General features: G+C 40.4%; 3 protein-coding genes and 1 pseudogene across 4 annotated transcripts; 2 read left to right on the top strand and 2 right to left on the bottom strand.

Moving 5' to 3' along the window:
• Positions 1-7928: 7928 nt before the first annotated feature.
• Positions 7929-8848, bottom strand: LOC143599707 (uncharacterized). Its single transcript, XM_077077605.1, has 3 exons — positions 8767-8848; positions 8564-8639; positions 7929-8464 (listed from the first exon to the last, which is right to left on the bottom strand). Exons 1-3 carry the CDS (start codon positions 8770-8772, stop codon positions 8061-8063), a joined length of 486 nt encoding a protein of 161 aa, XP_076933720.1. The 5' UTR covers positions 8773-8848; the 3' UTR covers positions 7929-8060.
• A 28351-nt stretch (positions 8849-37199) lies between these two features.
• LOC143599704 (zinc finger BED domain-containing protein RICESLEEPER 3-like) lies at positions 37200-37970 on the bottom strand. Its single transcript, XM_077077603.1, has 2 exons — positions 37676-37970; positions 37200-37606 (listed from the first exon to the last, which is right to left on the bottom strand). The coding sequence occupies exons 1-2, from the start codon at positions 37968-37970 to the stop codon at positions 37200-37202; spliced, it is 702 nt and encodes a 233-aa protein (XP_076933718.1).
• A 3466-nt stretch (positions 37971-41436) lies between these two features.
• LOC143599706 (protein REVEILLE 6-like) lies at positions 41437-45029 on the top strand. Its single transcript, XM_077077604.1, has 9 exons — positions 41437-41739; positions 43215-43272; positions 43638-43761; positions 43844-43969; positions 44046-44132; positions 44240-44349; positions 44455-44514; positions 44602-44705; positions 44789-45029. Exons 1-9 carry the CDS (start codon positions 41549-41551, stop codon positions 44793-44795), a joined length of 867 nt encoding a protein of 288 aa, XP_076933719.1. The 5' UTR covers positions 41437-41548; the 3' UTR covers positions 44796-45029.
• Positions 45030-48704: 3675 nt separating this feature from the next.
• On the top strand, positions 48705-51489 carry LOC143599705 (small ribosomal subunit protein eS10z-like; annotated as a pseudogene). Its single transcript, XR_013147337.1, has 5 exons — positions 48705-48772; positions 48877-48925; positions 50049-50327; positions 50421-50565; positions 51258-51489. The product of XR_013147337.1 is annotated as a small ribosomal subunit protein eS10z-like (transcript).
• The last annotated feature ends 147 nt before the right edge of the window (positions 51490-51636 follow it).

Raw genomic sequence — 51636 nt, 5'->3', positions numbered from 1 at the left:
CACTTGGTTGGATGTATGTATTGAGTGTATCTTAAAATGGGGTTTTGGTGTAACACATTATGCCCACTTGTTTTGTTTGTCTAGTGTTAAAAATGGTAGCCCAAAGTATATTAATAAAATAACAATATTCTTTTTGTTTTTTCAAAAATATTGATCCTTTTATATATAACACAAACCGAACTACATCTGCATAATGGGTAAGGGAGCAACAAGCTGCGCCGCTATCCCCTTTTGAATTGCAAAGCCTATTCTACTAAATATAAATCATTGGTTCCTCGGGCTCTGCGAGTCACTGTGGACCACCTTCTGCACCCGCTCCAAGAAGCGAACCGCCTTGGGAGCTAGGTATCCAAAAGTGTCGAACGCAAATGGAATGAACACGTGCTGATTCTCCAAACACAATGTCTCATGCTTAGCAACCTTCCTAGACTCCGCTCTCAAAACCGCATGTCCCGGTACGAAGCCACTGTCTCTCAGCCCCACCAACGGGGACACCCCAGTGAGGTCAACACACGCATGCTTACCCCTTGCCCAGCCAAACACAAGAACATCCGCAGGACGCAGGGTAGATCTTCCCTCACACGGATCAGTCAAAAAGTTAACAGGTGCCTCTTTCTTGGCTGAGATCCCGGCACGTCTAAGCACATCCCATAACACATCTCTAACCCAGTCATGACGATACTTGAATCCCGGCAATTCCTTACAGTGGAGGGCATGCTCACCGAATCTATCCAAACAAGCTTTTTTACAAATGGGGCATAATTCATCTGGAGGGAAAAGGGGAATCATAAGCCGGTATTTAATGATGGCTCTGTATTCAACTGCCGACATCCGTTGCCCAAGACCTTCAATAGGCACAACAGTCAAAAAATCCTGGGCATGAGCCCCCTTGAGACAAACTAAAACTGTCTTTTGTCTCGGGGTCATATCGAATCGCTCCTCCAAATCATGTACGTGTTTACCATAAAGAGCACTCGCCAATGTTTGTTAAGGTTTCTTGGGGGCGGTCTCCTTATCATTAAAACCGCCTATATCAAGGTTTGGGAGAGTTGTTCCAATATTACCAAGTGCAAAAGAGTAGTCAGGATCTACCCCCGTAACACCAGCGTTTCGCAGGACGTGGTCTTGCAATTTCCACGACTGAGACCTGGAAGCCACATGCATATGCGGAGACATCCTCAGCCGAGAAAATTCCTAAGCCTCCGCAACGCATAGGGAAGGAAGCCAACCTCCACTGGAGGTCCCCAAAATGCGATCCTCCACACACAACAATATCTTCAATTGCCCCCCGCAGGCCCGCATCAAAGATGGACACAGCCTCTTTAACATGTTCAGGTTGACAGGTCCGGAGCCCAAACACTAACTTAGCAATCCCCATGCACAAGCGTAACAAAAGGAGCTCACTTTGGGGGTCCCTCAGGTCCGGCAGGCGTTTCATAAGTTCAACCGTCATCAAAGCTCTTTTAGTTGCCAAAGACCGAATAAACCCTGCATCCCGACTAACCGCTCCCCCCAATAGTTTAACTCCCATCGCAGGCCTGCTAATCTCTCCAGGGAATAAACCCGACACTTTCTTCGAATCATCCCATGACGACCAAAAAACCTCTGTTTTTCGAATATTAAGCCTAAGCCCTAGAGACTCCCCCTCTGAGCGAATAATGCCCAACGCTCTAGCGACCTCCTCAGCCTTACCAATAATAGTGCCATCGTCTAAATACCAAGCATGGAAGGGCAAGGGACAGGTCCCTGCACCCTAAGGATGAGCGGATGAAGGACCAATGCAAAAAGAAGAGGGCCAAGGGGGTCCCCTTGCTGCACCCCAGTAAAAGCCCCGATATGAGTATCCCCCACATATAAACGGGCGGGGCGGGCATATAAAAACTGGACCCATGGGAAGATGGATGGACATATGCAGCTAACTTCCCTGAGAAGGGTCGTCCGATCCACCTCGTTGAAGGCGTTAGAAAAATCAACAGCGAGCATAGCCAGGGACCCGTCAGAATGAAACGCGCTAAAAAATCCGTTAGCACTATGCAATACCGCTTCTGCCCTATTAGGGATCCCAACCCCGAATTGGAAATCCCCTAGATAAGCAGCAACCTTTTTCCCTATTTTACTTATAGCGACTTTCGACACCAATCTTCTCCAAATGGCCCCCACTGCGATGGGTCTAATTCCATTGTCAGGCTTCAACAGGGGGGTCAACGGTGCCGAAGCAATGAACTCCGCTAGAACTTTTGGACAAAGCCCCCAAAGCCACAAGTTGACAACATCAGTGATGGCCTTTAAGAGCCCGGAGGCGGTCGGAGACCCCTGGCCACATAAAGCGTCTAAAATATGTTGGGCCCGCAAACCATCCCTCCCACGAGATGTACCTTTCGGGAAGGTTTTAATACATTCCAACACACAATCACCGTCCACCTACAAGGCTGGTTCCAATGGCACGACGGAGGGCATGGTCGAGGGGTCCACCACAGGATGTTTATCAATCAATGCTCTCAAAATATCCCCCCCGGCAGGCGCAAACCCGAATGAACACAGGACTTTGATCGCCGCTGTGTAATGGCCGTCCACTACCTTCCGGAGGCACTGCTTGATATTGCCTCTCCCTCTTCTTTATGTTGGCAATCCCACTTCACTAAAAGTTCAAGGAGCGGTAGCACCAACTCTTCTAAACCTGCCCCATCTTTCCAAACAGTCAAAGCCCGCATAATGGAGCTACATTGAAGTGATTTCCTGTTACCGGACCTTCGTTCTTGCCTAGTAGCCGGTTTGACAACACGTAACGTGCAACGAGGCAACAACAAAAGTTTAACCCAAGCCTCAATAGACCTCGGGGAATCCACCACTTTACGGAGCCCCCCTAACAAAGCCTGGGCAAAAGCCATGCGACACGCGGGCGGGATACTCTTGAGAGTGGCAATAGGAATGGCGAGGACGCGCTCAAGGAGAGCGACATCTACCACAGACGCCTCAGACTGACCACTCCCAAGTTCCACCTGCGAATCGCGGGGTTGAGGGATCCCCACAATAAAATCAAAGTCGCCTCCTGCACGTGGGGTGCATTTAACAACTTCTTTTCCGTGCAGACAAGGCCTATTCAAGGCATGCAGGGCTATGCACTCCCCGCATAACCAGTTCTTAAGCAAGCGCAAGGTTTCGACAACGTCATTGTAGAGTTCCAAGTCCGAAGCAAGACGCTCCTTTAACTGATCTCTCATTTCCTTTACATTGAAGTGATCCCGCTGAAAATGCATGAGTAACCTAGAGTACCCCTTGTATCCCGGGATACCATCTTTGCAAACATGAAAATTTTTAAAGGGGCAACGCCAAATCCCCGTGCCCGAGCTAGGACCGGGCTCTCCACCACATGCCCTCATAAATCACTTAAGAAATTAAAACTTTTTTTGTTTTTGGAAACAAAGGAAATTAAAATAAAATTTGGTGTTGACATTTAATCAAACACCTGGCGGGCATTACTAGCGAAACCTCCAAACTAATGTCATTCAAAACAAATCGCCCAGAAAATGAAATGCTAGAAGTCCAAATAAGCAAAAACCGAGAATGGGTGATGACGGTAGCAAAATAAGGGTGGAGCAGTGAGGTGGAGATGGGGGGGGGTAATGGCAGTGGCGGTGGTGGGTGAGAGGTGGAGACGGAAAGGGAGGGTTACGGTAGAGCTGTGAGGCGGAGATGGAGGTGGTGGGTTAGGGTGGTGGGTAATGGAGGTGGTGGCAGGAAGTTTTTCACAATATAATATTTAAATAAGGTGAAATGAACATAAAGAGTCATCTTAACCACCCCATTTTCAATAATAGCCATCACTTTCATAAAATCCTCAAAATAGCCATCTAAACCGTCACCGGTGACGGCTCTTCATTAGTCGCCGAACTTTGTTGAGAAACGTAAAACTTAGAATGAACTTTGTTGAAATTGGATGATGAAACACATCAATCAAATAGAATTGAGAGAGGGGTTTCACTCCAGAGATACTAACAATGACTAATCAAACAATTACCCAAGAATTGTACAAGAAGGATGAGATTGAAGGTCGAGTTTGACTTTTGAAAGTCAAACTGACTTGAACACCAAAATTTGAATAGAAAGAAATGTGAGAGTGAATTAAGTAGTGGTGAGGAATGAGCAGAGGTTGAAAGGTAAATATAAGGAGTCAATAAGAAGATTGAACGAGTAAATTGATAAAACTAGTCTAGAGCTCATTTTTAGCTTTTGACAAAGTTTTAATATTATAACAACTTAATTGACCAAAATGATGATAAAGATGAATGATAATATTCTGGGAAGATTCTAGATTCATTTAAACACGTTGAAATGATGGAATAGAGAGTTCAACTAGCCAAGGCCAGCTCGTTGAAAACTGATTTTCGTGCTCACAAACACTACATCGCATGTCGTGAAGGATGTGAGCCAGATTTTTCGCGACACGCAAGCCAAATTGGTCTCATGTGTTCTTGAGGTCCGTCACCTGTCGTGAAAGACTTGGGCTCAGGTCTTAGTGTGTCGCGGGGCGTTTGAATGAGGGCAAAATCCCTAGAATTGTCGCGTGTCGCAAAAGGAAGAAGGGAAGTTCTTCACGAAAAAATCACATAAATACTTTTTGGCATTTTTAACCCTCAAACTTTCATTAGATGCAAAATTGAGTATAAAATACATTAAATGGGGCTTGCGATCGAGTTTGTAACGTCACAAAAGAAAAAACATAAACAGCATAAATAACCAACATTCAAATACTTTCATTAAACAAAAGAGGATCCAATTACAAACAAGTCGGGTAAAATATGATTTTTTTTACGAATGTCAAACATGTAAACAAAAACATAAAATGAATTTGTTTGTTCTCAAATGATCAAGCGTTGATAAGAGAGGAGATAGGAAAATAAGAGAGAGAGAGAGAGAGAGAGAGAGAGAGAGGAGAGTGGTGTTCCTGGTTTTATTTCCGATTAACTATAAGCCCTTAGTTACGTAAGCTTTAAGCCTTTAGGGGTGGATAATAAGTTTAGTTAACCTTGTTGATTAAAATAAAAAATATTCTAAGATGGTACAAAATGAGGAAGTAAAAAGGAGTCAAAGGACTAGCTTTACATTAGGATTCAATATCTTTTAGGTAGCGTTTGGTATGTATGAATGGAGGACGGAATGGAATGATGCATTGTGATGGAATAAAGAAAAGTGTGTTTGGTTGATTAAAGGATTGGAATGACCTATTACCTAGTTCATTCCATTCCCTCTAAAACACCCCAATTTCATTCCATCCATATCCCCATGTTTTTTTTTCATTCCTTCCCTCTTTCACCCTACATCACCTCCATCACCCTCCCGCCACCACCACCCACCACCTTCAACATCCACCACCACTTCCCACCACCACAACCACCACCAACCATCACAGTCGTTCACCGCCGCCGTTACCACCACCACCACCACCGCCACCACCAACCACCACAGTCGTTCACCGCCGCCGTTACCACCACCACTACTCACTGCCACCTGCTCGCCGCCACCATCAACCGTTGCCCTCACCACCACCACCCGCCGCCCACTCCCAACACCGCTTGCCACCTCCACCACTATCGCCACCACCCACCCCCAACACCACCACCACCACCAACCACCATTATTTCCCGTCGCCCACCACCAACCACCAATGCCACGACCGCCACCTACCTCCCACCAGCACCGCCACTCACTACCATTTTAATTTAATTTAATTTTTTTCCTACCTATCAAACAATGCAAAGTAATCATTTCATTATCATGTGGTAACCAAACATCTCATTGGAATGGTAATAACCAATTCCATTACCACGTTCATTCCATTCCATCATCCATTCTATTACCTCATACTAAACAGACCCTTAAATTGAAACCAATTATAAAGTTTACATATGTAACTCAATAATAGACGTGTGAATTTTACACAACGTGTTATACTTAGAAAAAATGGATTTTAAAGTAATAGAGTTCAATTTGGTTTGGTTGCAATTGAATCTAGTTTCGTTTAGTATTCGATCTGATTCATTAAAACTCTTAGAACAAAAAACGTCAATCGATCTGATAAACTCATGAAAACTCGGTGCAAAACTGATAAAAGGAGATTCTTCAATACGTATCTCTATAACCATTAAGTTACAATGTTTAATATTATAACACTTACATCCACATATGTGTACTTTTATGGTTTAAAAAGTTAAAAATTCTTCTAAGAGCATATTTATAAAATGTTCCCAACACATATGTCACGCAAAGGAATATTTCAAGAATGTGGAGATCAAAAAAGATATCAGCTATTGGACAAAACAACATCATTGATAGTGGCCAAAATGTCTTAATCATAAAACAACTACCTAGCTTACTTTGCGGTCTGAAATTAACTCAAAAATATCATAGACGTAGGAATTTTGACCAATTTAGTTTTAAAGTCGTTTGTATAGTGCATTCGATCAATAGTTTGTTTTACAAACATTATTAAAGTGTGTCCAAACAATGTTGTGTTTTACATACTTTCAGCTCATTTTTAATTGATAATCAACCAGCGTATGATAAATATGATATTACCTCTAGAAGTTTCGGGTCAAGCCAACCCGTGTCTAAAGTAATTTATTGTAAAAATATGATAAACTCAACTGAAACCGTGAAACATATTTGTAGTAGCAATTTGATTTGTTTTACATTATTCTTTTCACTGTTTGATTTGATTTAAAGAGTTTATTATTTGACTTAAAATTTAACCTAAACAACATCAAAATTTTACGCATTTTACGCACCACTATACATGTACAATATCACATATGCGCACACACAAAATACATATAAGTGTGGTCTTCAAAATAATTATTTCTCATATACTGTCTTCTACAATGAAAATGACATTTTGATTAAAAAATATGTGTTAACTAACTTTGCTTTTAGGTATTAGTTTTGTATGTTTGCGGGCAATATATATTTGAAATTGACATTTAACATTATAAATTTGAGAAACATTCGACATGCCATTTTTTTATATCTTGTAAAGATAAGTAGAACGTCATAGTTTGTATATTTTTGACTAATTATAAAATGACAATCAATGTTGTAAGTTCGTTTTCGTCATTCACATCACACGTAGCGTGGTCACAAAAAAGATGATTCTAACGTTTGTGAAGGATCTAACAAGATAATCATCGCATATATGGGGTTCTATTCTTTTGATCGCTAGAATATTATGATTATTCACATAAAGTAACGCGAATATAAAATTAGTTTTAAATAAAATTCTACCATAACTAATACTCCGTATATATTTATACATCTTGCTTTAAATATGATACTCCATCTGTTTCATTAAAAGTGTCCATATTTTTTTTTTGTCCAGTTACAAAAGTCCAATTTCAAAGTTTATTAGTCAATTTTCAAGTTTACCCTTAAACACACACAACTAGCATTAATAAATAATATTGATGGACCCAATTTTCAAGGACGTTTTTGCTATTTAGTAAGCAAAAAAAATAAACATTCAATCTATCTTAAACTTTGTGTTTTTTAAATTATAACACTTATAAAGGAACAGATGAAGTATATAACACTGTTATGTAAATTTAACCCTCTTTTTACATGTAAACAGTAAACTCCTCAAATGATTTGACACTTTTTATAGACAAAACTTCATATCATAACTTTACAAGATTATGATTGCTAAAAAAACAAGATTACAAAACCCTTTCGCCAACCACAACCTCTAATACAATTTTTTTACGACAAACTCGGAACCCTCTAAATCTACACCACTTATTCACGACGGGACTAGAAACTGTAACCTTCTGGACACCTTACATCACACCTAGTCCACCGGATACAACTTCCGATACATAAAACACAACTACTAATGCATGACTACTCTGGATTTAAACATTCTTTATCTTGCAAATAACTTAACCTCAACAAAACTATAATATAAATAAAAATATAATAATTTACATCACTAAAAACAAAAAAAAATGCAAATTGCTCACTCCATTAACCTCCAAGATCTGATTTCACCAACATATTATTTTACCAACTGATTATGAAATAATACAATTTGGAGTCTCATCTTGAACAACCTTTGAATAATATGGTGTTGGTGGATGATTATACTGATAATAGCCTTGCTGTGGCTGCTGCTGATTATAATTATTATTATAATAAGAGTACTGCTGCTGCAGCTGCTGTTGTTGTTGCTGATAATATGCAGCATATGCTAACTTCAAAGCTTCTTCTTCTTTCTTCTTAGCAGCTTCTATCTTCTTTTTATCATCTTCTTTCTTCTTATCATCTTCTTTCTTCTTCTCAGGCTCCTTAGCTGGACCCACTGACACAATATCAGTGTGACAAATCTTTCTCAGTTTTGACACCACTGTCACTGGATCTATCTCCCCTGTTACTGTCAGTTTCTTGTCTTTCATGTCCATTGATATTGAATCCACACCTGTGTTTCCATATCAAATCATTATAAAGTTTCAATCTTTATGGCAAATTAGATCTGGGTTTGTGTTCATTTGAGTCATTTCACAAGATTTTGCAGTACCTGGAAGACTGGACACATTTTTCATGGCTTTTTGCTTGATTCTTTCATCCAAGATGTCCAATTTCAGCACAACTTTCTGAAAAAAAAATTGGGAAAATATTAAAATTGTGAAATTTTGAAAACCCATGTGGGATTTCACATATTATGATATGGGTTGTGAAAATTTAAGGTGAATTTGGTGAATAAAGAGAGTAATTTGGTACCTTCATGTTTCTTGAAGTTGCAGAGATCTGTGTGATGGTTAAAAGAGAAAGTTGCAGGCTTTTGGTGTTTGGAGCAGAGCAATAATATGGTTAAAAGAGAAAGTTACAGTGGTTTGTGGACTGTGGTATATAAAGACAGGGTAACGGGGGTGGGTGGGTGAGGTGTGAGTGGTACGGTTTTGTATTAAAACCGAAAAAAAAATGAATATTTTGAAAACCGTTGGTTCGGTTTTGATTTCGGTTTTAACATTTGAGCTTGAAATGTTGGGTCGGAAAGAAGAATTGGCCCAAAATTGTAAACTTGGGTCTAAAACATTTTGTTAGTTAATAATCAATTATTTATTATATGTTTAAGCTAAAATATTTGAGTTTTTCTGAACGACAAATAATCTCACGTGCAAACTTACACTTTCGAGGCTATGTCCAAGGTTGACTTCTTGAACGTTGTGAGACCGTAAACCCTCGCCCCCTGTGGGGTTTAAACTCGTGATTAAAGCTCTAATTCGTCCATTCACGCAGATATCCTTCGAACTGGCACAAATCAGAATCAAGTCCGCGTCTCCACTTAGGAAGGACAGACCTCTTACCACTAGACTAACTTCTCAGGATTAAAATTTTCTTGACTTACATGCTTATTTAACTCTTATAAATTAGTTAAAATATAACATGAAAATCTACAAATTCGGTTTGGATTGGTTATTTATCACATTGTAAAACCAAAACCGAACAGTAATTTCGATTTTTACAAAAACATAAAACCAAACTGTCGATTTTATTACAATTCGATTTTTTACATACACCCCTAACTTGGGGGTTGATTGACTAAGTCAACCGAGTCAATAAGTCTAGCCAGGTCAAGTGAGAGCCATTAAACCACATGTCCACATGTATGAGATTGGGCTAAGTCAATAAGTCAACAATTTATAATTATTTAAGTCAAGATTGTCAAGAGTTAATGGTGAGGGATCCAAGGTTTGAAAAAGGCTGAATAAAAGCCGTGTGATTTAATAACATGTTGATTCCGGTACGGCGGAGCCAGCCGGATGGCTTCGTGGAAGGAACAACAATAATATAGGTTTGGACATGTTTGGCTTTTACGATGGTGATTGCCTTTTGTCCACCGTGGATTTGTCAGTGTCCGGAAGTTGGTGTTCGTGGATAGTTTGGACAACTGGACAGATTAAGATTGATACAAAATATAATTATTACATTATATATCTTTTTAAAAAACCAAAACTATATAACATAAGTTTAATGATTAGATTCATCTACTAAAGAGTCCCCCCTTTTTTTGGTTATAGTCTTATGATCTTGTCAGCTTATTTACATATTCCTTATCTAATTTAAATGTACTACGTGTGTATAAAACCGAATTAACTAATCCATAACCATTTTAACCAATAAAACCGAAATAAATATACTAAAAACCGATGGGTTGGTTTTTAGTTTTCTTAAAGACCAAAACCAAACCGACCCTTATATTATCATTTATCACACAGACTTATTTAAGAATTACATCCAAAAATCAAACTTGAGATAATCCATATTATGATTGACTTTTGGCATAACCGATGGTGGAAATTACATTCACAGTCACATTCAATTTTGAAATATTCCACATTAATCTCAAATTTCATACATGTTACGACTTACAACTCAAATCAACGGCGGCCTTCTTTGTTTCCAAATCATTTATAGTCGTTATTAAAATAATTAGGGTTCAAGTTTTAAAATTTGACTACGACATTCTCTGTTAACAATACGCAATTTCGTGTAACCTAGTAACATAACGAGTTCAAGGCTTAATTTTTTGCCCAATCACATTGTTTTGATCACGGTTAACGGACCACATAACCAAATCACTATAGCCTTCAAAACCGATTAACCGAATTCGTCATAAGTTCATAACAGATCGATTATGCTTATGACTATCCATTAACATACATCTTGGTTATGGTTATGGATTTGAACAAAAACCGCCCCAAATCAACCCATGCACACTAACTCATACGGAGTCGATTGAAGATTATTTTTAGATGTTGGGATACCAGTAAAAGGTTTGAAAACACTAAATAATCACGAAGAAATATAACGGTAAAAATAAAATCAAGGATAATACAAATTATAACGAAAATGAAATATGTTATGTGTATATGAAGAGGTAGGACCCACCATGCTCAGAGAAAACCTTAAGCCCAGTTGGACCCGCAAGACTCACCTTGAACAGGGACGTCTGCGCAACGACCAACTGCTCCCGCAGGACCCACCATGCTCAGAGAAAACCTTACGCGCAGTACGCCACCAATGGTGAAGTACCCCGCCTGTTCCCGCAGTTGCGGATACAAGCCATCAGGGAAGGCTACCCGCACTAACAGCAAGGCTACACGCACAAGGCACTAGCTACTTCAGTAGTCACATGAAGGAATGAGCAAGGCTGGAATACTCCCGCCTAAATGAGCCAGTCAGTATGCTTCTGGAAGATCTTTTGAACTATACCTACTAAGGTATGGGTAGAACAGACGATCTGACCAGAACAGCCCATGAACCAATCACAGGGTGACAGCTCACCGACAACAGTACGAGGAGGAGCACCCTCTAGTACTGTTTGTCACTATTAGCCGTAGTCTATCCACCAACCAGCATGGCCTGTGCGTAGTCCACTGTTGGTGGAACAGGAATACTATTCAGCCGGCTGTACTTTCTAGGAAACCTACCTTCGGCTATAAATACTCCAACACCTTGGAATGGTAAGGACATCATCTGATATCTTATCTTATCTAGCAATCTCTTAATATACACTTATATTCAGAGCAATCTAGTCTGATTCTTACGCCGGAGGGTGGTCACAAGGAGGAACCCCCCCCCCCTTCTCAGTGACGAGCTTACGGTGTCTGTTTTGCAGGTCACCTGAAGAACAACCTTCTCTGCTGGACCTCATCCTCGTGGGAAACATTACTTAACCCCCAGATTATCCGTAATCTGCCCTGGGTCACTTAGTGTTTCTTCATTGGCGCCATCCGTGCATAAAAGCTAGAACTAATTCTTAGTTTTTTCAAAATTTCTGAAGAAATGGTTAACGTTACTCCGGTCCCAAGGCCAGTAAGTGACCAAGAAACCCCGGTGACCACAACCCCAGCAACTGGGAACACCGGCGGTTATACAAATTTTACGAACACTACCCCGGTTACCCAAGCCGGGGCAAGTGCAGTAAACAATATTCCACTGGGTTTCACTGATGCCCAGTTGGAAAAACGAACGAGGGTCCCTCGCCAAACACTAGATCAAGTGAAGGCGTGGGCCGAAGCACGTCAGAAAGAGTTCCAAGCTGAGTTGGATGAACGCTTGCGTTCAGTTCAACAGGCTGACGAATTCGGCAGTACTCGCCAACATCTCAATATGAACAGTGAGTGCGAGTACTCAGACGATGAGAGGGAAGAATCCGATACCGACGCAAACCCTCGCCGTAAGGCAAAAGGGAAGCGTAAGGAAACAGACTTCCAACCGACAAGGAATTTTGGGGAAGCCTTTAAACCAACGAATGCGGAGAGAAACCCGCGTGACTTCTCCAAAACCTTCAGACCAACTGCTGCAAATGCAGGAAAGTCAAAGTTTGCAAGGGACATTGCGGAAGCAATCGCCCCGAGAAGTGCCAAACAAATGTCCAACATTGGCACTTATGATGGTCTATCCGACCCAGACGACCACTTGAACAGATTCATCGCGGGGGCAACCGTCAGTAACTGGACGGAACCCACGTGGTGTTATATGTTCCAGATGACTCTGGTTGGAGCGGCCAGGGCATGGTTCGATCGTTTACCGGTCCACCACATATATGATTGGGCGGACTTTCAGAACAAGTTCAGCCAACACTTCAGCCAACAAAGGAAATATACTGAAGAACAATGGACGATCCTCAACTGCGTTAGAGAGGAGGATGAATCTTTACTAGACTTCATCACTCGCTTCAACTCCAAAAAGCTAAGTCTGGGCAACATAAGTGAAGATCTTGTTCGCGCCGCTTTCATCTAGGGCGCCGAATACCCAGAGCTTATCCGCACATTGACGGGTAAGGACGGCATGCCATCCACATGGGATGCCATCATGACGGCGGCCAAGCGCTTTGCCGAGACGGAGAAGCAACTGGGAAGGGATCTTCCCCAGAGTACACACCTCTACACGCAAAGGACTAGAGAAAACAATGTTCGGATCGCCCGGCAGAACAAAAAGAGGAAGCTAGGTATTTGGCAGTCAAGGGTAAACTTTGACACCTCATCCAGCTCTCACCCTCTTGTTGGCGGAAGAAATAACACACACCCTTCAAGCCAAAAACACCGGTGGACGCCACTCACCAAAAGCGTCACGGAGATATTTGCCACTGAAAAGCTACCATGGCCAAAAGCTCCAATGATCCGGCAGCGACCTAATGCGGATCAGATTAAATCCTGTGACTTCCACGGGACAAAAGGTCATAGTACGGAAGAGTGTACATCCTTGAAGGATATTGTTGAAGCATTTGTCAAGGATGGAAGACTGGCACACCTGGTGGCATCAATCAAGAAGGGAGGAAGGAACGATAACCGGTACCGAGGCAACGGACGAAAGCCCGTTGACATCAGCATCAACATGGTTCATGGTAAGATCAGAGGAAGAAAAAGGCGAACGACAGAACCATGCGCGTGGAAGGAAGCTGAGGTGCGCTTCCCGCGAGTGCCAGGAGGACCCAGCAAAGAAGGCCCTATCGTCATCAAAAGCCAGCTGGGGCACTACATCACTTCTCGCACTCTTGCTGACAACGGTGCCTCGTCAACGGTGATGTACAGGCAGTTCTTCGACAAGCTAGATGACGAAGACAAGGAACGCCTGGAAACGATCTGCGCCTCGATGGAAGGGTTCGATGGCAGCACAAACACCCCCCTGGGTATCCTATCTTTCCCCGTCACTCTTATGGACGGGAATCACTCACGCACAGAAGACGTGGATTTTGTCGTAATGAGGAAGCCACACCACACATACGACATTCTCTTCGGAAGAGACGGGATGGCAAGATTCAACGCCGTGGTATCCTCAGTCCATGGCATGATGGGATGGCCAACAGCTGAGGGTGTAGCGATGATCACCGGCATTCCCCAGGTATGCATCGCATCTGTCTCATCTAAACCCAAACCAAAGATGGCTAAACCAACCATCACCGAACCAGAAAGATGGGCCTTCAACGGCAAATACCCTGACCAGGCCGTTTCCATTGGCCCAACAGTTGTTGATCCCACACGCACCTTACTCAAGCGCTTATTACAGAAAAACGCTGACATCTTCGCGTGGACACCAGCTGACATGACTGGTGTACCCCGAAGTAAGGCAGAGCATAAGCTCAAATGCGATCCGGCTGTTACGCCAATCGTACAAAAGCGCAGAGTAATGGGGCCAGAACAAACTAACGCGTGTAGAACCCAAGTCAAGGAACTCCTTGACGCAGGCATCGTACGCGTTAGTAGATATCAAACATGGGTTGCAAATCCCGTTATGGTACCGAAGAATAACAAACAATGGCGCATGTGCATATATTTCAAGGACTTGAACAAAGCATGCCCCAAAGATTGTTATCCGTTACCCGAAATTGATCTTAAGGTGGATTCGTTGGCACCGTTTCGCCTTAAATGCTTCCTGGACGCGTATAAGGGGTACCATCAAATCCACATGGCCGTTGATGATCAGGACAAAACCGCTTTTCGGACGCCCGATGGCACATTTTGTTACCAAATGATGCCATTCGGACTTAAGAATGCCGGGTCCACATACCAACGCCTGATGGACAACCAGTTTCACGCCCAAATTGGGAGGAACTTGGAAGTCTACATGGATGACTTGGTCATCAAAAGCCCTGACGCAGAAGCGATGTTGAAAGACATCGAAGAAACTTTCAACACGCTCAGGAAGATAAACATGAAGTTCAACCCGAGCAAGTGTGCCTTTGGAATGGAAGAAGGGAAGTTCTTGGGGGTCATCGTCACTAAAGATGGCTTCAGAGCGAACCCTGAAAAGGTCGAAGCCATTATCAAAATGGAATCACCTACTACCATCAAACAGGCTCAGACACTGAATGGACGACTAGTGGCACTTAATCGCTTTTTGGCAAACCACGCGGATAAGTCGTTTCCTTTCGTGTCAACGTTGAGAAACTGTTTAAAGAAAACGCACTTCCGCTGGACACCAGAAGCGGAAGCAGCTTTTCAGGAGATTCGGTCACGCTTGATCGAACTCCCAACGCTCACAGCACCAAAAGCGGGAGAGGAGTTAATCCTATACCTTTCCGCAACAGATAGAGCAACCGGGGCGGTCCTGCTAGTAGAGCGGAAAGGCATCCAGATGCCAATCTATTATGTCAGCCGTATCCTAACAGACGTAGAAACTCGGTACTCTACCCGAGAAAAATTAGTCTTAGCACTTATACACGCTTCACGCAGGTTAAGACGATATTTCCAGGGTAACCCAATCACCATTCTCTCCAACTTCAAACTTGCAAACGTTCTAGGCAAACCCGAGTTATCGGGACGCCTAGCCAAATGGGCAATTGAGTTGGGGGAGTACGCGATAAAGTATAAGCCAAGACCAGCCATAAAAGGCCAGGTTTTGGCCGACTTTATTGCGGAAGTGCCTGCATCGCGGGAAAAAGAGTGCCAGGAAGAGGTTCAACCCTCTCCAGCACAAGACATCAATGATGTCTGGCGACTCTACACTGATGGAGCAGCCAGTAACGAGGGTTCAGGCGCAGGGCTGAAACTAACCAACCCAACAGGCCAAGAATACACTTACGCTATTCGACTGGATTTTCCAAGTATGAATAACGAAGCCGAGTATGAGGCATTCTTGGCTGGGCTGAGAATTGCGCGTAAGATGGGAGTGAAACACTTGGAAGCCCACGTGGATTCCATGTTAGTAGCCAATCAAATCAACGGGACGTACACGGCCGTGAACGACACAATGGCCCTGTACCTCGCACAAGCAAAATCCCTCATGCGCGATTTCAGCGACTGCAAAGTCATACATGTCAAGCGAAGTGAAAACAAATATGCGGATGCGTTAAGCAAGCTTGCATCATTAGCCTTCACCCACTTAGGAAAGGACATCCGCATTGAACTCCTCGAGACACCTTCGGTCCCGCACAAGGAAATTTGTGTCATCCAAACCGGCACAGAAACGTGGATGACACCAATAATAAAATACCTTGCGACAGGTACACTACCAGAGTCAAAAACACAGGCAAGAAAACTACGCTGTAAAGCACTGAATTATCAACTCATCGATGACATCCTTTACAGACGTAACTTTCTTGGCCCACTCTTAAGATGCGTGGACAACCAAGATGCTGACTACCTTCTAAGGGAAGTACACGAAGGCATCTGTGGAGTACACGCAGGTCCCCGCGCTGTTGTAGCTAAGCTAAACAACGCGGGATACTTTTGGCCGGGGATGCATACGGATGCGCTGGCATACATCAGAAAATGCAGGTCTTGCCAGCTCTACGCACCCAACACGCACCGCCCGAAGAATGAACTTGCTCCAGTCACCTCTTCATGGCCATTTCAGAAGTGGGCCATCGATGTGACAGGCCCATTTCCTACATCAGCAGGAAATGTTCAGTTCCTAGTGGTAGCCATCGACTACTTCACCAAGTGGATAGAAGCAAAACCCTTAGCCCAAACAACCGCGAAACATATCAAAAAATTTATTTGGGAATTTATTATTTGTCGTTTTGGACTTCCACAGAATTTGGTGAGCGATAACGGCACCAACTTTGCTGACAAGAAGCTACAACAGTGGCTGAAAGAACTTCAATTCACCCACACCTTTACCTCAGTGGCACATCCGCAAGGTAATGGTGAGGTGGAAAGAGCAAATAAGAGCATCGTCGAAGGCATAAAGAAAAGACTCTTGGAACACAGATCCGGCTGGGTGGACGAGCTTCCGCACGTCCTTTGGGCAAACAGAACGCTGAAGAAGGCCAGTACGGGAGAAACCCCGTTCAGTCTCACTTATGGCACTGAAGCCATGGTCCCGGTCGAAATTGGTTTACCCTCACCAAGGGTCTTGATTCAGCCAGAAGACAATGATGCGGAAAGACGGTTAGATCTTATGCTAACCGAGGAACGCAGAGACTTAGCCGCAGTGCGTGAAGAGAACTACAAGCGACAAATGCAAAAGTACTACAACACGTGGGTAAAACTCTGCAACTTCAATGTAGGAGACTACATACTGCGTAACAACGAGGCTTCGAACCAAGAACGCCCAGGAAAGCTGGCCCCGGTCTGGGAAGGGCCATACATTATCAAAGAAGTTTTGGGAACGGGCGCGTACCGGCTCGAAAGGCTCGATGGCACTCCCATCCCAAGAACATGGAATGGAGCTCAATTACGCAAATGTTATATGTAGATCAATTCCAAACTTGTAAAGAAAAGGCCTAGAGCCACTTCTAATGGAAATGATTCTCCTTTCACAATGTGTTGATAGCCTTACCTTTATACTTATGAACTTCCCACACTTATGTGCCGGTATTCACCGCATAAATAGGGGAAGAAGTAAGTCGTTACGTGTGGAAGGCGGCAAAACCCGCATAAACACAACGGTAAAAATTTCAAGTTTTAAGGAAAACCTACACGCAGGTCAGATGTAAGTAAAGTTTAGCCATCCTTGTAAGTGCAAGTGACGGTCTTACCCGCACAATCACGAACAAGGAGGCAAAACTTCAACATATCATCTACCACGTTCAAAGGTTAACTTATTCTGAACACTTAGAAAATTTCAAAGGAAAAGATGAGGAAAACTTCCACGCAGGCCAGATATAAGTAAAGTTAAGCCATCCTACTAAGTGTAAGTGACGGTCATACCCGCACAATCATGAAAGAGGAAGCGAAACAAACTTATAATTTGCCACGTTAAAAAGTTAACTTATCTAAGTACTAAAGAAATTGCTAAGTTAGATCAAAACATGCGTAAAATAAACAAGGCAAAGAACTAACACAATGTTTATTCCATCAAATTCAAATATTACAAAGATTGTTGGGTGCATACCCGCATACAAAAGAAGCTATACAAAAGCAAAAATCTACGCTAATGGTGGAAAGGGATCTTCAGAATCAAGCTTCAGGACCACTTCCACTTGGACCCGCTCCATCAGTAGAGCGTGGTGGTTCAAGGAAAGCTTTAAGGATAGCTAGCCCATCATCAGCAGCAGCGACTTCATTCACCTTCTCCACCACCGGATGCGGGAAGGCGGCATACTGGTTCACTGCTTGGTCATAAACAGCTTCAGTATCCACATCATACAAAGGGAAGTTGGAAGGCGGGATGCCTTTCTCAACAAACCCTAGACCAAGCAGGAAGCCGGCCTTTTCCCCATCCTCATGAGAAGCGTTGAGGGCTGTGCTCATAGCATCGTCATAAGACGTCTCCGTGAAGACCCGATGCACAACCTACAAAAATAATACAAGTATCAAAAACCTTTTCTATTTACAAAGAAAAGCGTAAAGACATGAAAAGCTTACCTGAGACAACGCTTCTCGAAGAAGCCATTCCTTGGCAACCAGAGCTTCTTGGAGGGCGGCTTGAGCTTGGGTACAGGCGCGTTCGGCTTCACTTTTATTGAGGTTGGCAAGCAACACTTCCTTTGCAGCAGCCTCTTCGACGCCCTTTAGCTTCCGCTCAGTGTGGTCAAGCACGCCCCTCTGGTCCAGGATCTCTTGGAGCTTCTTCGCGTCCTCCATCGCCAAGGCATCATGAGCCTGTTGGAGCGCCTCTAATTTAGCTTTAAGTTCCTCATTCTCGAGGCGTAGAGGCTCAGCAACAGCTTCAGCCTTGGTGGACCTTTCAATTGCGTTCCTAGCAGTTTCCTTAGCCAGCCGAAGCTGTTCGTTAACAGCTTGGGCAGCCTTGGAACGGGCCTCGAGACGGGCCTGAACCTCAACTTCAAGGGCCTTGAACGCCTTCTCCTTCTCCGCAGCCGCGGCGGAGAGCCTCCTATTCTCCTCCCGGACAGCCCGCGCCTGAGCTACTTCTTGAATGCGAGCTGCTTTTAACTTGTCATTTTCACGACAAAGCAGCTCGACGCGCGGCTGCATCCGGGCCAGAAGAACCCGAAGCTCATTGGTTAGCCTACCCTCCTGGTAGCTAGCCATGGCTTCCCCCAACGCACCACTGGGAGCAGCGTGACGAGCCCACTCCACGCACTCCACAGGTGTGCGAAGGGTTGTTCCTCGGCGAATGCTCCATCGTGGAACATACACTTCATTGGAATCCGACACTGCAAAAAACAAAGAGCAGTTAGGAAAAGATGATATAAAATATATATATATATATATATATATATATATATATATATATATATATATATAATAGGCCAAAAGAACCCTACGCACCTGTAGGGTCAATAACAGGCCGATAGCCGCCAAACCCATCACCTGAACCCAAGGGAAATCCATCCAACAGGTCAGGCAGATGGGAAGGAGGCAGAGGTTGGCGATAAGCCCCATGCATACCTGAAGGATCGGCCGTCGTTGCCGATGACGGAGGAGGCATGGTAACAGCCGCCGCGGTCGCCGCTGCGGAATCCGCAGCAAAAGTAACCGCCGGCTCAGTGAAAGATGCGGTAAAAATGGCACTGACAGCCGGCGGTGACGTCATCACAGCTGGAACAGTCGGCTCAACGGAGTGAGCAACTGAACCAGCGGAAGCAGGCGCAGGCGCAGCCGCCTGGGTCGTCGCCTCAGGTAGGCTGACCAAGCCTACCGTCATGGGCGGAGGGGTACTCCTCTGCGCTCCACCCTGGAATGCGTCAACATCCACGCCTGCACAAAGAAGATAAGTATTAATTATGGAAAACTATGAAGTTAAAGATAAAAGGAAGTTTGTACTTACGGGTTTTCTTGAGCCTAAAAGTGCGGACAGGCGGGGACGAACCCGATGGAGCCGGCCTCTTTGCGCCGCTCACCGTCGTCGTCCGGGGCTCTCCGGAGGTGACAGTCGCAGCCTCCGGAGCGGTGGTCTTATCACCACCGGGGTTCCCCGCCACCTCCTCGCTCTCGGCCTCCGAGTCAGACCGAGGCACCGGATCGGCAGTGGAGGCCACCTTCTCCTTCCCCTTCCCGCCGGCAGCCTTCTTCTTCCGCACCAACAGAGGACCATCTGCGGATTCCTCATCAGAACATAAGATTAGAGGAATTCCAGCAAAGGTTTCAACATTGAGGGGTCGAGGGTTGAATAGCGCCTTACCTGGCCGCCTGGCGCTCAGGATCTCGTGGCCTAGCGGGTAGACCTCCACGAACCGATCCGCCGTTTGTTCTAGGATGGGCAACTCGTTCTCGTCTAGAGCGCGAGTACCCATCCGAGCGGGACTGTCAGCCTCCCGCGGATACAGGAGCGACTGCAAGTCGTTCCCCTCTGAAATAAAAGAAAAGCAGTTAGAAGAGATTCTAAATCAACAAAACGGAACAGAACATACCGTAAGGAACAGAGTTCGAACCGTATTCAAGGACGATTGGGATCTTTCGCGCATCCGCATCCTTCCACACCCGGCTCATCCCGAGCATTACCATCCCGGACTCCGCAAACCGGTAAACCGCGGGATATCTTCGAGAACCATTCCGCCTCCTGGTAGTTGGAGGCGTGAAGGCTGGGAAGTGCTTGCCCATTCTTGAACTTCATGGCAAGGGGGATGGCGCGAGCGGAGATGAAAAAGAACTCACGCTTCCATGAGCGAAGACTGAGCTCGGTTGCGCTAATCTTCAAACCCTTAATCCGGGTTATCAGCGTATACCACCCCTGGATGCACCTCCAAGAGTAGAAGGTCATCAGGCGGTCGACATAGGGCTCAATGCCCAGAATCCGGCACACCCACTCGAAGTGGCGAATCTTCGCGATCGCCATCGGGTGCACCTCGGTCAGGTGCACACCGTGCCTCTCCAGGACACGGTACACAAACTTTGTCAATGGGAACCTAAGATTCCCATAAACAAAGAATGCGGCATATACCCCGATCTTGCCTCTGGGGGCATCATACACCGTCTGATGGGGTTCAGGAAACTCAGGCTCGAGAGACTCGAGCATGAACTTCCTGACGATGTACTGATATAGATCGACAGGCAGAGCACACTGGCACTCGCCAGCAGTACTCTTGTCATCGGCAAACACCCCAGCCTCCTGGGCTGTAGATTCGAGATCACGAGAAGACATCTTGCAGATGAAAGAAGAAAACGATTTCAAGAGAATGCTCGACTGAAAGGTGAGTATTCGCCGGAAATCGTTTTGAAGATGAAAAGAAGAGTGAAAGTGTGGATTACAAAGAACCCTCTCCCCCTTTATATACTAATCGCAATTAATGCGATGAATTTAATGCGGAGGAGAGAGAAATCGAAGGTGCAATGAAACTATGACACGTGGCAAAAAGCAAGCTGGCAACAGCTGTTGAAAGGACGCGTACCATTAATTTCACCTCACTTATTAATAATTCATGAGAAGAACATTGGACTGGGGGGACTTGAAGAGGTAGGTCCCAGCAGAGCCCAGTTGGACCCGCAAGACTCACCTTGAACAGGGACGTCTGCGCAACGACCAACTGCTCCCGCAGGACCCACCATGCTCAGAGAAAACCTTACGCGCAGTACGCCAGCTGTACCCGCAGGGAAAGCCTCCCAATGGTGAAGTACCCCGCCTGTTGTGACAATCGTCAATTTCAGGTTAACCCCGTTAACTCAACTCCGTCAATTCAAACTTTAAGATCGTTGAATCTATAACGCACACTTCATTACATTTAAACTAGGGTTTAAATGACGCTTAACACTTACTACATGTGTAGTCTTTCGGGATTTGCACCGAAACGCAAACGAGTTGACGCGAACGATTGATAAATAAACGACAAACGTCAAAACACTAATTATGTGAGTATTATGTGTTAGATATATGTGTGTTACTTGATTGTTATGTGGAATGTTAAACAAGAAACAAGAACCAACTAGTTTAGGCTAGAGATGTAACACTTGAAAGATTAGGGACTAGAGTGTAACTTGTATTATTATAAATATATCCTTAACTAAACCCTAACCTATTATTATTCTTTCTTCAAAAACCCGATCGGAACAAGCTCCCACCCCACCCTTGGCTGCCGTCACTTCCATACACACATTCAAGCCTTAATCAAGTGTTTAATCCAAGAACTAGGTGCTAGGAAGGTATAATTGATCATCCTTTATCTTCTTGTTGTTTGATTTTGATGTTTAATGGGTTAATCAAAAACCCTAGGCAGCCGATTTTCTTATGTATGTATGAGTTAACATGGTGGTTGTTGAATTCATGATGATTGATAACTAGTATTGATGTTGTTGCTTGATTGATTGTTGTCTTTGATTTGAGTTAAAACACAAACCCTAATCTTGTATGTATGGTGTAATTGATATGCATGGATAGTAGTTATAGTGTCTAGAGGGTTATATGGATGCATGATAGTTCATAGATTGTTATTATGTTGAGTTTTGATGTGAACAGATTCTGGACAGAATGTATATACGATGTTTAAGTGACTGTAACGAAGTGTAAACGTGAAAATTGATTGAGATTGTGGGTACTGCAGTAAACTAGGTTGAGTCTAGTTTCTATAAAGTATAAATTCGTAATTTTTGGATAAGTGGAAGTATACTTTTATGATTTTACAAAAACGTGATGCAAAGCTGAGCTGTTAGACCTGCTGTTAGGTTATGTTGTAAATGTTATATCTCATGAACTACGAGACCAATTGGGTTGGTTCCACTTCTGGAAGTTGACTCATTGAGTTAGGAACCAAACCCAAGTGGTCTTGCATTTATTGGATTTTTCGTTTAATGGGAATTGCAAATAACATTCTGTTGCACATGAATCTGACTGATATGAGTTTGCTGTAATGTTTTGGTCATTATAAGAAAAATATGTGGAATAAAAATAAGATAAAATATGTTCTGGAAACCTAAGATATGTATGCTTCTGTGGTGATTTTTGGTGAATTAATTGAGACGTTATGATCGGTGAACTAGTGCAATCTTTCAAGTAGAAATTCTGTCATAACGAAACTAGCTGCTGAGTTGTGTAGGAATGCATGAAATATGATAGTTTTTGTATAACTGTTGTATTTTGACCAAAATACCCTTGCGAGGAATAGTTGTTAGTTGATTGCCATGAATTGACCAAATTGCCCTTATGGGGAATAATGGTTAGTTAATATTTGTTTGTTGACCAAAATGCCCTTACGGGAATAATTGCTAGTAAAGTATGTTATTAGTACGTGACACGAAAGTAATTGCTCACTCATGTATCGTATCACAATTGTACTTGTTTAAGTCACACACAATTCACAAACGAAACACGAAATCTGTTACGTGCATAGGTATTATGTGCCGAGTCTAGAGACTCGTTAAACGTACCGATACTTAGAAAATCTCTTTGTTATTTAGAACGCTAGAGAGTTTCTACGACGCACATCACTTGGTGATCTAGATCGGGATATTCTTCGCAAACAGTGAGTTTCACTTACCCCGCTCTTTGAACTGTTTTCAAACGTTTTTCACTTGGGGGAGATAACATACTCCGATAAACATATTTTCTGAGATAAACGCATATTTAAGATTTTGTTATAAATTATATATCACTTGTAAAGGCTAAGCGGCAAACGTAACATTTGAAGTCCCACACATCGGACCGGTTAATATTTGGAATAGCGAGTCACTGTTGAGTAGTACTACTGGGTTTGACAAACCCCACCCGATGTTAAGCTCAACTGGAGGTTGAGTGGGTGTAATTTTGGCTAACACTTACCATGGTCTGGATTGACCTGGTGACGGGCACTTGATAAACAGTCAGCTTCGGTCGCGAACCACTTAGCGATACTTGTTGTATAGATTAGCTACCTATCGATATATAATTTGACATAACACTATCTGGTAATGCAAAACACTTAAACGTTGTAACGTGGTTACACAACACTTAAACGTCGTAACGGGGTTACGCAACACTTAAACGTTGTAACGTGGTTACACAACACTTAAACGTCGTAACGGGGTTACGCAACACTTAAATGTCGTAACGTGGTTACGCAACACTTAAACGTCGTAACGTGGTTACGCAAAACACTGAATCGTCGTAACGAGGTTACGCAAAACGCTAAACGATTTATCTTATTTAACTTGTGAACTCACCAACCTTGTGTTGACACTTTTAGTATGTTATTCTCAGGTAGCCGAGGCGGGCGCGCGGTTTAGGAGCATGCATTAATTGAAACCATCTTTATTCTGCAAACTTAATTTTTAACAGTTACATTTGGTTTTAAGTCGTCCTGCGTGACGCAACTTTTGAATTAAGGTTTTACGCTTCCGCACTTATTTACATTTAAACGTTTTTTTCTTTGGTTTGATTATAACTAATGATTCCGATCCTGCCAGTTCACACCCTCTGACGGTAAAACTCCGTTAGTGGATTTTGAGGGTGTGACAGATTGGTATCAGAGCCATTGGTTATAGCGAACTAGAAGCTGCATGCATACTAGACTATAACCGCGACGACCCATTAGTTATAATGATACGCACTGCATAGGTTTGTGTAGTCTTGAAATCTTATTTCTTTACCTCCTTCACTCATACGCGCGCATACACGGCTTACCTGTAGGAATGTCGACGCCACCCTCATCATCATCCGATTCGATGACGCATGCTCACGGGAAGGAACCGCAGTTACCTACTGCCTCGCCACCCTGTGTAGTCCCGGAACTCGAAGCTCCTGCACCGAAGAGGTACCGCCTATCCGGAGGCCTGTATGAAAACGACGTTAGCTGGGATTGGTACCCCAACATGATCAGACGTATGGTCTACCGTGAACAAGTTCCCCCATTGCCTCACCCGAACCACCCTGCTTACCCTAACACTCTACCACCCATAACCGAACCTGTGGAGCGAGTTCTCGCAGCTGTCGTTTCTTGTTTGGAGCGTGATGTGGGTTACATGCGTTACACGAGAGAGAACGTTTCCAGATTGTTAAAAGACGAAACCGAGAATAAGGAGGAGATTGCCCGCATGGCGGCGGCAATGAAAGATATGCAAGGGGCTAGTGATCAACAGATGAAGGTCATGATGAAGATGCAAGCCGAAATGATAGACTTGAGAGAGCAACTCCAAGAAGCAAGGACCCGAACCGAAATAGCGTTAGAACGTTGCGATATCCTACAAATGCAACTTGCTCAGAACGCAGCAGAACCTGAGGCAGAACCTGAGGCAGAGCCTGAGGCCGAGCCCGAGGCAGAGCCTGAAGTAGAACCTGAAGAAGATCCCGAAGAGGAGCCTGAGGAGGATCCCGAGGAAGATCCCGAGGAGGAACCCGAAGAAGAACCGGAGGAAGAACCGGCTGAGGAGGAGGCACACTCGGAGGTGTCCTCAGATGACGACATCTAGTTATGATGACACTTAGATGGAGGGGTTGTCTCCATCCGAACTATTATTTTCTATGATTTTAAGGATTGATTGGAAATACTTTGTAGCGAATACAATGGTTTTAATCATGAATTTTTATTTAGACTAATATGTGGTTGTGATGTGATGTTTTTTTTTTCTTACCTATCTTTTATTACATGTATGGTGTGTTGTATATGAAAGAAAAATTCATGTTTAACATTTTATACTGTGATTCTAGGAAATGGCCGGAAGAAACGCTGGACGAGGACGTGGTAACATCAGCATGACTGCAGCTGAACTCCAAACTCTGCTGAATGACCATGTGGCGGCCGCTTTAGCCGCACACGTTCAGAATCAAACTGGAGGTCCGAGTGGAACGTGTACCTTCAAGAACTACCTTGACTGCAAGCCCAGTACGTTTAAGGGCACTGAGGGAGCTATAGGCTTCCTGCGTTGGGCTGAGAAGGCCGAGTCGGCCTTTGAGATGTGTAACTGTTCCCCTGCCAGTAGGGTCAAATTCGCTGCTGGGACACTTGAGGATTCCGCCCTCACTTGGTGGAATTCGAACGTCCAGATCCTTGGATTGGAACTGGCTAACGCGATGAACTGGGAGGAGTTCAAAAACATGATGCGAGAGGAGTACTGTCCGAGGGAGGAAATTTCGAAGTTAGAGTCGGAGTTTTGGTCGTTGAAGATGGTGGGTTCGGAGATTGAAGCCTACACTACTCGTTCGTACGAGTTGGCTGTAATGTGTCCACGGATGGTGGATCCGCCGAGCAAGAGAATAGAGATGTACATTGATGGGTTAGCACCACAGATTCAGGGTATGGTGACGTCTTCCAGACCAGCCACGATCCAACAAGCGATCCGTTTGGCTCACAAACTGACGGATCAGGCTGTGACCCAGGGTGCGTTACCACCGAGGGGTTCGACTGTTAAAGCCCGTGACAACCCGAGTAATGACCACGTCAACAATAGTAACAACAACAGCAACCCGAACAGCGGGAAGAGAAAGTTTGACAACACCAAATCTTCATCCTCAAACCTCCCACCGCAACACCACTACCGTAAGCCCGAATTTACTCGGAGTTTCAACACTCAGAATCACAACAACAACAACAACAACAACGGTTGCGGGCAGGTTTCGAGCGGATATGCTGGGAAATATCCCAAGTGCAACAGGTGCAACTTTCATCATGTTGGTCAGTGTGACCGTGTCAAGTGTCAAAGATGCGGAAAGATAGGTCACCAAGCGAAGGAATGTAGAGTTGACCTTGCGGCGAAGGGTGCTCCTAAGCCACCGATGACGACTAAGGGATGTTTTGAATGTGGACAGGAAGGTCATTTCCGGAAGGATTGCCCCAAGCTGAAACAGAATGACAATAATGGGGGTAATGGAAGTGGCAGTAATGGTGGAGGAAATGGCAAAGGAAGAGCGTTTGTGATTGGATCGGGTCAAGCCCGCAATGATCCGTATGTGGTGTCTGGTAAGTTCCCTGTAAACGATTGTTTTGCTTCTATTTTGTTTGACACTGGAGCTGATAGGAGTTTTGTGTCAAAAGCTTTTAGCCAACTTTTAAACCTTACTCCAACCCCGTTAGACGCTAAGTTTCCTGTTGAATTAGCTAACGGTAAAACTGTAATAACAACTCATATACTTGCGGGATGTAAGTTGAAACTGTCAGGTCATGTCTTTGACATCGACCTTATTCCTTTTACGCTTAGTAGTTTCGATGTCGTTGTCGGCATGGACTGGTTATCCGAGAACCGAGCGGAGATTATATGCCATGATAAGATAGTCCATATTACCACCCCTTCCGGCGAGATCATTTCGGTCCGAGGCGAGAGAAGCGGCATGACCACCAGCGTCATTTCCCTTTTGAAGGCACAGAAGTATTTACGAAAGGGCCATCCGGCAATTTTGGCGCAGATTGTTGAGAAACCCGCGGAGGAGAAACGAATTGAGGACATACCGGTTGTGCGAGACTTTCCGGGAGTTTTCCCGGAGGATTTGCCCGGACTCCCTCCTATTCGTCAAGTCGAATTTCAAATCGAGTTGACACCCGGTGCAGCACCCATAGCACGAGCCCCGTATCGACTCGCACCGGCGGAACTTCAGGAGTTGTCCACTCAGTTGCAAGATTTGTTGGATAAAGGTTTTATCCGACCTAGCTCATCGCCATGGGGAGCCCCTGTCTTTTTTGTCCGAAAGAAAGACGGGACTTTCCGAATGTGCATCGACTACCGGGAGTTGAACAAGGTGACGGTCAAGAACCGTTATCCTTTACCCCGAATTGATGATTTGTTTGACCAGCTTCAGGGATCGAGTTACTACTCGAAGATCGATCTACGATCCGGTTACCACCAGCTGAGAGTGCGCGAAGAAGATATTTCAAAGACGGCTTTCAGAACACGGTATGGTCACTACGAGTTTTCGGTTATGCCTTTTGGCCTAACCAACGCACCAGCCGTATTTATGGATCTCATGAATCGAGTATGCAAGGCGTACCTCGACAAGTTTGTGATTGTTTTCATTGATGATATTCTCGTCTACTCCAAGAACGAGACTGACCACGAAGAGCACTTAAGGATAATTCTGGAACTACTGAAGAAGGAACAACTGTATGCTAAACTCTCGAAATGTGAATTTTGGCTTCGCGAGGTTCACTTTTTAGGACATGTGATCAACGAGAATGGTATCCATGTCGATCCCGGTAAGGTAGAGGCCATCAAAAACTGGGAAGCACCCAAGACTCCGACTGAGGTGCGGCAATTCCTAGGACTGGCCGGCTACTACCGGCGTTTCATCGAGGGATTTTCAAAGATTGCTCAACCCCTCACCGCTTTGACTCACAAGGGCACTAAGTACAACTGGGGTGACGCGCAAGAATCCGCTTTTCAACTGTTGAAAACCAAGCTTTGTAGCGCCCCTATTTTAGCCCTCCCCGAGGGAACGGAAAATTTTGAGGTGCACTGTGACGCATCTATACAAGGTCTCGGTTGTGTGCTGATGCAACTCGAGAAGGTTATAGCCTACGCCTCTAGACAACTACGGGTTCACGAGAAGAACTACACGACCCATGATTTGGAACTCGGACCTGTGGTGTTTGCTCTTAAGATATGGAGGCATTACTTGTACGGTACCAAGTTTACCATTTACACCGACCACAAGAGTCTCCAACATATCTACGATCAGAAGGAGCTGAACATGCGACAGCGTCGTTGGGTCGAGCTGCTTAAAGATTATGATTGTGCCATCAAGTACCACCCTGGCAAGGCCAATGTGGTGGCCGACGCCCTCAGCAGAAAAGAAACGGATAAACCCAGACGGGTGAGAGCATTGCAACTCACGATTCATGCCAGCTTACCCGATCAGATTCGCGATGCGCAACTGGAAGCTTTGAAAGATGATAATCTTCCGTCGGAACTCATGCGGGGCATGAACAAGCAACTTGAAACCAGATCGGACGGGGTCCGAAATTTTGAGAACCGGATTTGGGTTCCACGATACGGAGAGTTGAGAACTCTAGTGATGGACGAAGCTCACAAGTCCCGATATTCTATCCACCCTGGCTCAGATAAAATGTATCATGATTTAAAGGCACTTTATTGGTGGCCGAACATGAAAGCCGACATTGCCACCTACGTGAGCAAATGTTTGACTTGTGCCAGAGTCAAGATAGAATACCAGAAACCATCTGGTCTACTACAACAACCGGAACTCCCAATGTGGAAATGGGAACACATCTCAATTGATTTTATTACGGGTTTGCCTAAGACGCCGACGGGATGCGATACCATCTGGGTGATCGTTGACCGGTTGACTAAATCGGCACACTTCCTAGCAATTAAGGAAACGGACAAAATGGAAAGACTGACTCGCGTATACATGAAAGAAGTGGTGTCTAGACACGGAGTGCCTGTCTCGATCATTTCCGATCGAGATTCTCGTTTCACCTCGCACTTTTGGAAGTCGCTGCAAAGCGCACTGGGCACCCGTCTCGATATGAGTACAGCATACCATCCTCAGACGGATGGGCAAAGTGAACGGACTATTCAGACACTGGAGGATATGTTGCGTGCATGCGTCTTAGATTTCGGAAAAAGTTGGGAACCCCACTTACCCTTGGTAGAGTTTTCGTATAATAACAGCTACCACGCAAGTATTAAGGCAGCGCCGTTTGAAGCGCTGTACGGACGGAAGTGTCGATCACCACTCTGCTGGGCAGAGGTGGGTGATAGCCAAATCACTGGTCCGGAACTGGTACTAGAAACCTCGGAAAAGATTGTTCAAATCCGAAATCGCATGGCAGCAGCACGGGATCGCCAAAAGAGTTACGCCGACAAGCGCCGAAAACCTCTCAAATTTCAAGTGAACGATCGGGTGTTACTCAAAGTCTCACCTTGGAAAGGTGTGGTTCGCTTTGGTAAGCGAAACAAACTCAACCCACGATATGTTGGTCCGTACCGGATAACTGAGCGCATTGGTCCGGTGGCGTACCGACTGGACCTACCAACAGAACTCAGTGGCGTACATGGTGTATTCCACGTATCAAATTTGAAGAAATGCCTATCTGATGAAACCCAAGTAGTCCCTTTGGAAGAACTACAAGTTGATGAACAGTTACGGTTCATTGAGGAACCAGTCGAGGTTTTGGATTGGGAAACCAAAACGCTCAAGCACAGCAAAATTCCAATCGTTAAGGTTCGTTGGAACTCGAGACATGGACCGGAGTTCACATGGGAACGCGAGGATCACATGATGAAAAAGTATCCTCACCTTTTTGAAGGGCTAACCAAACACCGAAAACCGCGAAACCCGGCAAACCGTCAAACATCACCGGAGGTATGAACTAAATTTCGGGACGAAATTTCTTTCTACTAGGGGATGATATGACAAACTGAAAATTTTCTTATTTTTTTTTTCAGACACTCATCACGACTTGACTCAAATTTTCGGGGCGAAAATTCTTTAACATGGGAATGATGTGACAATCGTCAATTTCAGGTTAACCCCGTTAACTCAACTCCGTCAATTCAAACTTTAAGATCGTTGAATCTATAACGCACACTTCATTACATTTAAACTAGGGTTTAAATGACGCTTAACACTTACTACATGTGTAGTCTTTCGGGATTTGCACCGAAACGCAAACGAGTTGACGCGAACGATTGATAAATAAACGACAAACGTCAAAACACTAATTATGTGAGTATTATGTGTTAGATATATGTGTGTTACTTGATTGTTATGTGGAATGTTAAACAAGAAACAAGAACCAACTAGTTTAGGCTAGAGATGTAACACTTGAAAGATTAGGGACTAGAGTGTAACTTGTATTATTATAAATATATCCTTAACTAAACCCTAACCTATTATTATTCTTTCTTCAAAAACCCGATCGGAACAAGCTCCCACCCCACCCTTGGCTGCCGTCACTTCCATACACACATTCAAGCCTTAATCAAGTGTTTAATCCAAGAACTAGGTGCTAGGAAGGTATAATTGATCATCCTTTATCTTCTTGTTGTTTGATTTTGATGTTTAATGGGTTAATCAAAAACCCTAGGCAGCCGATTTTCTTATGTATGTATGAGTTAACATGGTGGTTGTTGAATTCATGATGATTGATAACTAGTATTGATGTTGTTGCTTGATTGATTGTTGTCTTTGATTTGAGTTAAAACACAAACCCTAATCTTGTATGTATGGTGTAATTGATATGCATGGATAGTAGTTATAGTGTCTAGAGGGTTATATGGATGCATGATAGTTCATAGATTGTTATTATGTTGAGTTTTGATGTGAACAGATTCTGGACAGAATGTATATACGATGTTTAAGTGACTGTAACGAAGTGTAAACGTGAAAATTGATTGAGATTGTGGGTACTGCAGTAAACTAGGTTGAGTCTAGTTTCTATAAAGTATAAATTCGTAATTTTTGGATAAGTGGAAGTATACTTTTATGATTTTACAAAAACGTGATGCAAAGCTGAGCTGTTAGACCTGCTGTTAGGTTATGTTGTAAATGTTATATCTCATGAACTACGAGACCAATTGGGTTGGTTCCACTTCTGGAAGTTGACTCATTGAGTTAGGAACCAAACCCAAGTGGTCTTGCATTTATTGGATTTTTCGTTTAATGGGAATTGCAAATAACATTCTGTTGCACATGAATCTGACTGATATGAGTTTGCTGTAATGTTTTGGTCATTATAAGAAAAATATGTGGAATAAAAATAAGATAAAATATGTTCTGGAAACCTAAGATATGTATGCTTCTGTGGTGATTTTTGGTGAATTAATTGAGACGTTATGATCGGTGAACTAGTGCAATCTTTCAAGTAGAAATTCTGTCATAACGAAACTAGCTGCTGAGTTGTGTAGGAATGCATGAAATATGATAGTTTTTGTATAACTGTTGTATTTTGACCAAAATACCCTTGCGAGGAATAGTTGTTAGTTGATTGCCATGAATTGACCAAATTGCCCTTATGGGGAATAATGGTTAGTTAATCTTTGTTTGTTGACCAAAATGCCCTTACGGGAATAATTGCTAGTAAAGTATGTTATTAGTACGTGACACGAAAGTAATTGCTCACTCATGTATCGTATCACAATTGTACTTGTTTAAGTCACACACAATTCACAAACGAAACACGAAATCTGTTACGTGCATAGGTATTATGTGCCGAGTCTAGAGACTCGTTAAACGTACCGATACTTAGAAAATCTCTTTGTTATTTAGAACGCTAGAGAGTTTCTACGACGCACATCACTTGGTGATCTAGATCGGGATATTCTTCGCAAACAGTGAGTTTCACTTACCCCGCTCTTTGAACTGTTTTCAAACGTTTTTCACTTGGGGGAGATAACATACTCCGATAAACATATTTTCTGAGATAAACGCATATTTAAGATTTTGTTATAAATTATATATCACTTGTAAAGGCTAAGCGGCAAACGTAACATTTGAAGTCCCACACATCGGACCGGTTAATATTTGGAATAGCGAGTCACTGTTGAGTAGTACTACTGGGTTTGACAAACCCCACCCGATGTTAAGCTCAACTGGAGGTTGAGTGGGTGTAATTTTGGCTAACACTTACCATGGTCTGGATTGACCTGGTGACGGGCACTTGATAAACAGTCAGCTTCGGTCGCGAACCACTTAGCGATACTTGTTGTATAGATTAGCTACCTATCGATATATAATTTGACATAACACTATCTGGTAATGCAAAACACTTAAACGTTGTAACGTGGTTACACAACACTTAAACGTCGTAACGGGGTTACGCAACACTTAAACGTTGTAACGTGGTTACACAACACTTAAACGTCGTAACGGGGTTACGCAACACTTAAACGTCGTAACGTGGTTACGCAACACTTAAACGTCGTAACGTGGTTACGCAAAACACTGAATCGTCGTAACGAGGTTACGCAAAACGCTAAACGATTTATCTTATTTAACTTGTGAACTCACCAACCTTGTGTTGACACTTTTAGTATGTTATTCTCAGGTAGCCGAGGCGGGCGCGCGGTTTAGGAGCATGCATTAATTGAAACCATCTTTATTCTGCAAACTTAATTTTTAACAGTTACATTTGGTTTTAAGTCGTCCTGCGTGACGCAACTTTTGAATTAAGGTTTTACGCTTCCGCACTTATTTACATTTAAACGTTTTTTTCTTTGGTTTGATTATAACTAATGATTCCGATCCTGCCAGTTCACACCCTCTGACGGTAAAACTCCGTTAGTGGATTTTGAGGGTGTGACACCTGTTCCCGCAGTTGCGGATACAAGCCATCAGGGAAGGCTACCCGCACTAACAGCAAGGCTACACGCACAAGGCACTAGCTACTTCAGTAGTCACATGAAGGAATGAGCAAGGCGGGAATACTCCCGCCTAAATGAGCCAGTCCGTATGCTTCTGGAAGATCTTTTGTACTATACCTACTAAGGTATGGGCAGAACAGACGATCTGACCAGAACAGCCCATGAACCAATCACAGGGTGACAGCTCACCGACAACAGTACGAGGAAGAGCACCCTCTAGTACTGTTTGTCACTATTAGCCGTAGTCTATCCACCAACCAGCATGGCCTGTGCGTAGTCCACTGTTGGTGGAACAGGAATACTATTCAGCCGGCTGTACTTTCTAGGAAACCTACATTCGGCTATAAATACTCCAACACCTTGGAATGGTAAGGACATCATCTGATATCTTATCTTATCTAGCAATCTCTTAATATACACTTATATTCAGAGCAATCTAGTCTGATTCTTACGCCGGAGGGTGGTCACAAGGAGGAACCCCCCCCCTTCTCAGTGACGAGCTTACGGTGTCTGTTTTGCAGGTCACCTGAAGAACAACCTTCTCTGCTGGACCTCATCCTCGTGGGAAACATTACTTAACCCCCAGATTATCCGTAATCTGCCCTGGGTCACTTAGTGTTTCTTCAGTATACTTCTAAATTGACTTTATTTGCTCACCCCTTTGCTATCTTATAGAGCCACACGACTCCTCATTTGTAAATATAAGGGCCCTCTTCTCATTTATGACTCAAGCCACCCAAAAACTCGTGTATTTCCTAGATACCACAAAAATATAGTGAAGACAACACTTCCATGCTATTTTGAATTCATGAAGAATGCCCTCTATAAACCAACTAAAATCTCATAGCTAGCCTTTTTTTCACATCATGAAGCAGGGTAAGGTTGTTCTAAATGACATGGCACCATTATGAGGTTTATGAAGGGGTAACACAACATTTCAAGGTCTGGGCAAGCCAAGTGCGAGCCAACACAAGGTCAGACTAACTATGTTGGGGTACAGCACCATGTAACCTAGGTATTGGAGTTTGTAGATAGAAAGTAAACATTAAACGCTTTCACTGTCATTCAGGGACATGAATGTCAATACACAAAGTAATATACGCCATGTTAATTAAAAGTTTGGCAACCCTCAATTCGGATTTATCATGTCATATATGCGATCTTAAATGCTGGTATACTAATTTGTGGTGTTGTAATGCCTCCGGTGAAGCTCATAACTAAAGTTAATACTGAAAATTAGACATCAACGCATCTTCATGTTGAACTTCCACTTTTGTAAAAGTATCAAAAGTTGTGTTGGTTTTTTTTATTTAATGCGTAAGTGTAACGTGTTGACATTAAGTTAATGAAACCTAGATATACTTTTGATGTTAATTAGAAGGAAAAGAAATTGAGACCTACACTTTTGCAATAAAATATATAGTAAACAGTTTAACCTTTAGGGTGTTACGTATGAAAATCTAATCTAACTATACTATTAAAGCAAGACAATCTTTTCACATGTCATTTAACTATACCTTCCACATAGTTTGTCAAGTGTACAAGTTTCTATTTTTACAATTTTCATTTAATTAATGATAAAATAAAAAACATGTTGTTGGTGAGAATGAAACTCATTACGTTACTTTTAAAATGTTTGTAGCTTACCAACTCTATTAGGATGAATTGATATTAACTTTCTCTTATTCTTAATTCGTATAGATTCACAACCTTCCATTTTGATTTTTTAAAAGACGAATACAAACTATTCTTACTAATCTATGTATTTTAGAAAATTATTTATATCTTATGAATCTATAATGTATGTTATATATTATTAAATTTAATATTTTTGTTGTATTTTTTTAACCATATATGTATCGCACGGGCTCTATCATAGTACTAAATATAGAAGATACATATTACAGATCCGAATTCATAATCATATATATAAAGGTTCATCACATGTCATTAAGTCAATTCACTTGATTTTTATCTCTTCCTTGTGATTTTTTGAAAATCTATTCTTCGAGTTATTGGGTTTGAGTAGGAATGGCAACGGGGCGGGTTTGGGGCGGGTTTTGCTTAACCCGAACCCGAACCCGAAACCAAAAACCATCCCCGTACCCGCCCCATTACCCGTCGGGTTTAAATCGGGGATTCCCCGTTTGGTTTTTTGTACCCCCCCGACCCGCCCCGTCCCCGAACCCGAAAACCCGAAACCGATCCGACCCGACCCGAAATTGGTTCATCACATAACTGAACATTTATCGAAATAAACTTCTGCATCACACACATGAAAGCTGAAACAATGTGTTACAAAGGAAATAAAACCAAGTCTACATGGCCGAAAAATCATGCCAAATACACAAACTACAAACTTGCGACCAAATCTAAATACCAAATCAAACCAAATCATCCAAAGTCGTCGTGCCACTTTCTTTAGTACCTACCTACATTAAGAATATTTGTCAATAAATCAACCAAGTTAAAAGAATAAAAGCTATGTTACAAAAATAGTAAATTTTATAAATATTATTACCTCTTCCACATCCATTTCATATTCAATGGTGCGGCAATATGCCTCGGTCTCTTCCGAACAAGTTTCTATATTTAATAGTAATAACATAAACATATATTCATGATTATGAAGATAAATAACATGAGTAATAATGTAATATTCAATATAGCGTTACCTCGAATCTCATTCAACAACCAACTTTGAGCACACATTAAAGCCTCCAAAGTTTTTGGGTGAAGTCGACTTCGGTGAGGACTTATTAATCTTCCACTTGTACTGAACGCAGATTCAGAGGCAACGGTGGAAACTGGAATTGCCAATACATCTTTTGCCATCCTTTGAAGTGTCGGATACTTACCTCCATTTGTCTTCCACCAAAGCAACAAATCCAGTTCTACTTCATCAGGCAAAAGATTTTCTTTCAAGTAGTTATCTAACTCTGCCATATCATTCAAGTCATCATTCACCTTAGCTTTGGATTTAATGTCAGATAGGAATTTTTGGAATCCACCAGAAGAACACTCTGACAACCCCGAACTGAATAAAGATGAACTAGAACCACCACCTATAAATTAATGTGAATCAAGATAAATCAAATATTAGCAATTTATATTTATACTCATTAAATATTAATATGATTATACCTTCATAGTAGTTTTTACCACGTGAGTTGGTAGATTCATATTCTTTAAAAAAAGCTCGGACAAAATCCTCAAGAGATTTAAACTCTTCCTTTGCCATTTCTTCACCGTATAAGGCAGGCATAAGCAACTCTACGTATTTTAGCTTGTAACGTGGATCTAAAACCGCAGCCATCCCCATAATCCCATGAATTACAGACCAATATTTATCAAACTTGATACTCATTTTATACGCCATTAGACTAATGTCAACAATAGAAGACTTAGTCCACTCCCGCATAGAAAAACGAATCTCACATATCAAAGGGAAAAAGACATTAGCAGTAGGATACTTGTTACCAGAAAACAAAAGAGTTACCCGATAGAATAGTTGTAGCTTGTTACATATCTCAGTTGCTAAGTCCCAATCAAGGTCCGTAGGCAAACTAGTATACCTGGGCTCTCTTTGCTTTAATCGCGTGAAAACATGTCTATAAGGTATAGCAACACTAAGCATCAAATAAGTAGAGTTCCAGCGAGTCTTGCAATCAACGATCAGTTTCTTTGTGTATTCCATTTCAAGTTGATTGGCTGCTTCCTCAAATTTTTGCTCTCTTTTTCCTGATGCAGACCAAAATAAAACACTATCTCTAATTCTTTCAATCCCATCCTCAATAACAGACAAACCATCTTGAACAATCAAATTGAGAATGTGCGCGCAACAACGCATATGAAACAACTCTCCTTTCCTCATGAGTGATCTCAATGGAAGCTTCTGTAGTAACTTGTTGATAATTGCATCATTTGTGGTACAATTATCAACGGTAAGAGTAGACACTTTTCTATCAATATTCCAATCACATAGACAATCATATAGCGTATCTGCAAGAACATCAGTTGTATGTGGTGCAGGCACATAAATAAACCTATATAAAATTTATGCATCAATATAAGTGTAAAATACATTTAAAGTTTTAAACTAACTTTATATTAGACTTGTACAATATATATGCTTTACCTCATGATTCGGCTTTGCAAGTTCCAAGAGTCATCTATAAAGTGTGCAGTGACGGCCATAAACCCTTTTCTTTGATGGTTAGCTGTCCACATATCAGTAGTTATTGCCACTCTACTTGTGATCCTCCCTAATAGTTTCTTAGTTTTCACCCTTTCATATTCATAAATTTTTAAAATGTCGCTCTTGATGGTATTTCGACTCGGAACCTTAAACAAAGGTTGAAGACCTTGAACAAACTTTCTAAAACCATGATGGTCCACCGTTGTAAGAGGATACTCGTGCACAATAATCATCTCCGCGAGATCTCTCCTTGAGTTGTCAGGATTAAACGTGTAGTTGGAGAGATATGATGAACTACCATCAACTTTCTTTTGCTCCATAATCAAGATGCTTTGTCGTATATCTTTAACAGTTCGTCTTGGACAACGTTCAAAATGATCTCGTAAATGCGATGTGCCGTTTTTGCTTGAACCTCCTAGCTTTTTCTTACAATAGTTACATTCCGCCTTATCTTCACCGTTCACTTTCATTAATTTAAAATGGTTCCACACGGCAGATCTTTTCCTTTTACCACCGAAATTTTGACCATCTTCAAAAGTATCATCAAGGTTAGACTCATCGTGGGTAGTAAAGTTAGTTGGTGGTGGTTCATTAGAATCATGTACCCCTTCACTGCTTCCTTGAGGAGTAGAATAAGTAGGAGTGTTTGAAGCAACGGGAGTAGGAGTACAAGTGTCTGAAGCAAATTTATCACCTTGTGATGCCATATAGTTGTAGATGCAACTGAAATAGAATGGCACATAGAAGACTTTAAGCAAAAGCCAACTACAGGCTGCTAGAAGATAACAAATTAAAGACATAGTAAAGAGAATTAAAGAAGATTATACAATATGGACCAGTGGCTCGTGATTGCTAGTGCATGATAGATTGATAGGTCAATGTATACCAGCTACACTACAAATTAAGAGGCTCGACTGCTTTCTTCTATTATAGAATTTATAGAGGAATCAATGAGATTATACTTCATATGAACAGGCTTATTCATTAGTGGTTATGTCAATCATATTATTTAAAACACAAGAGAGTTAGCTTTAAACCTATTTTTCTTCAACTCACCTCTGCTTAATACTTGAAAATTTCTAAAAACATTATCAAGTTTCCTATCCAAAGTAAAGAGAACTAGAGAAGATTATATAGAATGGACTAGTGGCTCATGATTGCTAGTTGCACAATGGGTCTATGTATACCTGCTACACTACAAATTATTTGGCTTAACTGCTTTCTTCTATTGTTGAATTTATTCAAGAGTAAACAATGAGATCATACTTAATATGAGCAGGTTATTCACTGGTGTTTACATCTATTAATTTATTTAAAACAAAAAGAATTAACTTTAAACCTATTCTTCTTCGATTCGCCTCCGCTTATTACAGCTTGAAAATTCCCAAAATCACCATTCATAATCAATTTGAGACGTTGATTGTATATGGTTAGCATGTGTTTATCTAAACGGTTTGCATATTTGACTATTGAAATAGATTTGGATTGGAAACTGGAAATGTTTCTCAGTGTATGATTGATGGCTTCTTGGTGAATGAGATGGCGATTTAGGTTAACTTGATGAACTCTGACATGACATGACATGACTTCCGCTCGTTGTATTAAAAGGAGCGGTGGAGAATCGAATTAGCTCCTTCTAACACGACGACGACACAAAAACAATAATTAACAACCTAACGAAACACGAAAATCATCAGAGCTAAAAAAATTATTCAATGCAGCAGCTAATTAGCTAACCGAAATCAATAACTTCAATACGACTTACGTGTTACATATAATTCAATCGGAACTCATGTCAGAGTTAATCAAGTTAACCTAAATCGCCATCTCATTCATCAACAAGCCATCGATCACATACTTACAAACACTATCCAGCTCCAATCCAAACTCATCTCAATAGCCACAACACGCAAACTGCCAAACTGTCTAATTTGACTACACGTACTCACCGAATACAATCAACAGTCAACTACAGTCTAATTATTCAATGCAGGAGCAGTTAAATAGCTAGCTTGCAGAAATCAATAAGTTCAATACGATTTACATTAAAACATGCAATTCGATCGGAATAAGTTCGTTAATATTTACGTTAACATAAGTTGGAGTGAAAACAGGTGAAATAATAATAATAATAATAATAAGAGAATTAGGGATCTTACAGGTGGTAGGATGAGAAAGCGGTGGAATGAAACAGAGACCGAGAGGCCATAGAGTAAGAATATGAATATAATTGAGGATAATATTAATATTAATATAGTCTATTATCATGGAAAGAGGAAACCCCTAAAACAAATTAGATTCCCCAAATCAATTATCATGTCAATCATCAATCGCAAAGAGAACGGTGTATCATACGATATGCAACAACAACAAAATTAGGTCAATTTCAAATGAAAAACCCTAAAAAAGGAGAAAACATACTTCGGTGTGTGTGTGATAGTGGGGAAGAAAAGAATGGTGTGTGTGTGATTAAAGAGTGAGATTACATACTTCGGCTGGGATCAAAACGAGGAGGAGGGTGGTCCGGTGGTGCAGACGGCGATTGAGTGGATGGTGATGGTGGTGCAGACGGCGATTGAGTGAATCGGGGGCGGACTGGCGGTGGCGGAGTCTGGATGAGTGGATGTCTGGATGTAGGTTTAGGTTTTTAATATATATATATATATATATATATATATATATATTATTTATATTTATATTTATATATTATATCGGGGCGGGTCGGGGCGGGGGTACCTGAACCCAAACCCGAACCCGAACCCGAAACAATCCCCGAAACAATCTCCGAAACCCGACCCGAAACCGAAAAAACAAAACCCGACCCGACCCGAAATAAGCCGGTTTTCGGGTTTCCCCGTCGGATTCGGGGATTTTTGCCATCCCTAGGTTTGAGTGGGAAGGGAGTTCTGGGCTTTAACTAAAATTGTTATTTATTTTTGTTGGTCTGTGACGAACACTTTATTGAGCCAATATTCTTTAGTGTAGATATTTTTAGAGGAAGCACTTATTTCATCCATTACTTCACAATGAACCATCACTAATGTTAAGGTTTTATTCTCTTTTAACTTTCATTGGTTGTTTTGTTTCTTGATAACTTGCAACTAGATCTATGATGAGAGAGACCTATTTTATATAGTAATATTGAAGATGAAAAGGTGTTGCTGTCGTTAGCAATTGGTTGTTTTGTTATTTATCATGTTGTTGCAATTGGTTGTTTTAAGGTGTTGCTGTTTATATTTGACAAAAAAAATGAGCAAATAGACACTTGCTAAAATTCATAATACCATTAACTTTTGATATATGAAGAAATACGATATACCTTTCTACAATGACAAAAAGTAAATGCTACAACAAAGTGACAAACTACATAGGGATGAGCAAACTCGAATCGATATCGTACATGTATTGATACTGAAACGAGCATTTCAGTACTGGTACCAAGTTTTAAGAAATCCGGGATTGGAAATCTCGTGATCGGTACCGAACTTACAAGGCCGTCTCCGAGAATTGTTAAAAAATTTTGGGCCGAAGGCGATTGAGGGGTTTTTTTTTGTTGGGTTTAAATAATTTAATTTTTAAAATTGGCTTACTTGATTATGATTTAAAAATATGCCTAAACATGTCTCAAGTGAGACTATTACCGACGATCTTTTGGTTGGAAATTATACCCTTTTGCCGTTAGACCAAAATAGTGGTTGTGTAATTGATTTAAACATTAAATATACATGTTATTTTTTTTTATAAAAAAACATATGTATTTTTTATAAAGAAAAATTCGGACCTAGTGAGGTGTCTGATCAGTGTCTGTTGACCACCTTACTCTCCTTGAGAGTCGGCGTGTGGCTCATCCCTAAAACTACATGCTTCAAAATCTACAGATTTAAAGACTTGATTGAAAAGAATACCTAACTCAGAATCCAACTGTAATTAAAATTAATGAAAGTGAAAACCAAACGAACTCATAAATTTTCAGTAACAAACTCGTAAATTCTCGGTGTTGTAACATTCAAAAGCTAACTTAAAAGGCAATAAACTTAAGTATCACATTTTGTCTCGTATAATTTACTTTACAAAACATTAGGTTACACACCTAAAACCAAAAGAAAAAAGTTAAGCCTTAGATATTTTTATAAACCAACCATAATAAGTATCTACGATGTGTTAGATAATAACAATAATAATAGTAGGCCAGCATCTTATGTAACCATAGCCACATCATCTCTTCATCCTTCACGTACACAAACACACGCACATGCATAACTGAAACCCTAACTACCTCAATCCAATGGGCATGGCTCTGCATAACTCCGGCACGGCATCCACTCCACCGGCCGCCGTTGCTCCGCCGTCAACTAACTCATCCTCCTCGTCCGCCGATGATGCTTCGAAGAAGATTAGGAAGCCGTACACAATTACGAAGTCTAGAGAGAGTTGGACTGAACCGGAGCACGATAAGTTCCTTGAAGCTCTTCAACTGTTAGTTAATTTTCGTTTAATTGAGCTCTGTGTTTTGAATTCGGTTTTGTGATGTACCTAGGGTTTGAAATGAAATTTTAGGTTTAGTTTAGGTTATATGTTAATTGAGTAATTGTTACGTTTTTTTGTTTACTTTTAGCTTCTGTAATTTGAATTCTAATTATCAGAATCTAAGCGGTTAATGCGGAAAAATATCGGATAGCGGTAGAGGAGCGGTACTTGAGATATCGGTTATCGCGGTGGGATATTGGTAATTTTAATATCGTGCAGAATTTATATATATAGCACTTTTAACACTTAGCATTTCAGTATACTCTCCTACTATTAACAAATTATCCTTTTGCAACTTGCAAAACACTAACAATTGTAGCAAGTAGGAACCGATTAAGACTCAAAACACTAGTATTAGACGCTAAAGGCTGAAAATTTATACTTAACACACACTGATATCGGGAATATCGGTGAAGTATCGGTCAATATTGCTGATATTATCGGTACCGTTATTTTACATGAGGACCGATAACCAAGATACCCCCGATATAGATATTGACTGCATAAATCAGAATCGAGACGGGATCTTAATAATTTTGTATCGGTGGAGCGTGATTGATTACTTGTGGTGTTTATGCAAATTTGATGGTGAATTGACATATGATTGGTGAATGTTAAGTGATTTAGATGTTAGGTTTATCATATGCACAGAAATTAGGCTGCAAATCTGGTGAATTGTACTGGTGGTGGATTGAGATGAAGATATTTTTCTTCTGTGTTTTAGATTTGTATGTCACATGATGAACACAAGTGTCACTATCATTACTTATAACAGGAAGCACATGTAGTATGCTTTTAATCTAGAGAACTAGTGGACCAGGGATTCAGATCCTTTGAAGATTTTTCTCTGTGTATCTAAATATATCTATCGAGGATTACAGGGTCAACCTTAGCTCACTCTCTTCGTTGAGCTTTATGATCTTTATTTACTGGATGAAAATTGAAAAGTGTGCTGAATCTATAGTCTTTTCTAGCATGATTTTAAAATCTTGTAAATTGATTTTATTTGTTTGTAGACTTTGAAAACCTAAACCAACAGTCCAACAGATCAAAATTTGTCATGTTCTCTCAGTAATATATGTTTTTTTTTTATTTTTCATGTTATGCACATGCATACTGGTGTCATGACGGGATTAATAGATCTTCCGTAGGAAGTTTAGCCTTTGGTAGTTAAACCTGATTGTTGTCATATGTATATAACAACGTGTGTTCGTATATGATGCATACAAGAGAATTTTGACTGCAGAAAAGCTACATGTTATCAAGCACTAGGTTTGTGCTCTAATTTAATGCTAATCTTCTGCTGATACTTGTTATGGTGGTCAGGGATTGTCGTGTATCTTGAATCTGAGTGCAATTATGGATTGTAATTTGTATAATCTGAAATAGATTTCTGATTGTTTTTATGTTCCATTGATTTACAGCTTTGATCGTGATTGGAAGAAAATTGAAGCATTCATAGGTTCAAAGACTGTCATCCAGGTGAATTCTGCTGATTGTTACACCAACCCCTTTTATCATGCAACTTATTTTAAGAGCACATGCGACACAGGGTACTATAACAATCCCTTTTTTAAGCAATAATTTTCTTACAATATATGTACTGACAACCCGCAACTAGCTCGCCTTTTTAAAGAAATAAAATCTCCTTTTCATCATTTATAGAAAAGATCATACCCTTGATCTCTTTCTCACTCTCTGTCCTCGATTATTTGTTACATCCAAACCATGCTCTACTATTTATAGGTGATAGTTTTTAATTGACTTTGATATTTCTAGTTGTAATCTTGTTGCAGATTATAGTTAAAGTTTTCTGTTTTTATTGTGAATAAATATACGTTTTGCAGATTCGTAGTCATGCACAGAAGTACTTTCTGAAGGTTCAAAAAAGTGGTACTCATGAACATCTGCCTCCACCTCGTCCAAAACGGAAAGCTGCACATCCATATCCACAAAAGGCTGCAAAAAGCGGTTAGTTAATGCCACAACTCGATTTTAGCTCATACTTTATAATAAGATTATGATATCATAACAAAGTTATTGAATTTAACAGCTCCATTGGTTTCAAATGCTGCTGCATCATTTCAAACCACACCTGCTCTTACTGACCCTGAATTATCGCGGGTTGCTCCGTCTAAAGTGATGAAGAGCCCTGTGGAAACTGGCGGTATAGCAAAAGGTAAACTACACATAGTTTTATGGATTGTATTTTACTGTTTAGTATATTCACATGGTATTGCATATATGCATTACAGATGACGTGGCATCTCAAGGTCAATCGGTGGATGAAACTGCACTAAAAACACGACCAAAAGTTGAAATACATGGACTTCCGTCAAGAGGTTTTGCATTTATACATAATATATCTTTGCAACCAAATTTTGGTTAACATATTATGCTAGAAACAAGCTTAATTTGAAATTGTTTTACTTGTTTTTAATTGGTTCAGTTTTGCCTGACTTTGCTCAAGTTTATGGATTTATTGGGAGCGTGTTTGATCCAAATACTTATGGTCACGTGCAGAGGCTTAAAAAGATGGACCCCATTGATGTTGAAACGGTTAGTATGTTACTTTTAGTAGCATTATACAATTCGTGTTCGTGGTGTAATTTTTATTCAGAAAATTCAAGTTTAACAAATTTAATTTTGCTTTTCATCCTTCAGGTGTTGTTACTAATGAGAAACCTCTCGATCAACTTGACCAGTCCTGATTTTGAGGATCATGTAAGTGTATTCATCGACTTATTTTATATTTCACACACACAAACACATTAAAACTCAAAAGTCAACCAAATTGTGTTTGCATTACAGAGGAAATTGTTGTCAACATATGAAATTGATATGGAGAAAGAAAATTTAGATGATGCGGTGAACGCCTTTCTTGACTGTCAACCTGAACAAGTTGGGCATTTTGGGTAAGGAAAAAATATAAAGCAATCGCTATGTTCAGTTATTTCTTTCATTATAAAAAAATAATACTGGTTTGAAACATTTACAGGACTTGAATAAAGCGCGAGACCTGCAGTTTAACATATGTTGTAACACAAGTAAGCATGATGAGTTGTTGTGCAGCTTGCCTGTTTGAGCTCCAACTATGTGTAAATATGCAACGGTTTTGGGGTGAAGAAGTCGATAATTATGTTGCGGGAATGTAAAAATGTAAAGCTTGATTTGTGAACATTCAAGTTTTGACATTTTCTTTATAGTTTAGTATCTTAAACTTTGTGTATGTTGCTTTTATATTAAAGAGTGGCTGGTACATGGTTTGTGTATGTTCATGGCAATAAGATTCAAAGTATGTAATAAATGAAAGGAAATAAAGTTTATACCTATGTGTATAATGATAAAATAAAGAAGATGAAAAACTTCTCATTATGAACTGAGTGGAGTAGGGCCAGTGTTTTTACAAGAAATCTCTAGCTAGCTTTTCTGCAAGAGATATTTTCTTAACATCAAACGTATTGGTATTAGAGAGAAATGACAACTTCAACAATTTTTTTGTTCTCGACGCTTCCCAATTTCCATAAATTAGTCACTTAACAACCTTCGATGGTTATACGGGTATCCAATAACGTAGCTTGGTTGTGGCCAGGGGGTGGCCTCGACCCCGTCTGTTTTTTTCACTCGGTGGTGTAAGTTTATCCTTTTTCGACCGAAAATTTTTATGCATAGTGTAAATTTACCTGTTTGTGACCAAAATTTTGAGTCGAAAATTTTTATACATAGTGTGAATTTACCTGTTTTCGACCGAAATTTTGAGCCCAGCCCCTCCGTTTTTATGCTCGGTAGTGTAAATTTATCATTTTTCGGCCGAAAATTTTTATACATGATGTAAATTTACCCGTTTTCGGTCGAAATTTTGAGCCGGGTCCCCTACAGTATATGAATTTTTTAATACATATTGAGCCCCGGCCCCCTTGTCGTGAATGTCCAAGCTTCGCCACTGCGGGTCTCTAAACTATAAACTAGACGGATTGTTGTTGTTTATTGTCCTAACCATTTCTTTAGTCCCAAGCTTGCTAAAAAAATGGATAATTTATAACAAAGTTTTAATGTTTATTCTTAGGTGTAGTGGATAAATGAAATCATATCTAACTGATTTATTTTGCATAAAAATGACATGCTTTAAATAAAAAGAAGCTAAATAAAACAGGTGTGTATATTGGAAATTGGATACGTAAAAATAAGATGCAACAAAATCATGAATAAATAAAATGTGTAAGGCAAAAGTTTTTACTTTCTGAAAGAGGGTATCTAATGGCTAAAATAAAGTAAGGCCCCGTTTGTTTTTTAGAGATTTAAGTCTGAATCTGAATACCACATCTGAATGTTAAGAGGTGGTTCAAATGTCTGAAATCTGAATCATTAAGAGGTGGAGGCTAGAGACGAACCTCTAGTCGTCGGAGATGGAGCCTAGTCTCCGGGTTAGAAGTTAATGGAGGTCGGAGACAAACGTATGTTTTTTTTGAGTTAAGAGGTTTTCAGACCCACTAAAAGCTCTTACTGGTTCAGATGCTATTAAGACGCTGAACCTCTTAATGCCAGAAAAAAAACAAACATCCCCACGTCTGATTACGTCTGACTCAGAGAAAAGAGGCAAAAACAAACAGGACCTAAGACAACATTTGTGCACGTTTATTGTGATTATTGAAACAATGTTTTAGGTTTTATCCTCATTTTTCTCTCACGCTGTGTTCCCGAGTCTCATTTAAAAAGGGGAGGGGAAGGAAATGAGAAGAAAATGAGAATGAATCATGTTCCAAAGATTTTTTAAGGAGGGGAGGGGAGGGGAGATAAAAGGTTAAAAAACTTAAGTCCATACCCATCCTTCCAAATTAGAGAGATTAGGAGAGAAAATGTGTGTGTATAACATTAACTACCTATTAACTCCTACATTTTCTTTCATTTTCTTTCATTTTTTATTAAACTCGGGAACATGAAATGAAGTGACACATTTTCCTCCCCATCTCTTTCTTTTCTCTTTCAATTCTCCTCCCTTTCTTTTCTCTCCTTAAATGAAACTCGGAAACACAGTGGGGTGTGTTTGGGATTCCTTATTTTCTTCTCCTTATAACTTATGGTAATAGAATAAGTCATTTTTTTGTGTAAATAGTGTTTGGATATACATAAGTTCTTTTCCATATCTCCTTATCCACAAGGTTAAAATATAAGTTTTCAATAAGTTAGACTTTCCTAACTTATCTCCTTATCAAGATCAAAATTCTCATTACACCCTCATTCCATCAATAAGTTAAACCAAACACTTTTTAAAAAAACAACTTATTGCCTTATATTAATCCAAACACTTTTTTGAATACTCCTTATTAAAAAACCATAAGTCCTTTTTATCTTAACACAATAAGACCTTTTTAACTTAAATAAGGAATCCCAAACACACCCTCAGAGTGATCAATTGATTATTTTGATGAGGCGTGCTTGAATATGATTGGACATCAAAAACTGAATATATCAAATAACAAGCAAAATTGATTTCTCTAAACAAGTCTTGTATCAGTTCTCACTTGATGTAACTTAAAAGGCTTTCTTGTGTCAAAGTTAATGCATAAATAACGAGATTGTTTTAGATTTAACAATTAGTTATTTGTCATGATAAACAATTTAACTGTTGTTGCCTGGTCAAATCGAACCAAAAACTAGTCTTTTGTAAGCTTTATCATAACCGATAACTGGAAGCCTCAAACCTCCTTGTATTAACACTGCAATAGCTATCCCAAATACATGATTTAGGTTTATTGGTTGCTTAACATTTCGATTTTTTTTCACCTTAGCACAATAGCTAAAACAAACCAAATTACTTAATACTTTAATGATTTATATATGTCTATTGTTATACATCAGGTTCAATTTATTAAGTCAGGATCACATATTTGCCCGAACCCGAACAACCACCATGATCCGAACCATGAGCCTTGATTCTCTAACATGCATGCAACCACGATTATTTGTCATTTGTTACTCTCTTCTATTTAATTCCACATTTTCTTTCAAGTGATGTAGTAGTGGTAAAATGTAGTTTCCTATATTTTAGTGACAGTTTGTTTTATTTATCTTTTCAATATGATGAGTTTTGATGAATGAATATTTTTAGGTTAATTTTCTCATTGGACTATGAGGTGATTAATTGTTTCCATGGTAGTTCAAGTTTGGCCACTTGAATAATGTTCTTGGAGTCTAATCACGGATTACGTGGTGTATATGTATCTTAATCCAATTTTAGTCTGCCTTACCAATTGTTTGCGTGACGTATATGTATCACAAACAAACTGTAGATTATCCATTTTATTTATCGTTTCAATTTCCTATCCATTACCGACGATATTTCTCTCATATATAATCTTAAACCATTTTTTATCACCCAACAAACTTAGTCGATTTTATTTAAAAAACCGATACGTAATTAAATGAGTCATAAAATAACTTTTTTTTGCCAATAAGCTCGTGGTGGAGTGATAAGAGAGAGATTTGATATTCTATGTGACTTAGGTTCGATTCATGCCTCAATCATTTAGTTTTAGTGACACCAGGTGATAATGGGCGAGTGGGTGACGTTCACTAGCTGAATCCTTGAACTAAACATGTTTTATCTCACTGCACTGTCGTGCATTCGGGCGAGTGTTCACGGGGATTGGTCTTAGGTGAGGGTTTTCTCCGAATAGAAAGATGAATGTATTCAGATGTGGTGAATTTAGTCAGTAACTTATTTGAATGATTTGTTGGGCCGTTAAAAAAATAAAATAAAATAGTTTCAATAAATGATGATAAAAGTTTAATTTGACCATAAGAAACGGGCCTCAACGTCGGCCCATTATAACTTAACAGTCCACAGTCCATGTCTACAACTACCCCCATTTGCTAGGGTTTCTTCTTCTTTATCTATTGCTTCAATAATAAGTGCAGCAGCCACAAACAAACCCTAAGCCTTCACATCATCCATTTCGAAGAAGCAGCAGCAGCAATCATGGTAAGCTACCTTCATCCTTAATCCATTCATCGCTAAAACTATGCATATCAGTCTCTTAATTCCTCAATTTCATTATTATTATTATTATTATTATTATTATTCAGATCATTCCTGACAAGAATCGCAAGGCTATCTCCAAATACCTCTTTCAAGGTATCAGTTTCATCTTAATTAACTGTTAATCATACGGATCTCATACTGTTAATGTCGATTACGTGATAAATTCTTATAATATCATGTATTTACACATAACTCATGCAATTCATGTCGATTAGTTGATATTTTTTTATTAACTGAGGCTTCAATTTCTTGTAGCTAAGTAGTATTTTTTAAAACTTATTTTATACTTTAAATTTTAATTTATTGATATATTTTCAGTAATTGTTACACAAAGGCATCAATTTCATGCTATAAGCTAGTATTTTTGAAGATTCTTTTACCTTTCATGTAGATTAATTGATATATTTTTTTAACTAGTTGTTACACAGAAGTATCAATTTTATGTAATTAAATAGTTTTTTTAAAACATATTTTGTACTTTTAATTTTTGATTTATTGATGGTTTTTAGTTGAAGTTACAGACATATATATTCATGTGATATACAAGTATATTTACAGATTTTTTTTTATTTTTATTAACTGATAATTTTTTTTACTTTTATTTTTTGATTTATTGATAGTTTTTAGTAGAAGTTACACAGAGATATAAACTCATTTGATATACTAGTATATTTACAGATTTTATGATTGATAGTTTTTTAGTAGAAGTTACACAGAGATATAAACTCATTTGATATACTAGTATATTTACAGATTTTTTATTTTCGATGTTGATTAACTGATAATTTTTTTACTATTTGTTACACAGAGGCTTCAATTTCATGTAGTTAACTAATGTTATTTTAAACATATTTTATACTTTTTATTTTGATTTATTAATATTTTCTTTGCAATTGTTACACAGATGCATCAATTTCATGTGATAAACTAGTATTTTAACATATTATGTACTTTTCATGTAGATTAATTGTTATATTTTTAACTAATTCATAGCTTTTTACTATACAGATTTTGTACTTTTCATATGAATTAGTGGCATTAGTTTTACGTAAAAAATAGTATCTATACAGATATAATACATTTCATGTTAATTACATGATAGTTTTTATTACCAACACAGAGGTGTCAATTTCATGTAACTAACTAGTATATATATGTACAGAGTTTGTCCTTTTGTTGTTGTTTAGTTGTTATTAACCTACTAATTGTGAAACAGAGGGAGTTTGCTTCGCTAAGAAGGATTACAATCTCGCTAAGCATCCGGAAATCGATGTACCGAACCTACAGGTGATTAAGCTTATGCAGAGCTTCAAATCAAAGGAGTACGTGAAGGAGACATTCGCTGGATGCACTACTACTGGTATTTGACTAACGATGGGATCGAGTTCCTCAGAACTTACTTGAACCTTCCATCTGACATTGTACCGGCTACTTTGAAGAAGTCTGCTAAGCCTCTCGGACGTCCTACTGGTGGACCTCCTGGCGACCGCCCTCGGTATTATTAATTGGATTTGTTTATTTGTGTTGGTGTAATTTTATTTATTTGATTTTTTGGTGTTAATTTTGGTGTTGTTTGTGTTTTTTTTAGTGGCCCGCCTAGATTTGAAGGTGATAGGCCGAGATTTGGTGACAGAGATGGGTACCGTGGTGGACCAAGAGGGCCTCCTGGTGAATTTGGGGGTGATAAGGGCGGAGCTCCGGCTGACTACCAGCCTGCTTTTAACAGGGGTAATGTTATTCTCAAGGCATATTTTATGTTCTCGTTTTTTATTGGGGGTGCTGGGTAGTTTTGGGTCGGTTTTTCACTAAAATGAACCAAAAACTGAAACTTTGTATTCTGATGTTTTAAAACCATTGGGTTTCAGTCTTTTTGGTTTGCAGTTTGGTCTTTGATTAAGTTTCTGTTTTGCCATTTGAGCTTAATAACTAATGATTATTTTGCATTTGTGTTATAATGTTTGAACTACATATTTACTAAATTCTAACATATATTTATTAATTTATTATTATGTATATGTTTTTTTATATTGGTTTTTGTTACATGCAAAACCAAAAGTGAAATTAAAATATGGTATTCACAAAACGTAAAACTAAGCCATCAATTTTTTGTTTTGGGTTTGGTTTTATATTGGGGTTTTTGGTTTCACTTACACCTTGAGTGCTTAGCTATATTGTTTATTTGTTTGGTTGAATGTGAGTTATTTTTTGGCAAAACTTTTAACATGGATGAATTTGTTATGGCTTTTTATTGAATATGAGTTATTTTTTGGCAAAACTTTTAACATAGATGATTTGTTATGGCTTTTTATTGAATCTTGGTTTCAATCACTGATATTTTTTTGATTTTTTATAATAATCGTTAATCATAGCTCATTTGAACACTTTTGTAGTGCTGATATGGATTTTTGGCATTTTTTTTATATAGGGTGGTGCTGGTGGAAGACCCAGCTTTGGCCGTGGAGGTGGTGGTTTTGGAGGAGCTGCACCACCAAGCTCAAGCTTCTCTTAAATGTTGCTAGGTTTTGCCGTTTGATTTTGAAGATGTTTGGATTCACTGTTATGTTACTGTTATAGTACTTGAGTTATGTTATCTAGTGGTTTTGTTAAATCATGGATTTTGTTCTTTGATGATCAAATACTGTTCTGAATTACTCTGTCCTGAATCTTGAATTTTGCTCTACTTTGGTTACTGCTGTAGTGTAGATTTCAGATATGAACGGTAAAACATGCATTTTAAAAAGCGCAGTGCGTTCTTAGATCTTTCCGAAGAGGCAGGTGTCATTGCGTTATGTATAGGCTGTTTT

Source organism: Bidens hawaiensis, unplaced genomic scaffold (assembly GCF_021521415.1).
Source record: "Bidens hawaiensis isolate Kalapana, Puna unplaced genomic scaffold, B.hawaiensis_p1.1 tig00052537_1, whole genome shotgun sequence".
In the NCBI taxonomy this organism is placed as follows: Eukaryota; Viridiplantae; Streptophyta; class Magnoliopsida; order Asterales; family Asteraceae; genus Bidens; species Bidens hawaiensis.
This window is presented reverse-complemented; position numbering and strand designations above follow the sequence as displayed.

What these genes read in the sequence shown, in the direction of transcription:
- LOC143599704 (XM_077077603.1), bottom strand. Translation starts at nt 37,970, where the DNA reads ATGGCATCACAAGGTGATAAATTTGCTTCAGACACTTGTACTCCTACT. An exon ending in TTGTAAGAAAAAGCTAGGAG is followed by an intron (nt 37,607 to 37,675) that starts GTTCAAGCAAAA and finishes GAACTGTTAAAG; the next exon opens with ATATACGACAAAGCATCTTG.
- LOC143599707 (XM_077077605.1), bottom strand. An exon ending in AAATGTGTCCAGTCTTCCAG is followed by an intron (nt 8,465 to 8,563) that starts GTACTGCAAAAT and finishes ATGGAAACACAG; the next exon opens with GTGTGGATTCAATATCAATG.
- LOC143599706 (XM_077077604.1), top strand. Translation starts at nt 41,549, where the DNA reads ATGGGCATGGCTCTGCATAACTCCGGCACGGCATCCACTCCACCGGCC. An exon ending in ACATGGACTTCCGTCAAGAG is followed by an intron (nt 44,133 to 44,239) that starts GTTTTGCATTTA and finishes TAATTGGTTCAG; the next exon opens with TTTTGCCTGACTTTGCTCAA. An exon ending in ACCCCATTGATGTTGAAACG is followed by an intron (nt 44,350 to 44,454) that starts GTTAGTATGTTA and finishes TTCATCCTTCAG; the next exon opens with GTGTTGTTACTAATGAGAAA.